Genomic DNA, 72089 nt, shown 5'->3' with positions numbered 1-72089 from the left:
TAAACCCGTAGGCACTTGATGTTCCGCCTTTACTTGCTGACATATTAAACACTTCGAAACAAAATCAGAAATGTCTCGTTTCATACCATGCCACCAAAACTGACGTCTCAGATCGTTGTACATTTTCGTACTCCCCGGGTGAATAGACATTCGGCTACAATGAGCTTCGTTCAGAATCATCGAAATAAGTTCTAAATTTCTTGGAACACACAAACAATTTCTGAACCTCAAGCAATCGTCATCATCAACTTGAAACTCTGATTCCACATTCGGAAACATTTAGCCCGTTTGGCAACCAATTCATCATCGACTTTCTGAGCCTCACGAATTTGAGGAATCAATAATGGTTTGGCTTTTAATTCAGCTACTAACACATTGTCGGGTAGAACAGACAAGTGTACATTCGTCGCTCGTAAAGCAAACAGTGATTTACGACTTAAGGCATCCGCAACCACATTAGCTTTTCCCGGGTGATAGTCAATGACAAGCTCATAATCCTTTACAACTCGAGCCAACGTCTTTGTCGAGATTTAAGTCTCTTTGAGTCATCTAATATTTGAGATTTTGTGATCCGAAAATACATGGCACTTTCACCAAATAAGTAATGTCGCCATATTTTTAAAGCGAATACGATGGCAGCTAGTTCGAGATCATGGGTCGGATAATTTTCTCATGTGGCTTTAATTGTCTCGACGCATAGGCCACAACTCGACCTTCTTGCATCAATACGCAACCTAACCAAGTAGGACGCATCACTATAAATGACAAACTCTTTGCCTGATTCGGGCTGCACTAGAATTGGAGCTTCGGTCAAATAAGTTTTCAGTTGATCAAAACTTTTCTGACATTTTTCTGTCCATTCGAACTTAACATCTTTTTGAAGTAGCTTCGTCATCGGTGTGGCTATCATCGAGAACCTTTTACAAACCGTCGGTAGTAACCGGCAAGTCCCAAAAAGCTCCGAACCTCAGTAATATTTCTTGGAGGCTTCCAGTTAAGTATGGCTGAATTTTGTTCGGGTCAACTCGAATACCCGATGCGGATACCACGTGGCCCAAGAGCTAACCTCTCTAACCAGAACTCACACTTACTGAACTTAGCGTATAACTGCTTATCCCGTAAAATTTGCAACACTAATCTCAGGTGCTCAGCATGTTCGGTCTCATCTCTTGAATAGACCAAGATGTCATCAATAAACACAACTACGAACCGGTCCAAATACTGTCTGAAGATCCGATTTATCAAATCCATAAATACCGCAGGGGCATTAGTGAGCCCAAACGGCATCACTAAGAACACGTAGTGGCCGTATCTCGTTCTGAAAGCAGTTTTGGGTATATCCGAATCTCGAATTCGCAACTGATAATAACCCGATCTCAATCTATCTTTGAAAACACTGAGGCTCCCTTTAACTGATCAAACAAATCATCAATACGCGGTATCGGATATTTATTCTTTATTGTCACTTTATTCAGCTGACGATAGTCGATGCACAACCTCATGGTTCCGTCCTTCTTCTTCACAAACAATACTGGTGCACCCCAAGGTGAGAAACTTGGTCGAGCGAAACCTCTATCAGTCAACTCTTGCAACTGAGCTTTCAACTCCTTTAACTCGATTGGTTCCATACGATACGGAGCTATCGAAATCGGCGTAGTCCCCGGTACAGCTCAATACCAAACTCTACCTCCCGCACAGGTGGTAAACCTGGTAATTCTTCGGGAAAAACATCCAGGTATTCACAAACCACCGGCACAGATTCGGGTTTCTTTTCTAACTCTTTGTCATCAAGTACATACGCAAGGTATGCTTCGCACCCCTTTCTTACATATTTCTGAGCCGACATTGATGATATTACAGCTGGCAACCCCTTTAAGTCCGTAGACTCAACTCGGATTATCTCGTTACTTGCGCACCTCAAATCAATAGTCTTGCTTTTGCAATTCACAACCGCATCATACACGGTCAACCAATCCAAACCAAGAATAACATCAAATTCATCAAACGGAAAAAGCATCAAGTCCGCCGGAAAACAGGAACCTCGAATTACTAGGGGGCATTTATTACACACTTTGTCGACAAGCACGTAACGACCCAAGGGATTTGATACCCGAATTACGAACTCAGTGGACTCAATAGGTAAAGTCTTACTGGATGCTAAGGTTTCGCATATATAAGAATGAGTAGAACCAGGGTCAATCAAAGCAATCACTTTAGTATCAAAGAGAGTAAAAGTACCCGTAATAACATCTGGCGAGGAAGCATCTTCGCGTGCGCGTATAGCATAAGTCCTAGCAGGAGCACGAGCCTCAGATCTGGTCGTAGCATCTCTAGATCCTCTCTGACCACCACTAGCATGCCCGTATTTCTGGATGGTCTACCTCGAGCAGTGGTAGCACCCGGTTTCCCGCTCTGATTTATATTCTGTTCAGACAACCTCGGGCAATCTTTAATGAAGTGGTCAACTGATCCGCACTTGTAACAGGAGCGATCATGGAATCTACAACTCCCCGAATGCCATTTACCACAATACTGGCACTCCGCTCTGTCCCGACGATCATTTTCAACACTAGCGACCGAAGTGACTCGTGCACTCACAGGGGTCGATCGCGATCTCGTCTAGAAAAGCCTGAAGTGTCTCTAGACCGGCCTAAGCCATCTCTAAATTTCTTCGATGACTGTGGGAAGGGCTTCCCCGAAGACCTCTTACGAAACTCCCTTGCTCCCACCTCAGCTTTTCTTTTCTCCATACTGAGCTCCTCGGCTTTACAAGCTCGCTCGACAAGTACCACAAATTCTCGGATTTCTAACATGCCAACATACAGCTTTATGTCATCATTCAGTCCATCTTCGAAACATTTACACATCACAGCTTCTGAAGAAATGCATTCTCGCGCATACCGGCTAAGCCTCACAAATTTTCGTTCATAGTCGGTAACCGACATGGAACCTTGTTTGAGTCAAGAAATTCCTTCTGTTTTGGTCAATGAATCTCTGACTGATATACTTCTTTCGAAACTCGGTTTGGAAGAATTCCCAAGTTACTTGCTCTCTAGGCACAACAGAAGTCAATGTATTCCACCAATAGTAGGCAGAATCACGTAGCAAGGAGATAGTACACTTTAAGCACTCATCGGGTATGCAAGATAGCTGGTCGAGTACCCGGATAGTGTTGTCCAACCAAAATTTAGCTTGCTCGGCATCATCGCTATCCGTAGCGTTAAATTTAGTAGCCCCGTGTTTTCGGATTCTGTCAACTGGGGGCTTATTTGACCTTATTGGTCCGTTACCGGAGGTATTGTAGGTGCGGGGGTGGTACTTGTCGGGAATGGAGGTTGTGGAACAGCCGTATTAGTTCGAATGTATTGGTTGAACCAATCATTCATCACGCTATAGAAAGCTTGTCTAGCCTCATCATTCGGATTACTAGCAATAGGATGAGAGTCCGCTGGAGCTGTCCCTTGTGCGGGAACAGGCGCTACACTCTCAAGATCATCAGCTACCGCTCGGTCGGGATCGGGATCCATTACTATAAATAAACACATTTGCAAATGTCAAAAATCACCACACTATCAAATAATCACATAAAATGGCATGTATAGCTAGACCCAACGCATTACAGTAGTCCTAGAATCGACTAAACCGTAGCTCTGATACCAATAAAATTGTAACGCCCCGTACCCGAGTCCATCGCCGGAGTCGGACACGAGGGGTTTGCAGACTTAAATCACTTCTTTGCACAATTCATTTTAAAATTTCCAGGCAAGCTGGCTAACTGCGTCACTGTCACCTTAAAAATCATATCTTGAGTTTCACAACTCAAAAATCAGTTTCGTGATTTTTCCCTGAAACTAGACTCATATATGCATCTACGAATTTTTTCTAGAATTTTTGGTCGGGCCAATAAGTACAGTTTATTAGTCAAAATCTCCCATGTTACATGGATCGACTACACTGACCTTTGCGCATTACGACTTGAATATCTCCCTGTACAGGGCTTCAATACTGCTGCCGTTTGTTTCTATAGAAACTAGACTCAAAAAGGAATCTATTCATATATGGTATGACTTCTAATTATCTCTGGTTAATTTATAATGAATTTCCAAAGTCGGAACAGGGAATCCAGAAACCGTTCTGGCCCTGTCTCACGAGAACCTGAATATCTCTTAACATACTGTTCATATGATCGTTTCATTACTTTCCTATGAAAATAGACTCATCAAGGTTCGTTTACATAATTTATTCACTATTTAATTCCATTCCTACTATTTTAGATATTTTTCAAATCTACATCACTGCTGCTGTCAGCATCTGCCTTTAAGGTAGACTTTACCTATTTCATAGTTTCCATGATTCAACTAGCCCTTTTAGCATAAATAGCACAAATTATGATAGTGATTAACCATTCCCATGGCCAATCCTTGTTAAGCATATCCACACCTCTCAATAACCGTATCCATACCAAATGATTATAACATTATGCTCAAACATATATAAGCCATTTTCGCATGGCTATCCAAAATTATACAAATCTAAAGGGTCCATGACCCACAACAAAAAGGGTAGTCCTATACATGCCATTTCAAAGTTCAACCAAAAGTGTACCAAAAGGGGCTTTGATAGTGTGCGCGACTTCGACTTCAAAATTCCCGAGTCCGATAGCTGACGAACCAAAATCTATAAAACAGAGAATCAAAGAAACGGAGTAAGCATTAGTGCTTAGTAAGTTTGAGCAAAGAATTTAAGCACAACTGAAATATAGCATTCATATAACTAAACGGATAATTTCATATGCACAAATTCTCAATATCATAATTACTTCACATTACCAACCCTTATATTCACACACAAAAGATCAACTTAGCCAAGGCCGGAAACTCATAAATTTACTGAGCGAATATTATTCGAAGGGAATCAACTATCCCAATGCACACACGAAACATACCTCATTGTTGGGATTTTACAAGCGTATTAACTGAAATTTTTACAGCAAGATCGCTCATTCCCGAATCACGTACCTTCGAAATTTAACCGGATATAGCAACTCGTTCAAATGCCTTCGGGACATAGCCCGGTTACAGTAACTCGCACAAATGCCTTCGGGACTTAACCCAGATTTAGTAACTCGCACCAATGCCTTCGGGCTTAGCCTGGAATTAGTAACTCGCACAAATGCCTTCGGATCTTAGTCCGGATATAGTCACTTAGCACAAAGCCTTCGGGACTTAGCCCGGACATCATTCGAATAACCATGCACATTTATCAATAAATCATGACACATCCGTATTTCATTTTCATTACCAAAGCTCAAACACAAGACACTTATCACACTTGCAATTTCGGCTCAATAGCCACATACAAAGAGCATGATTTTGATTCGCTTAAAATATGATCTAATCAAATCATAATCTAAGTTCCATTACTCGAAAACTTACCTCGGATGTTGTCGAACGATTTCGATGGCTATTCGACCACTTTTTCCTTCCCTTTATCGGATTTAGTTCCCCTTTGCTCTTGAGCTTAATTTAACAAATAAATTGATTTAATCATTTGAGCATCGAAAAGAGGAACTCAAGGTACTTAGCCCGTATATAATTCATTAGACATCAAAGTCACATATGTACGGAATCATGAATCAAACTCAACACATTAGTTAGTATTCTCCTTAGCCGAATTTTCTAAGTCAAGATAAATCCTTCAATATGCTTACCTATGGCCGAACAAACACATCAACCTATGTACTCATTCATGTGGCCGAATATGCATGTTTATGTTGAGGCCAATTATTTACTTAATACCACACACAAATGGCATACATTTTACTAACTAATGCATTACATATTATAACTCAATACGCATCCATCATTTACTCCATAACCGAAACACCATCATATGAAAATATATACCTTGAGATATTATATATGTCATGCCAATACATCATGTGCAAACATATATATATGTGTAAGAGCCGAATCACAAGGTTGATTATAACCAAACATAAACATAAATCCAAAACACAAATCTTACCTAGCATGCAATAAGAATAAATCATACTTATGGATATACCATGGCCGAATACATCACAACACCTTACCATTTCAATTTTGATCATGGTTAAACAAAGAACTTAATGTCTCACTCAAAAATGCTAAAAAGAAAATCCAAGAGTTAATCAATCCACCATCACATGTACCATTAACAAGCTTCACATTTAGCATGCAATGACATTAACACAAAATCCACCTTGGCCGAATATCATCCCCATGACATAGCAAGGATTTGAACCATGGCTAATTAGAACTCAAGCTAGCAACTAAAAACATGCATGAATCTCATGGCACAACATCAACATACCGTAATCTAGATACAAGTATGGCCGAACCTCCTCCTAATCCTCTTCCTAACCAAACATGAAGTAAGAACTCCTTCCTTCTTCCTTAGAATTTTCGGCCAAGGATGAACCAAAGGATGAACACTTTTTTTTTGTTTTCTTTTCTTCCACTCACGGCAATAGGGGGGAGACAATCACACACATTCTTTCTTTTTTTCCATTTCTTTATTGCCCATACTCCTTATTTTATTTTTCCTAACATACATCACTAACATAACATGTTTGTGACATGTTTCCACTCATAGCATGGCCGGCCACTAAGCTTAAATTTGGGTAAATTGACATGCAAACCCATCATTTTCACAACATGCATTAATAGGCCATTTCACATTTGCCTAGCACATTTCTAAATTTTCTCACATAAGTCCTATTTGATAAAATTCACTTACAATTGACAAAATTCAAACATGAAATTTTCACACATGCATATATACATATAATAAGCATCAAATATGACAGCTAATTATTTTTATGACTCGGTTTTGTGGCCCCGAAACCACTTCCCGACTAGGGTCACTTTAGGGCTGTCACAGGCATGGGGTCCACCCATGTGAGTCGTGCTTCGATTCTGCCAAATTGACACGGTTGTGTGGTCTGCTCGTGTGAGGAGGTCTAGGCCGTGTTGATTTTGTACGTTGGCCCATTTCTCTGTTTTTGGCTCGTTTCTCATTCCTTTCGCTCTCCTATGCTCGCTTTAAGTATCAAACATGAAATTAAGGCATTAGGAGCATCAAATTCACCAATTTTAAGGAAAAATCATCCATAAAATGTGTTAACATGGGGTAAAAATATGTATAAATTACAGTTTATCAAATACCCCCACACTTAAAGATTTGCTTGTCCTCAAGTAAAATTCTCAACTCATAATTAAAAATAAATTCTTCTCAACTTATAATCTCTATCGAAAATATCTCAAACTAATTCATGAGTAGTCGTACATTGAGAATTCAACTGAAAGAACATTAGAGCTTCAAACATTCCAAGTTGAGTATTTAATCATGCAAAACTTAGGCATCTCCCCTTATCTAAGTGGTTACCTCGATTCGAAATCTCACGGAGTTTAACATCCTCACTAAAGATTCACTCAAATCACTCAAAGTGTTTAAGGACAATGAAAGTAGCACTCATCAGTCAATATGAAAAGTTATTACCATAGGCTTGCATGAAAATCAAATCTCCACCACTATAAATTGAGATGATACATCAATCAAAAGGCCTTTAGAGGGTTGTAACGTGGCTTTGGTTAGGGGGTGTGGTCACAAGCTGAAATAAACGGTTAGAATCGAGATTGAATTGAAAAATCACTTAACTAGAAAAAGATTTAATCATCATTTGCGTACAATAGAGCTTCTTCTCAGAATATGAAATTTAAATACTTAAGCTCAAAAATAAAAGAATACTACTAATGTGTATACACTTTTTTTATTTAAGAACAAGTCAAATGACATAGACTAACTATTAAGAACAAGACATAACTAAGCAATTTATTCAACTCAAATCTCAACAAAAATAGGGATCAAAATAATTGAGGGGATTTCAGCAATAATGGGTTAAGGGTTAATATTAAGGGTAATACAAGAAATGGCTTGTTAGCTCAATGGGGTTTACTAAGGGTTAATCATGGAGGTAGGCTTTTCATGGCATGAGTGGGTTAATCTTAAGTGACTTTCTCATTTTGACATATCAAATCGAATAGTGTGGTCTTGACATGCATAATCAAGCAAGTTCTAGAATAACAGTTCAATAATGACGCACTCATAATGAAAGTGAGCATAAAAGAATTAATAGATGCTCTTGAAGGCTCAAGATCTCACAAAAATTATGGTTTTTTGATGTTTAAACTTGTGAATTCCAATTCAAGATAATCCTAGACTTGGGGAAACAACCTAAAATTTTGAATTCTTAAAAATCAACTTATCATGCTTAATTTACTAGTATCTTTAAAGTTTAAATAAGTGCATGAATGCCTATGTTTTAATTTAAGATATATCAATAAAAATTATAAATCAATCAAAATTTATCCTAAACATGATATGAGAGCTTTTCAAGAGAACAAGTCAATCATTCAGGGATTTTTCTAATATAAAAATGAATACCCCCACACTTAAGATGTACATTGCCCTCAATGTATAAAGATAGATATATAGAAAAGAATATAAAAATAAGATAGGGAGAGAAATGAAACTTCTTGAGTGATGAATGAATTTCCTTGAACTGGAGTTTTGGAGAATAATCGGCGTGAGGGTGGAGGAGGATACTCCGGCGGTGGTAGAGGTTCATTAGTCAATAAGTCCTACACCGAGAGAATATTATATCTGAAGTTGGTTATGGTCGTGGTCGAGCAGGACATGGCAACCATGGAGAACCTTTCCCAGTGGAGTTTCGAGTCTCTGAGTAATAGTGAGCTTTGGAGCTCTTTATAACTGTGATAGAATCAGGAACTCTTTTAGGAAATATATAAGGAAGAATGATTACTCGGTAGCAAATAGTCGAAATTCAAAATTGTTAAATAAAAATTATAAAACCTAATAAAAATAAGCTTAAAGAAAAATAAAAAGTAGACCTAAAGTAGAATAAAAGTAAAAACATAAAATAATAAACAAAAGTTTTTAAACATCTTCATCGCTAGATGGTTCGCGAGGTGGGGGTGGCGTTGAGATGTGGAAGTGCTGACAAACCTAGTGTAGTGTAACATCAATGTGATCGAAGCGCTAAAAACATTGCTGCTTGAATCGAGTTAGGCGCTCAGAGATGTCAGCGTATGAAGCCGCCGCATGAACTAGACGAGAGGGTGGTGGTGGCTGAGACAGTATGCCCTCGTGATTTGGAGGGACATCATCAGTAATGTCCTCGGGGGCCTCCTCCTCAGTAGATTGAGCGAGACAATATTGAGGAGGGTAGGTTCCTCGGCGATTCTTGATCATCCTCATACTTAGCATGCTTGAGATGCCCTATGGGGACACCGGGCCCATGAGGGTGTAGGAGGATGATTGGGCCACTGTGTTGAAGAGCCTGAAGTACCGAGCCAACAGTGTTACACAAGGGCCAACGGAGATGGCCCCCTTCCTATGCCGCTCCGTCTGATGCTGAATGGCGAGGGCAATGAAATAAGCAAGGTCTATGACGTGCCCGTGTGACATACACCATAGAAAGTAGGCGTCGTGAGTGTTGACGACGCCATGCTCTCTCTCCTTCTAGTTAACGTGTGAGCCAAAATGGCGTGTAAGTGCCTTAGAGAGGGAGGGAGAGCCGATGCCTTGGAGTAGCTAGGATTGTAGGAGGCAGCGCCGGGGCCGAGGGCGTCCCAGAACAGTGAAGGAGAACGATGGATGTGGCAGTTGAGAGCATGTAAGTCATTCTCCTCCTTAAACTCCTTCGTATATAAGCCCAGTGCAGTACCGAAGTTTAGGACGCTTAGTTGGTGGACTAATCTGCCTAGGTGAAATTGGACTGTGCCTGGATCATCGTAGTTTGTCATTATGGTCTGAATATGAAACATTGAGCATAGTTCCATTGTGAGCTCGAGATATGTCAGCTCTATGATCCCAAAGAAAAGCTCCCAAGGGTCGGTGGTTAGGAGAGCCCAAATCACATCAGCCAACTGAACTTGTTCTACTGCAACCCAGTCGATGCAGCGGCCAGCAATTAAAGGTCGGGCCCGGAGTATTTGGAAAAGTTCTTCTTCGGGCCCAATGGGGAACTGCAGGAAAGGGTAACGAATTTTTGCAGTAGGACCCGAGGATAATGATGCTCCCTTCCTTTTCTTTGAAGTAGGGACGATGGCCTTTTTACCACGTGAAGACAACATTGTATACCTGCAATATAAAAAAGAATAATAATAGGTAAACGAATTTGAAAAGGAAAAAGCCATGAATTTGAACTAACAATTTCAGCCAAAACTACTAATACTAACCAAACTCAACCAGAATAATCAATTTCATAGCATAATTTCGTGACATTAGCATGGTAATAGCATGAGAATGAGTATAGTAATGGCATGGGTATGACAATAGAATGAGGCTTTCCTAACAACTCGATTCAACATGAAATGTTATGAGAAATAACCTAAGAATGCAAATTAAATGATAGAATAATGCACAAAATGAAAATATTATGAGAAAAATGAAGATTATTTTGAAAATAAGCATTAGAAATAAGTAAAATAGAAGTGAAAAGAGTAAACAAACGCTAAGGGAGAGAGATTGGGTGTCAAAAATGGAGTGGGAAGTAGCGCATGGGCATGGTAAAGAGGCTGTGTGGACTTGCAGCGGCTAGGGTTAGGGATTTTTAGTGAAGAAGACAACGAATAGTGCAGGGTATTTATAGATTTTGGGACACACGGCCAGGGTAAACGCCCGTGTTCCCAAATTTTTTCCCATGTGATTCGCTAATTTTAAATTAGGGCATGTTTGACAATTGGTCCACATTCGTGTTCCTTGGGCGTGTGGGTGCACACGGCCGTGTGACACGGCCGTGTCTGTCTTTGTTCGCTTCTCCCACACTGGTGTATGTAGTCCCACGCCCGTGCTAATCTAATAGGTTCGACCACTGTTGCTGGGTACGAGTGTGTCGCACGCCCGTGTTAATTTGACAGGTTACGCCATGGTTTCAAGGCAAAGGCGTGGTGAACACCCATGTTGTTTTGGCAGGTTCGCCCACGGCCATGTTGCACGACCGTGGTGATTTATCATAGCCCGTACTTAGAAAAATATTTACCTTGTTTCCGCACGGTCCTAAGCACGCCCGTGTGCTTGGCCGTGACTATGTGGTAAACCTGTATTCAAAAGCTTTGTTAGTGACTTAGGTGTTAAACACTAAAGAAGTTAATACAGTTAGTGCTCGGGTTGCCTCCCGAGAGACGTTTATTTATAGTCTAAGCTCGACTTACCTCTCCATTGAATGGTCATGGTGGTTCAACGAGTTTATACTCCTCATTCTTGCTGTGAATCTCATCAAAATAAGGTTTTAGGCGGGTATTGTTTACCTTAAAAGTGCCGAACTTAGGATGATTTACCTCGACTGTACCAAATGTGAAAATGCTAAGTACCGTAAGAGGGGTTTCTTCATTCGGTTTGGTAGTGAGAATGTGAGGATTTGCGGTATCTAATAAAACTTTATCTCCAACCTTAAGTTGATTTGGAAAGGTAGTGAGCTCATCCTGGTGTAGTTTTGGTTTATCATGTGTTCTCAGTTTATGTGTCCGCCATTCATCTAACTCCTCGATTTGTAGCCTTCGTTCTTCATGAATAGGTCCTCTACTATTGCTTGAAAGTGGCTCATGTAGTTCCTTCAAACTCATTTCTTGCAAAGTAGGTTGCACCATATTGTTAGTTTTAGTAGAGTGGTTTAGACGATCACCTTCAATTTTCGACGTGTTGCCAGAATTGCGAGCTTGAAGGGTGATTGTTTCGTCTCCCACACGAAGTGTGAGCTCACCTGTGCCAACATTAATAATTGTTTTAGCAGTTGCTAAAAAGGGCCTTCCTAAAATCAAAAGAGTGTTACTATCCTCCTCTATGTCTAGAACAATGAAGTCAACGGGAAATATAAACATCGATTTTAACTAGCACATCTTTAATAATACCCCTAGGAAATCTTATAGTTTTATTTGCTAATTGAATGCTCATCCTAGTCTGTTCAGGTTTCCCAAGACCTAATTGTTTGAACATTTTGTAGGGCATGATGTTAATACTAGCCCCTAAATCAGCTAATGCATTATTAACATCTAAACTACCAATTAAGCAAGGAATTGTAAAAGTCCCTAGATCTTTTAATTTGTTGGGTAGCTTATTCTGCAGAATAGCTGAGCAAACTGCGTTTAGCTCCACATACGACACCTCGTCCAACTTTCGCTTATTTGCTAAAAGCTCCTTTAAAAATTTCATTGCGTTTGGCATCTGCGGTAGAGCTTCAATAACTGATAAGTTAATATGTAATTTTTTTAAGAGTTTAAGCAATTTACCAAATTCCTCATCTGAACGGTCTTTCCTTGTCGCATTAGGGTATGGCACACGAGGTTTGTATTCTGTACTTATCGATTTTTGCTCATTATGGTCTACCTCACCTTTGCCTTTGCTTATCTCAATTTCTTGCCTTGGTTCTGGTTCAAGTGTGACTAACCCTTCCTTATCTTGACTAGTAATCGCGTTGAGTTGCTCCCTTGGGTTAGATTCTATGTTGCTTGGCAAGCTACCTTGCAGTCATTTAGAAATCAACTTGGCAAGCTGTCCAATCTGAGTTTCGAGCCTTTGGATCGAAGCTTGTTGATTCTTAAGTACTGTCTCGATATTTTGAAAATGGGTTTCTGACACCGAGATGAATTTGGTTAGCATCTCCTTAAGGTTCGGCTTCTTTTCTTATTAGTAAGGTGGTTGTTGAAAACCCGAAGGATGTTGTGGCCTCTGATTTCCTTGACCGCCCCATGAGAAATTGGGATGGTTCCTCCAACCTGCATTATAAGTGTTACTATATGGGTTATTTTGGGATCTAGAGTTATTGTTACCCATATGTTGGACTTGTTCCTCCTCGATGCTAGGGTTGAAGGGTTGATATTCTGTGCACGCTCCTCCTCCATTCAAATCGCACCTCATCACTGGATGTACCTGAGTGGAACCACACAAACTGTCAATCTTTTTATTTAAAAGTTCTACTTGGTTAGATAGCATAGTAACCGCGTCGAGGTTGAAAACACCAGCTGCTTTCGTCGGCTTTGTTCTCATAACTTGCCACTGATAGTTATTCAGTGACATCTCCTCAATAAATTTGTAAGCTGCCTCAGGTATTTTATTATTGATAGTTCCTCCAGTGGCTGCATCAATCATCTGTCGAGTCGAAGGATTTAGGCCATTATGGAACGTTTGAACCTGTAGCCAGAGTGGTAACCCATGGTGAGGGCATCTTCATAAAAGGTCCTTATATCTCTCCCATGCATCGTAGAGTGTTTTTAAATCCATCTGCACAAAAGAAGAGATATCATTACGTAATTTGGTTGTTTTAGCCGATGGAAAATATTTTAATAAAAATTTTTCAGTCATTTGTTCCCAAGTAGTGATTGACCCTCGTGGTAACGAGTTCAACCACTGTTTAGCTTTGTTTCTTAATGAAAAGGGAAACAACCGAATACGGATGACATCATTATAAACGCCATTAATTTTGAAGATCTCGCAAAATTCTAGGAAATTTGCCAAGTGAGCATTGGGATCCTCGTCCTGCAAACCATCAAACTGAACAAACTGTTGTATCATTTGAATTGTGTTAGGTTTTACTTCAAAATTATTTGCAGCAATAGCAGGTCCAACTATACTTGACTCAGTTCCTGTTAAATTAGGTTTAGCATAATCATACATAGTGCGCGGAGCAGGATTTTGATTAACAGCAATTGCAGGAGGTAGTGAATTTTCTTGGTTTTCAGCCATCTCCTCGGTTAGGGTTTGAATATCGTCCTCTTGCTCGTTCTCTGTGTATCTTAAACTTCGCCTTATTTCTCTTTGGTTTTTGTGAACTGTGCGATCAATCTCACTATCAAAAAGCAATGGTCTTGACGGGTTTCTTCTAGTCATAAATTATAAGAACCTACCATAAAAAAGGGAAAAAGAAGAATTAGTAATAAAAATTAGAAATAAATTTAAATTGCAGTAAAAGTAAATGGCTAAAGTAATAAAAATTGAGTGTTCCTAATATCTTACTTCCCCGGCAACGGCGCCAAAAACTTGATCGTGATTTTGTGTGTGATAAGTTTTATACATTTATAATGAATCGTTCTTGAAACTAACTATTATCACGATGAAGGCAAGTGTACCGATCGAACAATAGTATAGTTTTAGCAAAACCGGATTGTCAAACCCAAAGGAACTAAAAGTACTAGTAATGACTGTCTTTTTATTATCTAGCCTAAGAATAATGGTGTTTTAACTAACTAATTAGCTAAACTAAGAAATCACAAAAAAAAATAGAATTGGGGAATTACTTTTGGAAAAACGATTGAATTAAGACAATACCTAAGGAAAAATCCACCTAGACTTCACTTGTTATTTGACTCTGAATCGGACGATTTATTCATTTCACTTGATCCATAGAAATCTCTAAGTTATATTATTATCCCTCTCGAGACTAACAATGTCTAACCTTAAGTTGAATAACTGAAATCTCTTTCTAATTAACTCTCTAGGGTTGCATTAACTCGATCTATGGATCCCCTTATTAGGTTTCACCCTAATCTGGCAAAATCTTGTCACCCTATCTTAAGGCGCGCAACCAACTCCGCTTAATTATGACAATTGTACTCTTAGACAGGGTCTATTCCTCCTCTGAATAAGAGCTTATCTTGAATCAATATCCTGGAATATCAAAACAAGAATTAAGAACACATAATTAAGAGCAAGTCAAATATTTATCATACAATTCAGAAAATAATAACAAGATTCGTCTTAGGTTTCATTCCCCTTAGGTATTTAAGGGATTTAGTTCATAACTAAAAAGGAAAACATCTCAGAAGAATAATGAATACAAAACATAAAGAAAAACCTAAAACTCCTGAAGGGAAATGGAGGGGAGATCTTCAATCTTGATGATGAATCAGCTTCTGAGATGGATCAATCGGCTTTCCTTGAGCAGTTCCCTGCCTTCTTCTCTATGTGTCTTTTTTCCTCCTCCTCTAGGGTGTATTTATAGGCTTTGGAATGCCTAAGAACCCTCAAAATTGGCCTTTTTTGATTGGACTAAACTTGGGCTTGGCAGGGACATGCTCGTGTGACACGTCCGTGTGCGATTGCTTCAGACCATGATCAAGGCTGTTAAATAGGCACGGGCGTGTGGTCCACCCATATGAGTCGTGCTTCGATTCTTCCAAATTGACACTACCGTGCGGTCTACCTGTGTGAGGAGGTCCAGGCCGTGTTGATTTCGTACGTTGGCCCATTTTATCTATTTTTGGCCCGTTTCTCATTCCTTTCGCTCTCCTATGCTCGCCTAAGTATCAAACATGAAATTAAGGCATTAGGAGCATCGAATTCACCAAATTTAAGGAAAAATCATCCATAAATTGTGTTAAGCATGGGGTAAAAATATGTATAAATTACAGTTTTCAGTAGACCACAAAAAACCTGCTTGCAAAATCTTAGCTGCAGTACCTGAACCACCAAAGTGTCCCCCGCTTAGAGATGAAAGGCAATGATACAATATCTCAGCAATCTCACTTTCAGCTACACACTTCCAGATTATATTATCTACACACTGTTTAAACAAAAACGGATCCTCCCAAAAATAATACCGACTATCATGAAGGAATTTTTTCCTTTGTTGGTATGTCATTTCTCAAGGAATTATTCCACATGCAAGATAATTGGCAAAATCAGCAAAGTAAGGTGTTTCATGAATTCGACTTACCTCAAATAAGTGTTCATCTGGGAAATTCTCGTTGATAGGCACACATGATTGAGTTACCTCATCTTGCTCCATCCTCGACAGATGATCAGCTATTTGATTTTTGACACCTTTTCTGTCTTAGATCACAAGTTCAAATTCTTGGAGCAACAATATCCAACGAATTAGCCTCGATTTCACATCTTTCTTCGTAAGCAAGTATTTAATGGTCGCATGGTCAGTAAATACTGTAACTTTGGTACTTATAAGATATGAGCGGAATTTGTCAAAAGCAAAAACTATGGCAAAGAGTTCCTTTTCAGTTACCGTATAATTAAGTTGGGCTCCCGTCAAGGTTCTACTTGCATTGTAAATAGGGTGAAACACTTTGTTTCTTCTTTGACCCATTACAGCTCCAACAACATAATCACTTGCATCGCACATTAACTCAAAAGGTGAGCTCCAATCAGGTGTAACAATTATTGGGGCTGAGATTAACCTTTTTCCAGATCTTCAAAAGCTTCCAAACATGCTTTGCTAAAATCAAACTCTGCATCTTTCTCTAACAACAAACACAATGGTATAGAAATTTTCAAGAAATCTTTGATAAACCTTCGGTAAAAACTGGCATGGCCCAAGAAACTTCTGACTCCATTCACATTAATTGGGGCCGGTAATCTTTCAATGATGTCCACCTTTGCTTTATTGACTTCAAACCCTCTCTTTGAGATTTTATGCCCTAAGACAATCCCTTCTTTAACCATAAAATGACATTTTTTCCAGTTAAAGACAAGATTCGTCTCTTCGCATCTATTCAGTTCCTTAGCCAAACTACTCAAACAAATATCATAAGTGTTACCAAAAATAGAAAAATCATCAATGAAAACCTCAACAAAATTTTCAACCATATTAGTGATTATTGCCATCATGCATCGTTGAAATGTTGCAAGTGCACTACATAAACCAAAAGGCATTTGCCTAAAAGTAAATGTACCATATGGACAAGTAAAGGTTATTTTATGTTGGTCCTCCGAAGCTACAACTATTTGGTTATATCCCGAATAGCCATCTAAAAAACAATAGAATTCATTAATTGCCAGTCGACCTAACATCTGATCCATAAAAGGTAACAGAAAATGGTCCTTTGAGTGGCTTTATTCAACTTTCTGTAATCAATACAAATTCTCCAACCAGTAACATTTCTCATTGGAATCAACTCATTACGCTCATTTTCAAAAATCGTGATTCCACCGTTCTTCGGCACACACTGCACCGGACTTACCCACAAACTATCTGAAATAGGATAGATGATTCTTGCATCTAACCATTTGATCACTTCCTTTCTCACAACTTCTTTCATAATAGGATTGAGCCTCCTTTATCCATTAATTTGAGCTCTTTCACCTTCTTCTAAAATAATTTTATGCATGCAAAAAAGAGGACTTATACCTCGAATATTAGCTATGGTCCAACCAATTGCTTTCTTAAATTTCTTTAGAATAGCAATTAGTTGATCCTTTTGATCTTTCGTCGATCCTGCTAAAATAATCACAGGCAAAGTGGGACAGTCACCTAAATAAACGTATTTCAAATAGGAATGAAGTACCTTTAGTTTGAGTTTATATGGTTTTTCAATTGACAACTTGGGTTTCACAAATTCTCTGACTTCTAACTGCAATAGTTCAAACTGTGTGGATTGATTAAAATTTCTCAGATTGGCTTCCATCAAAGCCATGTTTTCTTCACCTTCTTCTTCCTCCAAAGGGTCAAGATTCAATGCTTTCTCCAATGGATCTTCTTTAAAATTGCTTTCTATAGAAACCAAGATTTCTATCTCTTCCATAACTGAACACTCTTCTACCGGATCAGGAAATTTTATCATTTTAAAAATGTTAAAGGTTACCTGGTCTTCTTGAACTCGCATGGTGAGTTCACCTTTTTGCACATCAACTAACATTCTTCCCGTGGCTAAGAAAGGTCTTCCAAGGATGATCAGCACTTCTTTATCTTCTTTAAAATCTAAGACAATGAAATCAGCAGGAAAAATAAATTATCGACTCTTACCAAAACATCCTCGATCTTTCCTTTGAGATATGCTAAAGATCGATCCGCTAGCTGAAGCATCACAGTTGTATGTCTTACTTCACCTATCCCTAGCAACTTGAAAATAGACTCAGGCATCAAGTTGATACTCGCTCCTAAGTCACACAACGCTTTACCACAGTAGGATTCACCAATGTTACAGGGTATAGTAAAGCTTCCTAGGTCTTTCAATTTCGATGGCAGTTTGTTCTGTAGGAAGGCACTGCATTCCTTCGTCAAGGCAACAGTCTCATACTCACTCAGCCGTTTCTTCTTGAATAGTATATCCTTCATAAAATTTACATAATTCGGTATTTATTCTAAAGCCTCTACCAATGAAATATTGATGTGTTACTACTTCAGAATGTCCAAAATGTTCTTGAATTGCACCTCATTTTTCTGCTTGTGTTGCTACAATCTTTGCGGATATGGAGGTGATGGAACTTTTGATTAAATCAGATAACTCTTCTGAGTAGGTAAATCTGCATCCAAAGAAGATGTTAAAGTCTCTAAATCCACTAAGTTAGGATTTACCTTGTCAGTTTTTGTAGATTCTGACTCTTTTGGTGTAGGAATTTCAACCGTTGGTTGATTCTTCTCAACGGGCTTATCTTCGACATCAATCAATCGGGGTTCTAGAATTTTACCACTTCGCAATGCCACTACCTTGATATGTTCTTTACCCAAATTTTTTGGATTCTCAGTGTTGTTTGGCAAGGTTCCTTGCGATCTATTATGAAGGTCTATAACTAACTGACCCATTTGGTTTTCCAAATTTTTCAATGTTGCTACTTGGCTTTGGATCAAAGCGTCATTCTTTCCAATGTACGCTTTCAATAAGTTCTCCAAACTATTTGATGTCTTAGCTCGATGTGGTTTTGGAGCTTATTGATTAAACCCTTGAGATTGATTGGGTCTATACTATAATAAGTTGTTATTCGGTCCATTTCCTTGCTTACTCCAAGAAAAGTTAGAATGATTACGCCATGACGAATTGTAGAAGTTGGACTGGAGTCCTTATCCACTCCTATTTTGATGTTGGTTCCCCACATAGTACACTGACTCAGGATTTGATGGACAATTCTCAAAAGAATGACCTTCCCCATAGTACACACAGGAAACTATTTCAAATGGACTTAGTGGCTGAGCTGCAAAATGATTAGCACTATTAGTGGTAAACTATTTTAACATAGAGAAAATAGACGATACCTAAGCTGATAATGAAGTGAAGGTGTCAACTTCTTGAACTTTGGCTACACGCCTTCCTGAAGCTATTCGATTTGTTGGCTATTGATAGTTATTACTCACAATCCTTTCGATAATCTCATAAGCCTTATTATGAGACTTAGACAAAATTGCACCATTCGCAGAAGCATCTACCATCAATCTTTTATGTGCATTGAAACTGTTATAGAATGTCTCCAACTGAATACAATGAGGAATCCCATGATGAGGACATTTATGAAGTAACTCCTTGAATCGCTCACAAGCCTTATACAAAGACTTATCATCCAATTGTTGGAAAGTTGTGATCTCGTTCCTCAACTTAGCTTTTTTCTAGGCGGGAAATACTTAACCAAAAATCTCTCTACTAATTTTATCCATGTAGATATCGAACTTGGTAGTAATTAATTGAGCCATGCTCGTGCTCGATCTCGTAATGAGTACAGAAACAAATTCAACCTCAATGTGTCTTCAGTGTCACTGGCTATCTTGAATGAATCACTCACCTCCATAAACTGTCAAAGGTGGAGATGTGGATCTTCCGTGGGCATACCACTGAATTGGCCCACCGTTTGGAGCATTTGAAACATCACTGGTTTCAATTCAAATTGGGTTGCCTCAATATCTAGCCTTCTAATTCCTAGATTTAACTCATTGAAAAGTGGCACACCATATTATATGATGCATCAATCCCTATCATCGGCAATGAGGATGGAATTTCGTACATGCTCGGCTTATTACCTTGGTGATTTCCAAGGTCCATCTCAACTTTTCCTTAAGCTATTCGTTCACGTCTTCTTTGATTGAATTCACTCAATTTCAAGGTTTACAGGGAGTAAATCAATAATCCGATCTATGCTCATAAACACTTGAAAAGAAAATCATAAAATTAAAAAGAATAAGTTAGTAATGTTAGAAATAAACCAAATTGGAAGTAAATAATTTCACAAAAAAATGACTATGGCAATAGTTAACAATCCCCGGCAACAACGCCAAAAACTTGTAATGCGTAGGTTTGTGCAAGTGTACACAGTCGTTAGCAAGTAATAACTAAGTATCGAGTTATTGTCTCCACAGGGATTGTATTTGTGCTAAGTCACTTTATTTGTAAAATTATATTAACAATTTGGTAAATAAAAACACAACATAGTTGAGAAGTGATGATTAAACTAAATGCAATGATCCCTAATGCAAATTATCCTAAGTATGCAAACTATATGAATGAAATAGATTTTAGCAAAATTAAACACAATTTGCAACAATTATAACATAAATAAACTAGGACAATTACTTTAATTAAACTCAACTTATTATCAACATGCTTAATAACATTCGGAAAAACATTCCATGGCAACTCTGTAACACCCCTTACTCGAGACTGTCACCGGAGTCGAGCATGAGGTGTTACAAGACTTATCTTACCTTCCCTTTGGTACACTCTTTAAATTTTCCGTTGAACGATTTGGAATACTAAGGATACACGGGTACCTTTCTTTTTTAAACTTACCATTGCCATGTGTTGACATGGTCCTACGTGGTATCCTTGCCTTATGAACTCACCAAGGCATGGTCTTACATGGGATCTTTGGCTTATAGTAGTTTATCAATGCCATGTCTTGACATGGTCTTACATGATTTCCTTGCCTTGTAAAACTTACCAATGCCATGGCTTGGCATGGTCTTACTTGGTATCCTTAAACCCTAATGTCATGACATTTGTATCCTACACATTCCTAAGGTTCAACCGGAACTTTTAAGTATCATTTCTTCGTTAATTCTTACTTGAATCATCAAGGAATAAATTTACAAAATAAATATATAGATGCTGAAAAATAAAATCATTAATTATAAATAATAAAACATTGTATTTATTTACTGCAAACTTACTTCGATACAAAATACAATCAAATATTTTGATTTAGTTCTCAACCTTTTTCTTTCCTTGGTCTAACCCCAAATTTTGTTCTTCTTGATCTATAATAGTAAATCTATAATAGTAAATTTAACTTATTTAATATTCACATTTATCAAAACAGTCCTTAACTCTAACTTTAGGCAATATTATGATTTTGCCCCTAAACTTTTTTATATTTACACTTTTTCCCCAAGGCTAGGAAATGAAACTTTATCCCTAATTCTTATGTTTTATGACATGCTGATCATTTATTTACCTACGTCAGCATAAATTCCCACTCTAACATGTACTTATGACCATTAGGTATTTTTACCGATTATGTCGTTTTACTCATTTTTGCTTAAAATCGCTTAGCTCAAGTCGTTTAACATAATTTCAAGCTTCATATTCTACCATAAAACATCAAAATAAACACATTTCACCTATGGGTATTTTTCCAAATATGAACCCTAGGTTAAATTATTGCTAGAATAAGCTAAATCAAGTTATCGGGACTTTAAAAACATAAAGAACATTAAAAATGAGGCTTGGAATCACTTACTATGAAGCTTGGAAGCTTGAAAAAACCCTAGCTATGAAGAACCCTTAAAATTTCAGCTTAATGAAGAAGATGGGCACATTTTGCCATCTTTTTCCCTTTTTTAATCTTTTAATTACCAAATAACTAAAATACCCTTCATCAAAACTTTAGTTATTTTTATCTAAGTATGTCCAATTTTGTCCATGAAAACCTCATGGTCTAATTACCATTTAAGGACCTCTACTTCAATTATGCTCTTCAATTTAATCCTTTAGCATCTAAAACTCATATTTATCAACTTTTATAATTAAGACCTAATAGGCAAATTAAGCATGCGATCTATAAAATTTTCCATAACACATGCATCTAATCACTCGGTAAGTTATAAAAATTAATCAGAATAAACTTTTCTATCTCGGATCATGGTTTCGCAACCACTGTTTCATTTAGGCTCTATTTTGGGATGTTACATTTCTCCCCCCTTTAGGGATTTTCGTCGTCCTCGAAATTCTTACTTGTGAAAAGATTTGGATATTGTTTTTGCATAACCTCTTCAGGCTCCCATGTAGCCTCGTCTATCCCATGCCTATTCCATAATACTTTCACAAGTGCAATACTTTTTTTCCTTAGTTGCTTGACCTCTGAAGCTAAAATCTTTACCGGTTCTTCACTAAAGTCATATTGTAACATCTCAAAATAGGGCCTAAACAGAATAGTGGTTGCGAAACCACAAATATGAGGTAGAAAAATTTATTTTATTATTATTTTAAGGTCTATGGAATGATTTCATGATTGTGTGAAAATTTTGTTTATAAATTTTATTGATAGAGGGTCCAATTTGATATTTAGGACTAAATTGCAAAAGTTGTAAAATTTGTGTTCTAGTTCACAAAGGTACTAAGTACTTGTGAGTAATGGGTTTTTAAAGTAGAGGTCCTTGAATAGTAATTAGACCATTATACTAGTTTGGACAAAAATACCTAAAGGAAGATAAAACACCATAGTTTTTAATTAAGGACATTTTGGTCATTTAGTTATTAAAATGAATTAAAAACAAAATTAAAAGCCAATTTTTGTCCATCTTCAACCCCTTGGCCGAATTTCACATGAGGAAGATATAGATAGGGTTTTTCAAGCTTCCAACCTCGATTGTAAGTCCGTTTTAGCCCCGTTTTAATGTTCTTTACGTTTTTAGAGTCCCGGTAACTTGATTAAGCTTATTCTAGCAATACTTTAACCTAGGGTTTATATTTGGAAAAATACCCCTAGGTGAAATGTGTTTATTTTGATGTTTTATGGTAGAATATGAAGCTTGAAATTGTGTTAAACAACTTTTTCTAAGCGATTTTACGTGAAAACGAGTAAAACGACATAATCGGTAAAAATACCTAATGTCCATAAGTACATGTTAGAGTGAGAATTTGATGTTGCCATAGAAGGGAAAAATGATCAGCATGTCATAAAACATAATAGAATAGGATGAAGTTTAATTTTCGAGCCTTTGGGAAAAAGTGTAAACATGTAAAAGTTTAGGGGCAAAAATGTAATTTTTTGAAAGTTTGAGTCAAGGAATGTTTTAATAAATGTGAGTATTAAATAAGCTAAATTTTTTTATTATAGATCAAGAAGAACGAAATACAGAGTTAAACCGGGGAAAGAAAAAGATAGTGGACTAAATCGATATAGTTGATCGTATTTTGTTTCGAGGTAAGTTTGCGGTAAATAAATGCAATATTCTATTATTTTATGTTAATGTTGTTAATTTCCAGCATGTTTATATTTATTTTATGAAATTATTCAAAGAAGACTCAAGCATGAATTGACGGAGAAGTAATTTCAGAAAGTCCTAGTTGAACCTTAGGAATGTGTAGGATACAAATGTCATGACATTAGGGTTTAAGGATACCATGTAAGACCATGCCAAGGCATGGAAATTGGTAAGGTTTCTAAGGAAAGGAAATCATGTAAGACCATGTCAAGACATGGCATTGATAAGTTACTATAAGGCAAAGGTCCCATGTAAGACCATGCCAAGGCATGGCATTGGTGAGTTCATAAGGCAAGGATACCATGTAAGACCATGTCAAGACATGGCAATGGTAAGTTTCAAAAGGATACCACGTAAGACCATTACAAGTCATGGCAATGGTAAGGTACCAATGTATCCTTAGTATTCCAAGTGGTTCAACAGGAAAATTTAAAGAGAATGTCAAGGTAAGGTAAGGTAAGACGAGTTATGCTAAAATGGTAAGACAAGTTCATGCTAGAAGAGCAAAGGTAAGTACATAATGTTCATGTATGTTTAATAAGGAAAAAGGCAAGTAAAATGTATTAATAAATTTGATTAAGTAAGCAAGTATTTAAGTAAGTGAGTAAGTGAAGAAGTTTAAAATATGTCTATGACAATTAATGAAGTTGCATTAAGTAGTATCATGCCGAGTAGTAAGATAATTCCTATGAATGTTGTTATTTATTTGCATGCAAACTTACTAAGCTTAATGCTTACCCCCTTCATTTTCCTTCTTTTTATAGTTTTGTGAAGCCAACTCAGGGATCGTAAAGCACGTCGGAGGTCCAGGCACACTATCACAAGGATTATTTTGGTATAGCTAGACGTTTCATTTTGAGTATGGCATGTATAGCATCGTAGCCATTTTGTGTGTATGATCTTATGACATGGCTGATGAATGGTATGTAAATGCTTGATAATGATTAGCTGTTGGAATGGCTAATCAAGGACATTTTTGGTGTTATGTATGCCTAAATGCTAGTTATTCCATGGAAATCATGAAAAATGTGAAATTAGCTTTAAAACAGTATCAGACAACAGTAATGAAGTGAATTTGGAAAATCACTAAAAATAGTAGAAATGGATTTAGATAGTGAATAAGATATATAATTAAATCTTATTGAGTCTATATTCATATGAAAGAAACAGAGTAAATAAAATAGTTGTATTTTACAAGATATTTAAATTTTGGTGAGACAGGGTCAGAGTGATTTCTAAATCCCCTGTTCTGACTTTATAAATTCACTAAAAATTGTACAAAAATAATTATGAGTTATACTTTATATGTATAGATTACTTATTGAGTCTAATTTTAAATAAAATAAATAGCATGGCTATTTTAATTATTTACAAAGATAAAATTAATTCATAGTGAACGGAGGTCAGAGCAGCCAAACACTGAAATAGAGGAAACTTTAACTAATAAAATGTACTAATTGGCTACAAAAAAATTCTGAAAAAACTTTGGTAAGAAGATATATGAGTCTAGTTTTAGATAAAATTTACAGATTTGGATTTCTAGTTTTGTAACTCAATTTATGATTTATTTAGTGACTATGACGCAGATGGACAGTTTATTTATGAAAGATGAAATAAATTGTTTTGATTTGTTTAAGTGATCGGAAAATTTTTATTGATTCTGGTTTGTTCTCGAACCATTTCAATTTCATGTTTTAGGGTCTCAAGGACCCTTTTTAAGGACATATTGAATTAATGGAACTAAATTAATTTTAAAAGAAAATTTTTATGCCCGAATTAGTAAGCTAAGTCAGGTAACGCCTCGTGCTCGACTCCGGCAACGGTCTCGGGTAAGGGGTGTTACACATATCTTGCTGAATCTCAACCTCTGTCTGTGAAATCACATGTGAAGGATCAAAAAGGTAACGACGTAACATGGAAACATGGAACACATCATGAATCTTTTCTAACTCTGGCGGCAAAGCTAACCGATATGCTAATGGTCCAACTCTTTCAGTCACCTCAAACGGTCCAATAAAACGTGGACTTAGTTTGCCTTTCTTGCCAAATCTAAAGACTTTCCTCCATGGGATACTTTCAAGAACACTTTGTCACCAACTTGATACTCAATCTCTTTTCTTTTCAAGTCTGCATAAGACTTCTGTCTATCTGAAGCTGCTTTCAAGCAATCTCTGATAACTTTCACTTTCTCTTCAATTTCTTTAACTAAATCAACCCCGTAAATCTGATTTTCTTTAAGCTCTGTCCAACACAAAGGTGTGTGACATTTACGTCCATACAAAGCTTCATAAGGTGCCATTTTTAAACTCGACTGGTAACTATTATTATAAGCAAACTCTACCAACTGCAAATATTTCTCCCAACTACCTTGAAATTCTAAGACACAACATCTGAGCATGTCCTCAAGTATCTGAATAACTCTCTCTAACTAACCATCGATCTGAGGATGGAAAGTTGTACTAAAACTCAAATTTGTGCCCAAAGCTTCCTATAACTTCTTCCAAAACCACAAAGTGAATCTCGGGTCTCTATCTGAAATAATCAAAACGGTACTCCATGTAGTCTGACTATCTCTAAAATATACAACTCGGCCAACTTGTCAAGTGAATAATCCTTACGAACTGGAATAAAAGGAGACTTCTTTAGCTTGTCAATCACAACCCATACTGCATCTTTCTTTCTTGGTGTCAACGGAAATCCTATCACAAAATCCATGGCAACTAGGTCCCATTTCCACTCAGGAACTAACACAAGCTGCAATAAACCTGAAGGTACCTGATGTTCGGCTTTTACCTACTGACAGATCAAGCATCTAGAAACAAACTGTGAGATATCTCTCTTCATTCCTACCCACCAATACATTTTCTTCAAATCATTATACATCTTTGTACTACCTGGATGAATAGACAAGGAACTGTTATGTGCTTCCTCTAAAATATTTCTAATAAGCTCATCATTCTTTGGTACACATATCTGATTTCTGAACATTAAACGACCGTCAGAACTAATCTGAAAATCTGACTCTATGCCTGACTCACACTGAGCTCTTTTGGCTTGCAACTCACTGTCATCTTTCTGAACTTCACAAATTTCTTTAAGAAAAATTGGCTTAGCTCTTAATTCGGCTAAGATAGAACCATCAACCGATAAGGTTAAACTAGGGTTCAAAGCTCTTAATGCAAATAAAGATTTTCTACTCAAAGCATCAACAACTACGTTTGCCTTACCGGGGTGATAATCGATCACTAGTTCATAATCTTTAATTAACTCTAGCCATCTTCTTTACCTCAAGTTCAAATCTTTCTGAGTCATCAAGTATTTCAAATTTTATGATTAGTAAATATTCGGCACTTCCCACCATACAAGTGATGTCTCCAAATTTTCAACGCAAATACAATGGCAGCTAGTTCTAAATCATGTATCGGATAATTTTTCTCATGTGGCTTTAGCTGTCTAGAGGCATAAGCAATTACCTTTCATTCCTGCATAAGTACACAGCCTAATCCATTCAAGGACGCATCACTGTAAATCACAAACTCTTTACTCGGTTCTGGTTGTACTAAGACAAGAGCTTCAGTCAACAATGCCTTTAACTTGTCAAAACTCTACTGACACCTTTCTGTCCATTCAAACTTGACATCTTTCTGTAGCAATCTTTTCAATGGAATAGCTATCATGGAAAATCCCTATACAAATCGTCTACAATAACCGGTGAGACCAAGAAAACTTCTGACCTTTGATACATTCCTGGGAGGCTTCTAATCAACAATGGCTGAAATCTTGCCCGGATCAACTCTAATACCTTCACCTAGGACTATAGTCTAAGAAAACTAACTTCCTATAACCAGAACTCACTTTTGCTAAACTTGGCATAAAGCTGACTATCTGTCAAAGTCTATAAAATTGTTCTCAAATGCTCTGAATGCTCAGTCTTATCATAAGAATAAATCAAGATATCATCAATGAACACAACTACAAATTTATCCAAGTAAGGTTTGAAAATTCGATTCATTAAGTCCATGAAAATGGCAGGAGCATTTGTCAAGCCAAATGACATCACAAGGAACTCATAATGGCCATACCTAGTCTGGAAAGTAGTCATTGGAACATCTGACTCTTTAACTTACAACTGATAATATCCAAATCTCAAAACTATCTTGGAGAACACAGTAGCTCCCTTCAATTGTAAACAAATCGTCAATTCTAGGCAGTTGATACTTGTTCTTAATAGTCATCTTTTTAAGCTGTCGATAATCTATGCACAATCTCATCAAACCATCTTTCTTTTTCACAAAGAGCACTGGTGCACCCCATGGAAAACAACTAGGTCTTGCAAAGCCTTTCTCTGTTAGTTCCTACAACTGAACTTTCAATTCTCTCAATTCCATTGGAGCAATTCTATAAGGAGCAATAGAAATGGGTGTTGTACCCAGAACCAATTCAATACCAAACTCAACTTCTCTGATAGGAGGCAAACCTGGTAATTCTTCTGGAAACACATTAGGAAACTCACATACCACAGGCACTGATTCAATTTTCAACTTCGGATCTTTAGTATTCAACACAAAAGCAAGATAAGCTTCATATCCTTTTCTCAAGCATTTCTGAGCAGACATAACAGAAATCATGGCAATTGAACTATCTGACTCATCCAAATTAACACGAAGAATTTCACCATTTTCGCATTTCAACTCAATGAATTTCTTTCCAGAATTCATTATCACGTCATGTGTAGTCAACCAATCCATACCAAGAATCACATCAAACTCATCAAATGGTAATAGCATGAGATCAGCCGAAAAATAGTAACCTTTAATCATCAAAGGGCAATTTTTACATACTTTGTCTACTAATACATACTGACCCAATGGATCCTATACTTTAATCACAAATCCCGTAGACTCTATGGACATGTTCATACTAGCCATCAATTTCATGCAAAACATAGGAATGGGTTGAACCCAAATCAATCAAAGCAATAACATTAACATCATGAAGAGAAAATGTACTCGTAATTACATCGGGGGAGGATGCCTCTTCATGAGCACGGATAGCATAGGTCCTTGCAGGTGCTCTAACATCTTGTCTCACTGCTGAATCTTTAGATGCACCTCTACCTGCCCCTATTCCTAAACTTCTCTAAGGTCTGCCTCTAACGGGGGCATTGCCTGATCTTACACTGGGTATACTTCTCTTTTAACCATCTCAGGACACTCCCGAATGAAATGATCCGATGCACCATATCGGAAACAACCAATCTTAAATGCTCGACATTGACCTAGATGACGTCGACCACATTAAAGACACTCGGGTTTATCAGGCTGAATACTGCCAACACTCGCAATTGAAGTGGTCTGAGCTTTCTAACCCATAAATCTTCTACCTCTGTCTTGGCTAGAATACCCTGTTGAAAAATTAGATCTCGTAGAGAACTCTCTAGACCTCTTGGATGTAGACTGAAATGACTTGCTCATTTGTCTTTTCTTCGTGTCTCACATCTTAATTTCAGTTTTACCCATTCCTTTCAACAACTCCTCTACCTTACAAGCTCTTTCAACTAAAATGATGAACTCTTTTATTTCTAAGACATCGACTGACAGTCGAATATCATCATTGATCCCATCTTCAAATCTCTTGAACATAATAGCTTTAGTAGACACACACTCTCGAGCATAATTACTGATTCTAACAAATTCACATTCATATTCAGTAACTGTCGTCTTATCCTGCTTTAGTTCAAGGAAATTCTTTTCTTTTCTAGTTGATGAGCCTCTGACTAATGTATTTCTTACGAAACTCCTCCTGAAAGAAATCCCAAGTAACCCTCTCTTTCGGTACTATTGACGCAAGTGTCTTCTACCAATGGTAGGCCGAGTCTCGTAAAAGTGATACAACACACTTCATGAACTCTTCAGGTGTGCAGGATAACTCATCAAAGACCCTGATAGTATTCTCAAGCCAAAATTCAGTTTTCTCTGCATTATCCTCTTTAGTAGCCCGAAACTCTTCGACCCCTTATTTCTTAATTTTATCAACTGGTGGCTTCCCTTTTCTAACTATATCTGTAATTAGGGAAGCTACATGGGTAGTCTGAGGATCATGAGGAGGTGGAGGTCTAACAGCCGGATTCGTACGAACGAACTTGGTAAACCATTCATTCATAGCTTGGAAAAAGGCTTCTTGAGCCCCTTCTCCTTGACTAATTGTAACGGGCCTTTCTCTACTATCTGGTGGCACCGTCCCTTCTGTGGAAGCGAGCGCGTTACTTTCTACACCATCTGTACCAACTCGTTCGAAATCCATAACTATAAAAGAAAAATATTTTAAAATCGTCAAGAGTCATCACACTATCAAAATATAAGTATGGCATGTATAGCTAGACTCTTACTTATACTGAATATTCTGAAAACTGACTAAACTATTGCTCTGATACCAATAAATGTAACAACCCTTACCCGAGACCAAATACTTGCAACAAACTCTAGACATAGTGCAGCATTTTTATAGAATGAAGATAAAACAATGTAGGGTATCGTGCGAAGGCATATAGACACAAGCCAGGTAACTTGAGATCTAGCTCTCGAAAGAAGTAGGTCACTTTATGTCTCTTCTTAGCAATAGATTAAGTACGATTTTGCTGAGGCATTACTGAAAGTAAGGGCAGATTCTTAATAATCCCAACCTTTCGAATCAACATCGTAGACCTTCTATCCTTTGTCATAGTTTCTTTTCCATAGCATTCTTAGTTATTTACTTATTCTCTCACAGATAATTCATGTAATTATTCTCGTAATTTCCATTGCATTGTCACTCTTACTTTTCCCTAACATTTTCTTATATTAGTCAGTATACATTTTGCACATATCCTTACTATTTTAAATTACCACAGCGTAATTCATAATAATAACTTGACCACTCTTATACCTAATCTGATCCCTATGGAGACGATCTCACTTATCACTTTATTACTTGATTCGACGTGTATACTTGCACAATTTACATATCATTTCACACGCGACAAGTTTTTGGAACTGTCCCTAGGAATCGACAATTTGGTGTAATTGGGTTTAGTTATTTTACTTAATTCCATTAGTTTTATCTAACTTAGTTTAATTTAATTTCTATATGTTTTCCATCTATGCATTAGAAGAGGCATTCCTGCTAAAAAAGAGTATCCTTTTCACCCAGAGATCGAGATAACTTTACGAAGAAGGCGAAAATAACTGTGAAAAATATCTAGGAATGGGAATAACCCTGGTCACAATAATAATTTGAATGGTCAAGATCTTAGTCCTCCTATTCGTAAGGGGATACATGATATGAATGATAATTTGAATGGTCAGAACGCTCATCCTCATATTCATAGGGTGATAGATGACCGAGATAGACCAATCCGAGAGCATGTTGTGCCAATTTTGGATGATTTGAATCCAAGGATAGTCAGACCACAAATACAAGCTCAGCAGTTTGAACTAAAATTGGTAATGTTTCCATATTCTTTAAGAGATCATCTGAAAACATGGTTGAATGTTTTGCCATCGAGAATAGTGGCATCATGGAATGACCTTTTCTAGAGGTTTTTGCTACGATATAATCCCCCAAATATGAATGCCAAGCTTAGAAATGGCATCATATCTTTTCGGTAATTGTGGATGAAACACTATATAAAGCTTGGGAATAATTTAAAGATTTAATTTAGAAATGTCTTATACATGGATTTCAACACTGGACTCAGATGGATATATTCTATAATGGGATGAATACACATACAAGGACGGTAGTTTATGCTTCCAACAATGGCACTTTGTTGGATAAATCTTATAATGAAGCATATGAGATTTTGGAAAAGATTGCCAACAATGATTATCAATATTCAACTACAAGAGTTGAGACAAGTAAGACAGTTGCTGGTACTATAGAGCTGGATGAAATCACTTCATTAACAACCTTGGTATCTTCTTTGGCTAATATGATTAAAAAAATGAAAAAACCCACTACAGTTCAAGAGATGAAAGTAGTCGAGCTAACGTGTGTTTATTGTGGTGAGAATTATGTGTTTGATGAATGCCCATAAAATCCAGCATTTGTGTACTACATAGGTAATTTTAACCGAAATAATAATCTCTATTCCAACACCTGCAATCTAGGGTGGAAGCAGCATCCGAACTTTAGTTGGAATAATCAAGGTGTGGGAAAATTTAACAATGTTGCAAAATAAAATACCAATAATGCACTACTTGGTTATAATCATTCTATGCCGAGGTAAAATGCTCTACAAGGTCAAGCATCGGCATCATATCATCTATTGAAGCTTTGTTGAAGGAATATATAGCTAAAAATGATGTTGTAATTTAGAGACAGACTACACCCCTCCGAGCTCTTGTGAATCAAGTAGGGCAAATAGCGAATGCTTTGAATTCTAGTCCATAAGGAGCATTTGCAAGTGATGCTGAGAATTTGAGATCATAAAGGAAAGAACAATGCAAGGCCATCACTCTTAGAAGCAAAATTCAGCTTGATGACGTTGCTCAAGATGCAACAGCAGGAGAGGATAACTCGAATAATGACCAGGTAAAGATCCCAGCGTCATCTAAAAAACATTCTGAACCTAAAATGGGTAATTAGCAAAATGTTGTGGCAGAATCAAATCATGTTGTCAATAAGAATGCCACAGCAAAATTATATCAGCAACTTGAAGGATAACCACCTATACCTTTCCCTCAGCGATTTTATAACTCTAAGCAGGATATCAGTTCAAAAGATTTTTAAATGTGTTGAAGCAACTCCACATGAACATACCCCTAGTTGAAGCTTTGGAGCAAATTCTCAACTACGCGAAATTTATGAAAGATATATTTTCAAAAGATTTTCGGATGTATTGAAGGGTGCACAGCAATGTTGACGAATAAATTACCTCTGAATTTGAAGGACCCAAAGTTATTCAGGATATAATCAGATTGTCATAGCCCCTAATAACCAAGAGAAGACAATTTTCACATGTCCATATGGTACTTTTGCATTTAGATGGATGCCTTTTGATTTATGTAATGCCCAGACAAATTTTCAATGATGTATGATGGTTATATTCTCCAACATGGTGGAAAATTTTCTTGAAGTCTTCATGGATGACTTTTCTATTTTCGGGAATGATTTTAACGATTGTTTGAAAAATCTAGAGTTCGTTATATGCCGCTGTGAAGACACGAATCTTTTTTTAAATTTGGAAAAATGTCTCATGGTTCATGAAGGAATTGTCCTGGGGCATAGGATATCACAGAGAGGAATTGAAGTAGACAGAGGAAAAAATGAAATGATAGAAAAATTTCCACCTCCCACTAGTGTCAAGGGTATTAGAAGTTTTTTAGGTCATGCAGGTTTTTATAGAAGATTCAGTAAGGATTTTTTGAGGATATCTAAACACTTGTGCAGTTTGTTGGAGCAAAACAGACCTTTCAATTTTTGATGAACAATGTTTGAGAGCCTTTGAAGAGTTAAAGAAAAAACTTATAGTAGCACCAATTGTAGTAGCTCTGAAATGGACACTGCCTTTTGAACTCATGTGTGATGCCAACGATTATGTTGTGGGAGCCATGTTGGGGTAAAGGAAGGAAAAAATATTGCATGCAATATATTATGCTAGCACAACTTTATCGGAAGCGCAGCTTAACTACACCATCACAGTAAAGGATTTATTGGTTGTGGTGTTCGCGTTTGATAAATTTCATTCTTATCTAGTTGGTATAAAGGTCATCGTCTACACAAATCACCTACTATTAAGTATCTAATAAGCAAAAAAGATGATAAGCCAAGGTTGATTAGGTGGATACTTTGCTGCAGGAGTTTGATTTGGAAATTAGAGATTGGAAGGGACTGAGAATCAAGCGACTGATCACTTGTTGAGGTTAGAATCTGGAAGTGAAAATGGTCATGACACATTTATTAGAGAATAATTTCCAAACAAATAGTTGTTAGTTTCCACGTCATTACCTTGGTATGCCAACATAGTGAACTATTTAGTGAGTTATGCATTACCACCCGATCTCAACAGTTGAAGAAGATGAAAATTTATTCATGATGCCAAGCAATATGATTGGGATGAACCTTTTGTGTTTAAACATTATGTTGATCAAATAATTAGGAAATGTGTCCCTGATGATGAAATCCATAGCATTCTGCAGCATTGTCATTCAACTCCATATGAAGGACATATTAGAGGGATAAGAACTGTTGCCAAAGTACTTCAGTCAGGATTCTATTAGCCAAGTCTATTCAAGGATGCTTATGAATTATATCAGTCATGTGACTATTGTCAAAGAACAGGAAATCTATCTAGGAGACACAAAATGCTATTGCAAAGTATACTAGAGATTGAGTTGTTTGATGTATGGGGAATAGACTTTATGGGTCCATTTCCTCCTTCAGTGGGAAAAGTGTACAAACTGTTAGCAATGGACTATGTCCGTAAAGGGGTCGAGACTATTGCCCTCCCTACTAATGATGCAAGGTCAGTGATAAAGTTTTTACATAATAACATTTTTACAAGATTTGGTACACCTAAAGCCATTATGAATGATGAGGGGTCTTATTTTGACTACAAGTTGGTAGCTAATGCTTTGCATCAATATAGGGTGAAACATAAGATTGGCATAGCATATCACCCCCCCAAACAAATGGACAAGCTAAAATTTCTAACAAAAAAATTAAAAAAATTAGAAAAAGTGGGGAATCCTACTCGTAAGGATTGGACTACCATACTAGATGAAGCTTTGTGGGCATATTGTATCGAGTACAAAACACCGTTGAGGATGTCACCTTCTAAGCTTGTCTATGGCAAGCCATGTCACCTTCCTATAGAACTTGAGCATAAAGCATTTTAGTCTCTTAAGAAGCTAAACATGGATTCGATCACTGCTGGACATAAAAGCTTGTTAGAATTGAATGAAATGAAAGAGTTTCAAGCACAAGCATATGAGAATGCTAAGTTGTACAAGGAAAAGACCAAGCATTGGCATGATAAAAGAATCATGTAATGGAAATTTGAACTAGGATAACAGGTATTGTTATTCAACTCTAGGCTCAAATTGTTCCCTAGTAAATTAAAATCCGCTAGTCAGGTCCTTTTGAAGTAGCTCAAGTGTATCCTCATAGCTGTTAATATCAAAGACTTGAAAATGGGGATCACATTTAAGGTTAACAGGCAACGCTTAAAGCACTATTGGGGTGCCCATGTGGATCGAGATAAGCTCTCCATTGACCACTGAAGTGTTTGAGATAACAATTTCTTTTATCTCTCTTTTCCTTTCTTGTTTTATTTTAATTTTTTTTAGTACTCATTTAATATTGTTTCGTTTTTTGTTTACTTATTCTTGAATAGTTTTCTATGATTTCCAGAGATGGATTAAAGAATATGAGCTGTGCAGTTGCAAAATTAAGAGGAGTTTGTTGTACCATTGTGACAAACTGGGTAAATGGATAACGTGAGGATGACCATGTAGATAAGTCCAAGAGGAGAGATTTGTTTTTTTAGCTGGGCCAATTTTTTCTTACTTGGTGAGCCCATGGAAGAGAAGTTCAACTTTCTATTTAAGGATTAGGGCACTTCATATTTTTCCCTCAAAACCTTCTTAATTTCTTTCTTTCCTCCTCCACATCACGCAGCTTCCCTAGCACATCTCATTTTTGCTAAATTGTCATCACTATCTCCGTTATTTTCCTCTTCTCAACTGTTCACGTCTCTTAAGTTTCTCCTAAAGTTTTCTTTTTATTACTCTTTTCTCTTCAATCTCTCTTTTTTTTTCTTCCACTTCATTCTCCAAAATTTCTTCCAGTTTTCTCCAATGGCTTGCGTCAAACTACCTCCAAAACTGTTAAACCATCAAGGGTTGGTGCTACTTAGCCAAAAACATTCTTTAATAGTGCTGCAGCTACGAATACAATAACAACATCGCAAAGTGCCTTTTCTATTTTGATCAAGGGTTCTTGTTTAAAGATGAACCATACATGGGATACAATGAATCTGTGTCCTCCATACTAGAAAAGTGTGGGTGGAACATTTTCTATTTGCACCTGTTCGAGAAATTTATGCCTATGTCAATTCTCCAGATTCCCTTTTTATCTATGTAAAAGTCACTTTCATTCCTTTTTATGAAGACCATATTAATACACAGTTTGGTCTTGCAGGTGTCCAAGATGAACACACACCATTTGCTAAAAGTATCCCTGTCGAGGGTTCATCCCAAGTATTGGATGATTTATGAATTGAAGGAACACAATGGACTGTTTCTAGTCAAGAGTGTTATATTATTGAGAGGGCTTCGTTGAAGCCTATTGGGAAAGTAAGGAGCCGACTTATGTCGTCTACACATAATACAACTATATCAAAAGAAAGAATGCTTTTGCTGCACTCTATTATAAAAGGGAGAAGAATTAATGTCGGGAGGATCATTTTTCAGGAAGTACATCGGTGTGCTGAGAAGAATGCTAGTAGCTTAAACTTCCCCTCACTTATTATTGCTCTATGTCGAACCGCTAAATCCCTCTCAATGTAGATGAGGATATCACCCCTAACAAGGGTGGATTGACCAGGACAATATTTTCCAAGATCCAAGGCATTAATATTGCCAGGGCAACTTAGCACAGTCATGCCACCACTTCTTGTAACACCCCTGACCCGTATCCAACTCTAGACAGGGTTTGAGGCGTTACCAGACTTAAACATTCACAAACATACAAAATCGGGTTACCAAATTTCGCCCAAAATTAAAACTTTTAAAACACATGCATATCGTCCCTTATATAGGCCTTTGAGGCCTAAAACATACATCGGGGCGGTTCGGGACAAAACCAAAAATATTCGATAAACTTTGGGCAACTTAATAAATTTTCTTACTTTGGAGAGTCACACACCCGTGTGGGTGGGGCCATGTGGTCACACACGCTCGTCTAGCTTGGGACACGCCCATGTCCTTAGCCCATGTAACTCTCTATTTATGATGTCAGCAAAATAATTTATACCACACGGCCAGGCCACACGCCCGTGTATTAGGCCGTGTCCTCCTCACGATTGAGACACATGGTCGTGTCTCTGCCCGTGTAGCTAACACTTAGGCTATTTTCCAAGCTTTATATTGACCTTATTTTTCCCCCATACTTTTGCACATCATAGGCATAAATTATAACATCAATTTAATGTTTAATCAACCTTTGGTGAAATTCAATTAAATAATTTGCATGTTATCATACATGTGTTTGTTACCCAACACTTAATCTCTACACATTCAACAATTGCCCATGTTCAATCATTATCATCTTACTACCATGCCACACATTCATTCCATGGCCACGACCATCTTGAATGGTCCTGGGGCATTCATCATGTACATGTGCCATATACTTCTCATACATAGTGAACAAGCATAATCACATAACCACATCATAAGACATTAACACATACCCTGGACAACTAGGCTTACAAGCCAAAATCATTATAAGCCACATCTCATGGCTTATATAATTCAACATCTTGGCCAAAACATAAAAACACATGTCAATAATTAAGTCCTTATACATGTCACTCACTTGAAGAAATTAAGTTCCATCAATACTCCAAAGATGGTAGCTTGATAGTGTGAGGTTGCCTCCGATGATCTCCAACCCTGAGCCGACCTGAGGACACTAGAAGAAATGGAAGGGGGAGTAAGATTTACGCTTAGTAAGTCCATATGAAGATAATAAGCATTATAACAACATGTTTCCTTAGGTAAAACAACTATAATTATATTTTTATTCATATTTTGGTCAAGCTGTCTACTGAAGATCTTAATTAACAGATCAATACTGAAGATCTCCCCTCAATTTCCCTTTAGGAGTTTTGGGTTTTTCATTATGTTTTGTATTCATTATTCTTCTGAGATATTTACATTTTTAGTTATGAACTAAAACCCCTAAATACCTGAGGGGAATGAAACCTAAGACAGATCTTGTTATTATTATCTGAATTGTATGATAAATTTTTGACTTGTTCTTAATTATGTGTTCTTAATTCTTGTCTTGATATTCCAGGATATTGATTCAAGTTAAGCTCTTATTCAGAGGAGGAATAGACCCTGTCTAAGAGTACATTTGTCATAATTAAATAGAATTGATTGCGCGCCTAGAGATAGGGTGATAAGATTTTGCCGAATTAGGGTGAAACCTAATAAGGGGGTCCATAGATCGAGTTAATGCAACCCTAGGGAGTTAATTAGAAAGAGATTTCAATTATTCAACCTAGGGTTAGACGTTGTTAGTCTTGATAGGGATAATAATATAACTTAGGGATTTTTACGGATCAAGTCAAATGAATAAATCATCTGATTCAGAGTCAAATAACAAGTGAATTCTAGGTGGATTTTTCCTTAGGTATTGTCTTAATTCAATCGTTTTTCCAAAAGGAATTCCCCAATTCTATGTTCTGTGATTTCTTAGTTTAGTTAGTTAGTTAGATAAACAAAACCCTTTTAATTTTTTGCGCTAGATAATAAAAAGAAAGTTAATACTATTACTTTTTGTTCCTTTAGGTTCTATAATCCGGTCTTGCTAAAGCTATACTACTGTTCGATAGGTACACTTTCCTTTATCGTGATAATAGTTAGTTTTAAGAACGATTCATTATAAATATTTAAAACCTGTCACGAATATCATGTATCAAGTTTTTGGCATCGTTGCCAAGGAACTAAGATATTAGGAACACTTGATTTTTATTACTTTAGCCATTTACTTTTACTTCAATTTAAATTTTATTCTAATTTTTATTACTAATTCTTCTTTTCCCTTTTTCTGGCAGGTTCTTATAGTTTATGACTAGAAGAAACCCGTCAGGACCATTTCTTTTTAACAGTGAGATCGATCGTACAGTTCACAGAAACCAAAGAGAAATAAGGCGAGCTTAAGATACACAGAGAACGAGCAAGAGGACGATATTCAAACCACAATTGAGGAGATGACTGAAAACCAAGAAAATCTGCTACCTCCTGTAACTACTGTTAATCAAAATCCTGCTCCGCGCACTATGTATGATTATGCTAAACCTAATTTAACAGGAACTGAGTCAAGTATAGTTAGACCTGCTATTGCTGCAAATAATTTTGAACTGAAACCTAACACAATTCAAATGATACAACAGTTTGTTCAGTTTGATGGTTTGCAGGACGAGGATCCCAACGCTCACTTGGCAAATTTTTTGGATTTTGTGATACCAACAAAATTAATGGTGTTTCTGATTATGCCATTCACCTTCGGTTGTTTCCCTTTTCGTTAAGGAATAAGGCTAAACAATGGTTGAACTCGTTACCACGAGGGTCAATCACTACTTGGGAACAAATGACCGAAAAAATTTTATTAAAATATTTTCCACCAGCTAAAACAGTCAAATTACGTAATGATATCTCTTCTTTTGTGCAGGTGGATTTAGAAACACTCTACGATGCATGGGAGAGATACAAGGACCTTTTGAGAAGGTGCCCTTACCATGGGTTGCCGTTTTGGCTACAAGTTCAAACGTTCCATAATGGCCTAAATCCTTCGACTCAGTAGATAATTGATGTAGCCACTAGAGGAACTATCAATAATAAGACACCTGAGGCGGCTTACGAATTTATTGAGGAGATGTCACTGAATAACTATCAGTGGCAAGTTATGAGAACAGAGCTGACAAAAGTAGCCGGTGTTTTCAACCTCAATGCGGGTACTATGCTATCTAACCAAGTAGAACTTTTAAATAAAAAGATTGATGGTTTGTCTGGTTCTACTCAGGTACATCCAGTGATGTGGTGTGATTCGAATGTAGGAGGAGCATGCACAGAATATCAACCCTTCAACCATAGCATCAAGGAGGAACAAGTCCAATATATGGGTAACAATAACTCTAGATTCCAAAATAACCCATATAGTAATACTTACAATGCAGGTTGGAGGAACCACCCAATTTTTTCATGGGGAAGCCAAGAAAATCAGAGACCACCTCCAAGCTACCAACAACCACCCTACCAACAGGAAAAGAAGCCGAACTTTGAAGAGATGCTCTCAAAGTTTATATCGGTGTCAGAAACTCGTTTTCAAAATACCGAGTCAGCACTTAAGAATCAACAAGCATCAATCCAAGGGCTCGAAACTCAGATTGGATAGCTTGCCAAGTTGATTTCTGAATGACCACAAGGTAGCTTGCCAAGCAACACAGAATCTAACCCAAGGGAGCAACTCAACGCGATTACTAGTCAAGATGAGGAAGGGTTAATCGTACCTGAACCAAAACCAAGGCAAGAAACTAAGATAAGAAAAGGTAAAGTGAGGTAGACCAAAATGAGCAGAAACCGATAAGTACAGAATACAAACCTCGTGTGCCATACCCTAATGCGACAAGGAAAGACCACTCAGATGAACAATTTCGTAAATTCCTTAAACTCTTAAAAAATTACATATTAACTTACCGTTTATTGAAGCTCTATCGCAGATGCCAAACGCAATGAAATTTTTAAAGGAGCTTTTAGCAAATAAGCGGAAGTTGGACGAGGCTTCGCATGTGAAGCTAAACGCAGTTTGCTCAGCTATTCTACAGAATAAACTACCCAACAAACTAAAAGATCCAGGGAGTTTTACGATTCCTTGCTTAATTGGTAGTTTAGATGTTAATAAAGCATTAGCTGATTTAGGGGCTAGTATTAACGTCATGCCTTACAAAATGTTTAAAAAACTAGGTCTTGGGAAACCTAAATAGACTAGGATGAGCATTCAATTAGCAGATAAAACTATAAGATTTTCTGGGGGTATTATTGAAGATGTGCTAGTTAAAATCGATAAATTTATATTTCCCGTTGACTTCGTTGTTCTAGACAAAGAGGAGGATAGCAACTGCTAGAACGATTATTGATGTTGGCACAGGTGAGCTCACATTTCGTGTGGGAGACGAAACAATCACCCTTTAAGCTCGCAATTCCGGCAACACATCGAAAATTGAAGGTGATTGTCTAAACCATTCTACTAAAACTGACAATATGGTGCAACCTACTTTGCAGGAAATGAGTTTACAGGAAGTACATGAGCCATTTTCAAGCCATAGTAGAGGACCTATTCATGAAGAACGAAAGCTACAAATCAAGGAGCTAGATGAATGGCGGACACATAAACCGAGAACACACGATAAACCAAAACTACACCAGAACCAGCTCAATACCTTTCCAAATCAACTGAAGGTTGGAGATAAAGTTTTATTAGATGCTGCAGATCCTCACATTGTCACTACCAAATCGAATGAAGAAATCCCTCTTACAGTATTTAGCATTTTCCCATTCGGTATAGTCGAGGTAAGTCATCCCAAGTTCGGCACTTTTAAGGTAAATAATACTTGCCTAAAACCTTCTTTTGATGAGATTCATAGCAAGAATGAGGATTATAAACTCCCCGAACCGCCATGACCATTCAATGGAGAAGTAAGTCGAGCTTAGACTATAAATAAGCATTTCTCGGGAGGCAACCCGAGCACTAATTATATTAACTTCTTTAAATTTTAGTTTTTTAAAATCTAACATACTAACTAAATCATTGAACACGGGCTTTTCAGAACCACATGGCCAGGCACACGAGCGTGCCGTAGGCCGTGCACATACCACGGGATACAACACGACCGTGCGATACGGCCGTGTGAAAACAGGGAAAAAAATTTCCCCAACACGGGATGCGATAAGTAGCCACGGCCGTGCGACATGGCCATGGGCGAAACTGGAAAAATAACACGGGCGTGCAACACGCCCGTGTTTTGAAACTGTGGGTAAACCTATCAATTTAACACGGGCGTGCGCCTGTATACACGGGCGTAGGATAAGCGAACGGAGATCGACACGGCCGTGCAGCATGGCCGTGTACACTAATGCGCCTAATTTTGAAAATTACAAAATGCACGGGCTGAGCTTAGAGCACACGGACATGCCCCCCGGCCGTGTGCCCCAATTTCTCTATAAACCCCTATTATTTATTTTATTTTATTTTTATCTCTATATTTTGAAATTATTTTTTTATTTCCTTTTAATACTATTTTATCCTGAGTTTTTACAATTTTTATCTTCGGCTAATTCATATTGAGTACTTACTCTTCCTTATATATTTCCTAAAAGAGTTCCTAATTCTATCACAGTTATAAAGAGCTCCAAAGCTCATCCTCGCATAGGAACTAAAAACTCCACCGGGAAAGGTTCTCCACGACTGCCATGTCCTGCTCGACCACGACCATAGCTACTACCAGATATAATATTCTTTTGGCGTAGGACTTATGGACTAATGAACCTCTACCACCACCAGAGTATCCTCCTCCACCCTCACGCCGATTATTCTCTAAAACTCCAGTTCAAGGAAATTCATTCATCACTCAAGAAGTTTCACTTCTCTCCCTATCTTATTTTTATATTCTTTTCTATATATCTATATTTGTACATTGAGGGAAATGTACATCTTAAGTGTGGGGGGGTATTCATTTCACTATCAGAAAATTCCTTGAATAATTGCCTTGTTCTCTTGAAAAGCTCTCATATCATGTTTAGGATAAATTTTGATTGATTTATGACTTTTATTGGTATATCTTGAATTAAAACATAGGCATTTATGCATTGCTTGTTCAAACTTTAAGACATTAGGGAATCAAGCATGATAAGTTGATTTTTGAAGAATTAAAAACTTGTAGGTTGTTTCCCTAAGTTTAGGTATTATCTTGAGGTTTAAACATCAAAAAGCCATAACTTTTATGAGATCTTGAGCCTTTAGAGCATCTATTATTTCTCTCATGCTCACTTTCATTATGAGTGCGTCAGTATTGAATTGTTATTCTAGAACTTGCTTGATTATGCATGTCAAGACCACACCATTTGATTTGATATGTCAAAATGAGAAAGGCACTTAGGTTTAACCCACTCACTCCATAAAAGCCTACCTTCACAATTAACCCTTAGTGAACCCCCTTGAGCCTAACAACCCATTCATTGATTTACCCTCAATATTAACCCATAACTCATTATTGTTGAAATCTCCAAAATTAATTTAATCCCTATTTTCGTCGAGATTTGAGTTAGAATAATTGCTTAGCTATGTTTCATTCTATTTTTTAATTTGACTTGTTCTGAAAAAAATACATATATACATATTAGTAGTAGTGATCTTCTGAGCTAAAGAAGTTAAATTCCATATTTTGAGAAAAAGCTCTGTTGTACGCAATTGATGATTAGTCATTTTTCTAGTTAGCAAAATTTTCAATTCAATCTCGTTTCTAACCCTTTCTTTCAGTTTGTGACTACACCCTCTAACCAAAGTCACGTTACAACCCTCTAAAGACCTTTTGATTGATGTTTCATCTCAATTTAGAGTGGTGGAGATTTAATTTTCATATAAGCCTATGGTAATAACTCTTCATTATTGACTATTAAGTACTTCATTTATTGTTCTTAAACACCTCGAGTGAGTTGAGTGAATCTTTAGTGAGGATGTGAAACTCTGTGATATTTTGAATCAAAGGTAATTACTTAAATGAGGGGAGACACCTATGTTTTCATGATAAAATACCCAACTTGGAATGTTTGAAACTTTGATGTTCTTTTAGTTGAATTTTCAATGTATGATTACCTATGGATTATTTTGAGATATTATCGATAGAAATTATAAGTTGAGAAGAATTTATTTTGATTATGAGTTGAGGATTTTGCTTGAGGACAAGCAAATGCTTAAGTGTGGGGGTATTTGATAAACCGTAATTTATACATATTTCTATCCCATGCTTAGCACATTTTATGGATGATTTTTCCTTAAAATTGGTGAATTCAATGCTCCTAATGCCTTAATTTCATGTTTTATACCTAGGTGAGCATAAGAGAGTGAAAGGAACAAGAAACGGGCCAAAAACGGAGAAAATGGGCCAATGTAAGAAATCAACACGGCCTGGACTTCCTCACACGAGCAAGCCACACAGCCATGTCAATTTGGTAGAATCGAAGCATAACTCACACGGGTGGACCACACGTCCGTGCCTATTTAACAAGCTTGACCACGGCCTAAAGTAATCGCACATGGGCGTGTCACATGGGCGTATCCCTGTTGAGCCCAAAATAATTCCAATTCGGAAAAGGCCAATTTTGAGAGTTCTTAGGTATTCTAAAGCCTATAAATACACTCTAGAGAAGGAGGAAAAGAGGACACACAGAGGAGGAAGCAGGGAACTGCTCAAGGAAAGCTGATTGATCCATCTTAGAAGCCGGATTCATCATCAAGACTAAAGATCTCCCCTTAATTTCCCTTCAGGAGTTTTGGGTTTTTCTTTATGTTTTGTATTCATTATTCTTTTGAGATGTTTACCTTTTTAGTTATGAACTAAAACCCCTAAATACCTAAGGGGAATGAAACCTAAGACAGATCTTGTTATTATTATCTGAATTGTATGATAAATATTTGACTTGTTCTTAATTATGTGTTCTTAATTCTTGTCTTGATATTCCAGGATATTGATTCAAGTTAAGCTCTTATTCAGAGGAGGAATAGACCCTGTCTAAGAGTACATTTGTCATAATTAAGTAGAGTTGATAGCACGCCTAGAGATAGGGTGACAAGATTTTGCCGGATTAGGGTGAAACCTAATAAGGGGGTCCATAGATCGAGTTAATGCAACACTAGGGAGTTAATTAGAAAGAGATTTCAATTATTCAACCTAGGGTTAGACGTTGTTAGTCTCGAGAGGGATAATAATATAACTTAGGGATTTCTACGGATCAAATCAAATGAATAAATCGTCCGATTCAGAGTCAAATAACAAGTGAAGTCTAGGTGGATTTTTCCTTAGGTATTGTCTTAATTCAATCGTTTTTCCAAATCTAATTCCCCAATTCTATTTTCTGTGATTTCTTAGTTTAGTTAATTAGTTAAATAAACATAACCCTTTTAATTTTTTAGGCTAGATAATAAAAAGAAAGTTAATACTAGTACTTTTAGTTCCTTTGGGTTCGATAATCTGGCCTTGCTAAAGCTATACTACTGTTCGATAGGTACACTTGCCTTCATCTTGATAATAGTTAGTTTCAAGAACGATTCATTATAAATATTTAAAACCTGTCACGAATATCACGTATCATTGTACAAATTTCTCTTTTAGTTGTTCTTCTATGTATCTGGTTATGCATTGAAGATAATGCATCCCTTAGGTTTGGGGGTGTGTTATGCATTTAGGCTGCATTTTATATTTAGTATGTATGATTATTTTAGTATAATCATTGCAATATAGTTAAATCTGTTTTGTCACGACAATGTAACTATTACGTATTGTTTGCTTATGAGGAGCACAACCTGTACTTATGATGTTCGATGATGAGCTTAGATTCTTCAATACACCTAGAACATGTAACACTAGATTAGATGAATTTAGCTTAGGTTTTGTTGCTTGAAAATTAATTTCTAAGAATGTGATGTCCTATACTCAATTTTTTCGGGTTGTAATGAGTATCTTCTAATGAACTTAGGGACTATTGAAGCCAAATTTAGTCATATTGCCTTGGCACTATTAAATAAACGATAGTAGGCACTCTAATTTTTAGAATTTCCATGTAAGTCACACCACTTTTTTTGCTCCATTGTGTTATTAACTACAAATGTGAGTTTAAGTAAGAATGTGTAATAGAAAGTAAATAAATTAGGGGCACTCTGCTATAGTAACTGGCTGAGTAGCTAAAGAGGTAGTTATTTGTTCCATTCATCTTCTAATTCAAAAGCCTTAGCTTCAAGAGTGATTTCTATTTAAATTGTGACATAATTTAGTAGTAGGTAATTCGGTGTATTATAACAGCCCGATTTTGGGTCTAATCGGAACAGTGGTTTCGGGACCACAAATTTGATATAGAAAATTTTATTTTTATTATATTTTTATGGTTTACAATTTTATGAAATGATTTTGTAAAAATTTCATTCGAAAATTTTGATTTTTGGGCATTCAATTTGGTCAAAAGACTAAATTATAAAAGCGCAAAAGTTGAGTTCTACATGCTAGAGGTGTCCAATTGTTATGAAATTTTAAATTGGAGGTCCTTAAATGGTAATTAGACCATTGGTTAAGTTTTTGGACAAAAATGGACATGGTTAAGTATGTTTTTAAAGTTTTTCATTAAGGGCATTTTGGTAATTTGGTAATAAAATGAATTAAAAGCCAAATTTTGTCCATCTTCTACCCCATGATAGAATTTCACAAGGGGAAACCTTAGCTAGGGTTTTTCAAGCTTCCAAGCTCGATTGTAAGTCTGTTCTAGCCCCGTTTTTAATGATTTTTATGTTTTTAAAATCCTCGTAAGAAGATCTATCTATTTCTACCATTAATTTAAGACATGATCAAAGTCTACAATTTTACCAATGATAGATATTTGTGTATTTTGATGTTTAATGGTATAAAATGTATGTTTGGTGTATGATAAACGACTTTTTCTAAGTGATTTTCGGTGAAAATACCTAAAAGGGCTTATTTGTAACTGTTATAAAATAAGTAGTAAAAGTGTGATTTAATAAAAAATGTAGGCTGGTATGAGTACAGTAAAGATTCGGCTAGCTTGGGTAATGAAGAAATTTGATGAAAATCATTTTACGAGCCTAGGGACTAAAATGTAAAAATGTGAAACTTTAAGGGTAAAAATGTAATTTTTTCCATAATGTGATTTTGGGCTGATTTGAATAGTTCAATGATTAAATAAGTTGAATATGATAATATATATTAAGAAAAATGAGGTTCGGACCTAGAATGGGGAAAAAATGAGTATTTGACGGTTAGGTCCTTTCGGCCATTTTTATGTCGAGGTAAGTTTGTGTGTATATAATGTAATGTTGTATTATGTATTTAATGTTTAATATCGCATAAATTGTATGATTTTCTATGAAAATATTCAACGAAATTTCGACGATGAGAAAATCTCGGTTGAATCTTAGGAATAGTTTAAGATACAAGTGACATGTCACTAGGAAACCATGAGTTATGTGATTTATGTGAATCTGGGTGCTGGTCATGTAAGTCTTATCGGTGGCTGGGTACTTCGACATGTGTTATGGATACGTGACAACTTGTATGAGTAGCCCGTGTAGCTACGTCTTGACTGACAGCTTGTGTGAGTAGGCCCGTGATTAGCTCATGTGAGAGCCCTATATGTTGTGAGATATGAGGTAGCATTGGCTACTTATGTGGCACTTATGTGGAAAACTTTCCGTGTATTCGATAATATTCCAAGTGTTCAACGGGTGATCCAAAAAGTATGTCAAAGTTGACAAAGTATGCAACTATGTTATGAGTTGGTACAGGTATGTACATAAAGTTTATAAGCATTGACTTCATGAAATTATGAGTTCATGATTTCCATGAGAATGATTTTGCGAAACCTTGTGATTATTGGCCTATGCTTGTGATGTATGAAATTTATGATAAATTCGATTGAAGACCATGTGATTGGCTTTCGGGTCAAATTGAGTTATGATATAGCGTGTTTTATTCACTTAAGTTGCGATCTATCGGATATGAGAAAGAGTAAAGATTGGCATAATTGCCTATTGAAATGATTATGGGAAGATATAAGCTTTAAACAATTGAAAGATGTTAAAATATATGCTTGAAATATGAATACTCATATTTAGTGTGCATGATTACTATGAGGTTTGAATTAACTTGTTAAGTGCTATGATATGTTACGAAAGAGAGACTACGGTTGTTAGGCTAATGTGAAGATATGTTAAATTATGTTTATAAGTTAATAGAGTAAACATCGTGATTGAATAAAATTATAACTATGAGATTTATAGTAATTGATATTATTTTGTGTTTAAATTGTTGAACTTGATAAATGTCTAATAAGAGTTGCTTATTATTTTCATACAGACTTACTAAGCTATACAGCTTACCCCCTTCCTTTCCCATGTTTTATAGTGCAGTGAAGCTAGCTCGAGTTAGAGATCACCGGAGATCCTATCAAACTATCAAGCTATCAATTTTGGGTATTGTTGAATTCAAGTATTTTAAGGTATGGAATGTATAGGGACAAAGTCAATTTGTTTTATGTGTCCTTATTGATTTTAGCCAATATAATGGCTGGTAATCATCAAAGGCTTGTTTTGCTATTTGGCCATGTAAGTTGGTTTATATTGGTAACATGGTACTAAGCCTAAGTATATTCATATATATATGTCAATGCGTTTGGTGATATGATCATGGCGTGCTTGGTGAATGTGAAATACTTGGAAATGTGATTTATGGCATGATAAATGTTGTGTGTATGATAGATGCTGATATGGTACTAGTATGTGAATGGTTCATGGTTCATTTTGTATATAGCCTTGGAATTTGGCTAATGTTGGTTATGAGTATATTTGTATTAATGTCATTTGTGAATAGCACAATTTGATATGGAAAGGTTGATGTTTTAAGCATGTTTAAAAATGGTATGAGAATGACATGCTATTGTCTTGGCTGTGACTATTTGGTTGCTCTTCATGCTTGACTTTGTGCCATGTGATGTTGAGTAAATATGTGCAAGTGTGGGTGGCAAAATGGCTTGGTAAATAGCCCTGTTTTAGTCCACACGGGTAGACACACGGGCGTGTGATCCGGCCGTGTGTCCCCTGCACCTAAATTGTTGCAAAACAGAATGCTTAATATCAAGCACACGAGCAGAGACACGAGCATGTGTCTCAACCGTGTGAAAGACACAGCCTCGAGACACGGGCGTGCGTCATGGCGTGTGACTTCAATTTGTTCTTGGGTGACAAATAGAGAGTTACATGGGTTGGGGACACGGGCGTGTATGACCACAGGGCCTGCCCACACGGGCATGTCCCAAGCCATACGAGCGTGTGACCCCTATTTTAGCAAAAAAAATTTAAATGTTGTAAAAATTTCTAAAGTTCTCGGTTTAGTCCCGAACCGCTTCCAAAGCATGTTTTTGAGCCTCATAGGCTCGTGTTATAGACTTTATGAGTATTTGCAAAAAGTTTTAAATTTAGATGAAAATTTGTGGCTCGAAAATGTGTGTTTGCTTATGTTTTAATTCTGGTAATGCCTCGTACCCTGTTCTGGCGTCAGATACAGGTAAGGGGTTTACATGTATGCTCTATTTTGATTATCAAGTCAAAGAATTTTGTGACATGCTAAATCCAGTAATATATTCGATTTAAAAAAATAAAAAAACACAAATATAAATGGTTTGTACATTTCAATTATGTTTAGAGTAAGAATAACTTGAGTTTAGGTAACAAATGAATTGGGTAAATTAGGAGATATTTGCTATGGCCAGAACATACATGGAATTTAGAAAATTTTGTTTTTAGGGAGCAATTTTCTACACTACCTTTGTTAAACCAAAGCTTTGAAACTCGAATAAGTTTTTAAAGAGAGATTATGGTTGACAATTGATGTATATATTGGTCTTCGAATAGATTAACAGTACAAGATGGGTACATGCACTAGCAATATTGCTGCATACACGCACTTATGCATATTTTGCTTGAGTACAAGCAATAACTTAGGTTTGGGGGTATGATAACTCTTGAGAAGAGTTATATTTCATGCCCTTAGAACTAGCTAATTTCTTGTACTTGGGTACATTTAGTGGCATTTTAGGACATGTTATTTTTATCATAGCATTAAGAGCTTGCATTGTGTTTACATGCTAGATACCTTTAATTGCGTATGGAAGGGTTGTGTTTGGTGGTTTGGCAGGAGCAGGATGTGGAGAAAGAAATAAAGGAGTGAGGGTTTGCTAGGGCAAAAGGTTGGACAGTTTGCCTCCTTGTATACTGTGGCAATTTCAAAAAGATAACAGAGTCAACACTCATTGCATACCAGTTTCAGCCCAACTCTACTTGTACTAGAAAAATCTACCTAAAAAAGAAGAGAAGATATCGTGGGCTGTTGGAGTTACCCTAGGAAGAAAAGCTTATAAAAAGCTAAAAGAGGAAACCCTAAAGGTGTACAGATCCAGAGGCAACAATAGAAGATAACAGTTGAGTAGAGACAGGAAAAGGAGACCGAAGGCAGTCTCTCTCAGCCACCACAGGACACTGTGTTGCTAGATTGATGATTGATTTGGCGACAGCCATCTTCCTAAGTTCTTCCATTATTTCTTAATATGTTCTCCCATGAATTGAATTGATTGAAACGATGTTGGGTGTTATTTTGAACTTGAATTTTAATTGCCAATCCATGAGCTAAATCTCATAGGGTTGGGATTACATGATGAAAATTTTTACTTTCTTTAATGGTTGAAGCATATATTTGATTTAATCTACAGTTTCATTCAATTGTTTTTATTTCCCAATTGTATGCATACATTCTCTATCATAGATAAGTATGCAGTGTGCCCATAAACCAAATCTAATTCTAAAAATGTTGGATTAGTTAGACTGAAATTGAATGATACAAGCAGGTATTCGACCGAATACTTGTAGTATATTCTAAACATAGAGTAGCGTTTGTATAGAATGAAGACAAAATAGTGCAGGGTACTGTGCTAAAGCCTATAGACACAGGCCAGGTAACTTGAGATCTAGCTTTCAAAAGAAGCAGGTCACTTTAGGTCTCTTCTAAGCAGTAGATTAAGCACGATTTTGCTGAGGTATTACTGAAAGTAAGTGTAGATTCTTAGTAATCCCAACATTCCAAATCAACATCGTAGACCTTCTATCCTTTTCCATTGTATCTTTTCCATAGCATTCTTAGTTATTTACTTATTCGCTTACAGATTATTCACGTAATTATTCTTGTAATTATTCTTATAATTGCCATTCCATTGTCACTCTTGCTTTGCCTTAGCATTTTCCAGTATTAGTCAGTATACATTTCGCACACATCCTTACTATTTTAAATTACCACAGCATACTTAAGTTGGATTTTCCATAACATTAATCATAATTCATTATAATAACTTGACACTCTTATGCCTAATCTGATCCCTGTGGAGATGATCTCACTTGTCACTTTATTACTTTATTCGATGTGTATACTTGCACAATTCACATATCATTTCACACGGAACATCATTATAATGGATGAGTTTCATATAATAGGAGGTGCAAAAAGTCATTATCTTTAAGGAGATGGTGAAAGTAGATTTAAGTAAGATGAGGTTGGGTATTTTATTCTTCTCCCCCTCCTCAATATAAAAAGAAAGTATTTATAGGAAAAGGGGGTCAACTATGGGCCCTACTTGATGGACTTAGGTGTCGTGGTAAGGTTGTGGATGTAGCCTGAAGTGCAATTGAACTTGACTTGAAAAGACTAGTCAAGAGAGTTTCGAATGTGGTGGATTGATGGGTGTCTTTAAGAGGTTTTCCTCATATATTTCCTTCAGATAGTGTGAGATTCAAATATGTGACGCTTGGGCAAAGATGCGATGTTAGGGTTTCAAAGATGAGCTTAGGCTCCAAAGGCAAAGCGGTATGGGAGTTATGGTGTCAGGCTAAGTTGTAAAGTTAAACCTTTATATTAGTAGGTCTTTCAAATAAAATATGAAGGTGTAACGCAATTAATAAAAACATAATTTTAGTCTTAACAAAATATTGAACAGTAACCTTATTACAATTTAAAGATAAAAACTGATATAGTTAAGTTTTTAAAAATTATCATTAATTATTAAAAAAATAGCCAAGTCGGGGCTTAATTCTAGTCCATTCAAAATTGCTCTATCTAACCATAGGATGGTCATAATCAAAGGTAGCCATTCACAATTTGGGCTTACTTCGAGCCACAATTAGACTCATTTTGTTTGTAGACTAATCTATTAAGTTAGATGTAGCCTTTCCCTAGTGACACACTATTTGAGATTGAGTCTAAATGTCGAATTCATCTTAGTTAAGAATTAGTGATTAAATGATAAAATTGATATCATAAAAAAGTGTATGAATACTATATAAATAAAAGAATATACATGTTAATCTTATAATTAATTTATTAATTTTGTATAAATCTATAATAATTTTAAATATAAAAAATAATATATACATAACATGAATAACCCAAAAATAATTAATGGAGTCGGGCATTAGGGTCTTGCTTGATGTAATGATTCATTAACTACAAAATCCAAGAGCTCATCAGTTGGGAGGAGATTATATGCTTTACTTTTTGCATTATAAAAAGTAATTTGATTTAGCTATGGGATAAAAATATAAGCTACTGTAAATGTATGACACATCATATTGGTGCAGATACAACTGGACATGAATATGATACCATCTGATAAAACTTAAAGGACAATGGAAATTAAAGATTTAGGACAGTTTTTAAACTTGGGTTCAATGGAGGATCGTCCATCTTTGTATTTGAAAAGTGTACACACAAAAACAACTGCGTCATTGATAAAAATTAGAATAGTACAAATTATATTACCTTACACATATTATTGCTGAGATCATCAAAAATAAAAACATTGCTGAGAAAAAAATTTACCTTTACACATAACACACACAGCAAAATAAGACAGGTTAAAATTTTTGTATAAGATAAAATAAATTTGGAATTTTTTTGTTTCTTACATATCTTATTCAAAACAAACATAGAACAACACGTAATGTTAAATGAGAAATGATTATTTTCTTATTGTTCAATAGTTGCAGAAAAATATGAAGATGAAAAATTTAGTGGCAAGATTAATGGGCAATGAGGCAGAAGGCAACGGTTGAGTGGTTGGCAATGTGCAAGCTGAATTGCCCTCCTTTTTCAGTCACATCGATTTGGTGGGTTCCCGAGGGAGGTTTTAGTTCAAAATTGGTGACCAACTTGGCTATGACAAGCCCCAGTATTGGGAGTGCGAGGATGATTCCAGGGCAGCTGCGCCTTCCCACACCGAATGGCAAGAATCTGAAATCAACTTTCCCACCAGCCACGGCGGCGTCTGTGCCATGTTCTTCTTCCAGGAACCGCTCTGGCCTGAATTCCTCAGGGTTTTTCCACCACTTGGGATTGTTGGCCAACCACAAGGCATTGACTACCACCTTGGACTCCCTAGGTATGGTGAACCCTCCAAGCTTTGCTTCTTCAAGGTTCATGTGAGGGACCAACAATGGGATTGGGGTGTGCAACCTTAATGTCTCTTTCACTGTGGCCTGCAAGTAGGGCAGTTTATGGAGGTTGGATTCTTTCACAGCCTCTCCGTTGAGGACTCGGGAGATTTCTTGGCGGATCCTGTGCTGAACGTGGGGATGGTTCACCAGCTCAGCTATGGCCCACTCCATGGACCACAGTGTGGTTTCGATTGCTGCAACGTTGATGTTTTCAACAATGTAGAGCACATTTTCTTCGCTAATCTCTCCCTTCATTTGAGCATCTATAATGTGATCAATGGCACAGCTTATCTTGTGCTTGTCCATCTCAGCAGCCATTATTTCCCTTCTTTTCTCAACATAATAGTTGTTGAAGAAGGCCAGCCTCCTGGTCTGCAAGTCCCTGCACTTGTTCAAGTACCCTCTCAATAAGGGTCGTAGCAATGGAATGAAGTCACCATAATTGTATTCAAAACTCTGAGCCAAGCGGCTTCTCTCCGAGTTGAACCTGGTTGCCTCAATGAACAAGGGGTCTTCCTGAGACTCAAACTTGGAATCAAACATCATCCTATACATGATATTATAAAGCATCAGCTGCAAACGTTTTCTGATAACAATCCCTTTGCTTTTCACATTCTCATCTTTCTTCAGATAATTAACCTCCAGATCCATTTCTTCTTCCCACATGTTACTGTAATTGTGCACAACTTTGTTGGTGAAAAATGGCAGTGTCATGATCCTGCGCATTTTGCGCCAATGATCACCGTAAACCGTAAACACCATGTCCTGTCCGTTGCCCGTGAAGATGTCGAAAACCACGTTGCGTGGCCTGGAACCGAACTCCACACCTTGTGTGTGCAACACCTGGGTGGCTAGCTCAGCGTCTGAGACCACTACAAGGTTTTTAGAGCCGAGTTTTAGAAGGAAAACTGGACCGTAGGTTTGTTCCATAGAAGCTAGAAGGCGGTGATTAAGGTCATTCCCTACTTTGATTCCAATTTCCAAATATTGGAAACGGGAAAGGGCCTGGAGGAAGAGCAGTGGAAGACTTGAAAAAGAAGTAATAGATAATAGCAACTGGCACAAGGTGAGTGAGAATTTTATGTAGAGCTGAGGGTACAATATTTTGGTGAGTGCAAGAATAAGTAGGGAGAGAGTTGTGACCAGAATTGGTTTGTTACAAGAATGATGCTGAGGCAGAGCCATGTTTAAAGATGGGAAGAAAGTGAGATGAACTCATGAGAAGGGCTTGGCAATGGGATACAAACTATATGCATATATATTCATACATGCATAAAATGTTAGTGGATGAAGTTTGGTAGGAGGTTTGGTGGGTGCCCAATGGTTTTGTAGAGAATCCATGGGCTCTATTTTTCAGAATCAAGGTAGAAAGGCAGGGAAGGGGTAGGGGATATTTTCAAAGTCAAGATTGTTTTTAGTTGGTTGGTGGAGGGAGGGCGTTCAACGTCATGTTCCTATATTATAAATTTATGAATCAACTAAAATAAGATTCTCCTTTAATCAAGCTGCGGATTTCATGTCTAAATGGAGGTGTTACTCGGGTTTTAATGTACAAGTGGTAACCAATTCTCCTGCTGGTAATTCTGCGCTTCTACTGTCTGATGCTGAAGGGGTCATGTTTGATAGGATTTAGTGCCTGAAACCGTCTTAGATTTTAACGTTCGGCCTCCTCTTTACTCCAAAAATAATAATAATAATAAGATTCTTTCTGTCAAATTCTGCTATCTACACTTCACATAATTTATAAATTTAACATTTAATTTTATACTTTTTGAATTATGAATTCTAGATCTTATATTTTTCAATTTTTTGTCCTGATCAAACAATACATTTAAATTTACTTGGTTAAATTCTGCTATTAAGTATCATACATAAAATTATAAATTTAATCCATATTCTTTAGATTATTCTTAGTCGTTATATTTTTTAAATTTTTAAATTTTAATCTTAATGCAAACAGCAATCAATAAATCTATTAACTAAAATTTTTTGTAAGTAATATATAAAAATAACAAACTAACACATGTGACAATATGTTTAATTTATCAAATTTTGAAAATAATAAAATTTAATAAATTTAACAACTTTCTTTCAATGAAAACTAAAATTCTAAAACTCAAAATACAATAAAAAATACCAAATTAAAGTTCGGATATTAAATCCACAACTTATATAAATGACAGGATTTGACCTAACCTATTATTACTCCCATAGTCTCTTCTTTTCTGCTACAACCATTCTCTCCATGAAACAAAGATTCAACAAAGTCTTTACGGCATAAGTTCATAACGAAAATCTGATCAGACACGTTTGAAGCTAGTTAGTTTTAATTCCACAAATTCAGATATAATTAAATATAATCGGTTTTTAGGACAAATGACACGGTGTTCCTAACTCAAACAACACTGAACATGACACTTGAACCAGGTTGGGGTTAATAGACTGTAAAATCGTGTACCAAAAAGTGACTGTAAAAACACTACTCCATGACCTATTTCCTTTTATTAAGAACCTTTTTCATTTCTTCAACCTTCTTCAGAAGGTTAGATATCATCTTATCCTGCAACACAATTTTAGCATCTTTCTCCTGCAGTTCTTGCTTCAATCGTTCTATCTCTTTTAAGTGATCATCAAGTTCACTGTTATCTTCCATAACATTCTCCGCGGTTTTCACATCTGTCTTCAGCTTTTTGGATTGAATCGATTTCTCCTCGCCCTCGAATGCTCTTTTATTCGACAAAACTTCAGTGTGAATCTTCCTGTGCCATTTTACGGATGTATAAACTAGCAGTTGATCCATCGCCAAACTGAAAGCTAACAAGTTTCTGAGGTAGTCCATGTGAATCCTGAGACAAAAAAAAGGACCTACAGTTAGCACCTTATGAAAGACATAAAACAAGTTAATCTTATTAAGGCATTGAGAATCAAACATCTCCATTGCAATTAAAAACATCATAATTTTTAGTCATGGAATGAGAAATGATTATCGAAAAAGCATGAAGAAAATGCTATCATGTGAATGAAAAATGAGGAGTGTAGTAAAAGATACTTGCCTTTTCTTCATCGCCTTCCATATTTTCATATGCTTGGTTTGCTTCTTGAGGACTATTAAAGACAGCAATTGCAGAGTAATGGCGACCTTGAAGCTTTTTAGTTGGCTGCCGACAAACAAATTTCCATATTTGAAACTCAGCAACGATAAGTGAAGATGAAGTAGAAAGAGTTTCCAGGAAGAGAGCTTTTCGAAGACAATTCATTGACCAATTCTCTGAACTTTAAAACATCTGTAATACATGTATTTTGTAGAAAGACGATTCGCATTTTAAGGATAATATATTTACCTTAGAACAGAATACCTAAGAGATTTAATGATATAGAATATAGTTCACCTTTCAAGTGCCTCAGAAATGCAGTTTATCAGAGTATTCGAGAATAAACTTAATTTACCAGTAAATGTTCAATTCAATTATTGGGATTAATAATTATTTCATATAGAATATCTCAAAAGAAACCACTAGTCTCAACTTTTAAACATAAGACATGCAGCAATCCAAGGTAAAGAAAAGCTAAGCCAGGGATTTCTAAAGGGAAAACCAGATACAGGAAAGGTATAATCAACCTTTACTTCAATCACAACAGCTCCAGGAATGACGTTGGAAATTTCTTCTCTATGAACATAGACTGGTATTCTGTGGAGTAGTAGCTTCTCCCTTTCATGTTGAGATACCTGATTTTCAAGAAAAACTAAATATACATAGTTGATAACAGTAAACAATTGAAATTAAAGATAACCAGTAATAACATGTCCATACATCTGGAACCAGGGTAATTTCACCACGCTCTAGCTTAGCAAGAACTAGTTTCATTGCAGCACATGCATCATCTAGACAATTATGAGCAGCACCAGGCTTTCGAACTTCATATCCCAGTACGGACTGTAAAACAATGCACAGAACAGTTAAAATTTAAAACAAGCATCTAAAACTACCAATAGACTATTGCCTTCTATAGCACCATGCAAGGTAGTCACAAAGAGCAAAGCAGTTCTAGTGCTGGTTACCCAGACGCTTGGTGAGTGTTGCTACTGGTACACTCAATTCATTCTAAGTTTGTACATATATTTGGAGGATTATACCTCCATACTCATCCAAATAAGTGTCGAATTAGGTGTCAGATAGAGGTACTTTATGGAAAATAAAGAGTGAGGGTAACATAGTTTGTGGTCAAGTAATCAGCAATGTGAAAGGATAAAAGTCATTCATAGAACACTCTAAACAGCATACATGCATAAGGAAAACGATGTAGTACTCAATCTGATGGGTGAAATACATGCAGAAACAAGATGGGTAGTACTTCAGGTTCTTTTCATAAAACATAACAATACATAAATAAATAAATAAAAGACACTATCTAATACTTACCTTGCACAAGTTATTCAAAGATGGTTTTCTATAGATAGGTGCATCCAAATATTTGAAGATATAGGATGTGTCAATCACTCTTGCATGGTATATCTTTAACACTGTATCCAAAATATAATAACAATTCAATGTTAAGAAAGCAAATGATAGCTCAAACCACCATATGGAAAAAGTAACCAAGTCTTATAGGCAGTTGATTCTACCATAAAATGAAATTATAACTTTTAGCCATTATGCAACGTACCTTGCAAATCATTGTGCAAACCATGTCCCACTAAAATAGTTCCATTAGATAACAGCTTCTTCAGGGATTTCTGTGAGAAATTTTCCATTGCTCAGATAAACAACATTGAAGGAGATCCAAGAAACAATAAGATTAGAGCCATTGCATACCTGTATGTCAGCTACTGAACAAGTAACACCATCCAAGTCCCCTGCAGCTACTCCAGTAATCTCAGTCCGATAATCAGCCACTGCTTTGTTCGGTTTTATAAGTTCATTGATTTTGACCTGAAAAAAAAGAGTTCCTTTTTACCTAGCACAAGATAGATAACGATAATTAACAATTAATTGCCCTTGAACTCAACTAACGTGAGGGTAAAATTACCAAATTAGAAACATTTAGGAGAACCCACAGCAAGTTTTGCATTCATATGAGGTGGTATTTTGGAAACTAGTTAATATTAAGATGCTGTAGAGTCATAGGTCCTTTTTCTTAACTCTATTACAAAAATTCACTTGATACCTGTAAATCACGATCTACAGCACAAACTCTCACTAATGCTTCAGTTCCATCATCACAGAGAACCATTTCACAATCAACAGCAATCATCGCATTGGACTTCAGCGCCCGGGATTTTTTAGGGGGCTTGATAACAATCCATCCCTGCATATATAACTAATAAGGATTCAGGAGGATGGATAGAAGCATAAATGAGATGAAAGTAAAAATCTAAAAGAGATAGGATCGACGAACCTCATCAACTACAGGGAATGCATAATCAACCAGATATTGTGGGTGTTCCAGAGTTAAACGAACAAGACTCTACACTGCCACCAGAACCAGTTAACAAGACCAATCACAAAATGGTACTACGGAGCTACTTGCGATATGTATTGCCTCAGAAAAATGCTAGTATACCTGCTCAGGGGTTTCATTGTCCCGAGATTGTTTGCTAAATTGTTCAACTCTGTTCCTATTTAAATGAATTTGCAAAACTCTAGAGAAAAGCTGCAAACAAGCGATAGAAACAAACAAACATAACAGTCACATCCTCGAACCCAGATTATTAAACAAGATACTGTTATTGAAAACAAAGAGCGATCATGAATATACTTCCAAATCATCATCTTTAGTAAATGTCTTAAGAAACGATACTAAGACATCATTGGACCGCTTCGAAGGATCACTCAAAGAAGCACCAAACTTTTTGTCATAAGTTTTCAAAAACTCCTTCCATCCTCCTTGTGTTCCTTCCAGTCCTCGCTTTTGAACTAACTTCACGATTTCAACAAGAACCTGTACATTTTCAGCATAAAGCATTAGACTTTAAAGGAATGAAAACTGAATTTAGTGAACATGTAACATTCTATTTTAAAAAATAAGTACTTTGGAAATTAACATATAAATATATCAAAGTGCCTTACCTTTTTCTCGGAAGTTTCAAGCTTCCTGTCCATTAGGAATTCAAGGGGAGAGATTGAAGGAGGCGCAAGCTATCAGCTATTGGGGTTAGGGTTTCTGGATTCTTCAGTCAAACCGAGATGGACGAAATTGAACAATAAAGAAGGAACAAGTTAGACGGTTAAATATCAAATATGGTCCCTAAATTCAATCTCTTTGCGCAATCTACTACAACCTAGCAATAATCCTGCGACCACCACCGCCAAAATCTGGAACGACAGTCAAAAGCTGTTTCTTTAGGGTTAGAAACTGCTAAACGATTAGTTTAACTTTATTTGTTTTCTTTTAACCTTTTTAATTGAGACTAATTTTTTTATTTTTTTTGGGTAAATTTCATAATAGTCACCCAGCAATTTTTTTTCTCTTTTGTCGCTCAACTTTAGAAAATTATAAAATGGTCATTTAATTATTAGTAAATTTTTTTAATCACCCAACTATGAAATGTTATAAAATGGTCTCACACAACTATTCAATTTTGTCTTTTTTGGACACCCAACTATCTTGAATATTTGGGTGTTTTCATTTTTACATTAACTAGCCGATGATAGAATTGAATAGTTAGGTAATCATTACGTAACATTTCACTTTTTTTAATTAAATGAAAAAAAAATTACAAATAATTGGGTGACCATCTTAATATGGGCTGAACTTACCATTTAGCTCAAATTTTTTTGGCTTAAATACTTATTTGACCCTTGAATTTAACAACTTCTTCCGAATCTAATATTTATACTTTTTTCAACTTGATACTTAAATATTTTTACATTCATTATTTCAATGTCTTTTTGTAATATAGTTAAGTTTGGGATATGTGGTACTATGAATTTGAGACATATAGCACTAATAATGTTTACAAATTGTCAAAAGATTCGATTCATTAGAATTCAATCCAAGACTAGAAACTATTAGTAAAAATAGAATTTTCGGGATAGAAAGATGCAAAACTCTATATTTCTATTCTACTTTTTCTCTATTTAAATTATATATACATATGCAATAGAGAAATATAAAATTCGTTTTATTTGTTTCTCCAAATTTGAATTTCATTTCATGGAAGGAAAATTTCGTTTTTTATCTTGTTGCTAGAGGTTTACTCATTAGTAATATCGGATAATAATTATAACACCCCTTACCCGTATTCGACGCCAGAACAGGGTACAAGGCGTTACTGAACATAAACTCACACAATCATACAAAACCGAGCCATAAAATTTTTCCCAAATTTAAAACTTTTCAAGCCATAAAATTTTTCCCAAATTTAAAACTTTTCATTCACATGCATATCGTCCCTTATATGGCCGTCGAGGCCCAAAATATATATTGGGTGTGGTTCGGGACTAAACTGAGAACTCTCGGAACTTATACAATACTAAATTTTTTTCCTATTTTGGAGGGTCACACGCCCGTGTGGGTAGGCCGTGTGGTCTCATACGCCTGTGTGGCTTGGGACACGCCCATGTCCTCAGCCCGTGTAACTCTCTGTTTATGACTTCATCAACTAAATTGAGGTCGCACTAAATTGAGGTCGCACGGTCAAGTTGTAACAGCCCGATTTAAACCCTAATCGGAACAATGGTTTCAGGACCACGAATCCGACCGAAAAAAATATTTTAAAATTATTTTCTGTGTTTATTTTTTGTGAATTTATGTCTGTGAATTTTTCGTGATTTAATTTTGTCATTTGAGTGCCCGATTAAATAAAAGGACTTAATAGCGTAAAATGAAAATTAGGTGGTTATTTCTAAAAGAGGCTGAATTGCACTTGGCTTTTTAAATGGAAGCCTTTATGTTGCAATTAGCCCAATATTAAGTGAAGTGGACGTTAATGGGTATGTTATATATGATTTTATAATTTTTATAACCTTATAATTTTATAACTAAGGTTATAATAGTAAAATAAGTAATAATAAGTATATAATAAAACATATAATAAGAAACAATGTTCATATTATTATTTCCATGACCGAAACATTAAAACAAAAGAAAAGAGAAAAGAAACCAGGGTTCAGCTCTTTCAAGCTTGATTCAAGGTACGTTCTAGCTTGGTTTTTGATAATTTTTACGTTTTTGAAATCGTTGCTTCGAGTACTACAAAACTCAAGCTTTAATTTTTTATTTTGATGAATATTTTGAGTTATGCCATTGTTGATAGCTTGTGATTTTTTTTGTTTGATGATGAACTATGAAAGGTATGTTTTAGATTAAAATATTTTGTATTGGAGTTTTTGATGATTTTAAGTAATTAGGACTAAATTGAAAAAATAATAATTTGAGGGACTAAAATGTGAAACAAATGAAATATTTGGGTTGTATGAACACTAGGAATATTCGGCCAAACATGGGTACCTAGAAATTTTGGATATTTTGTGTTTTGTACAATAGGGACTAAATTGTAAAAAGTGTAAATATCAGGGGTAAAATGGTAATTTACCCATTTATGTGTTTTTGGACTAAATTGAATGAAAATATGTTTGAATGATCTTAATTTGAATATGTTTAGATCAAGAACCAAAGAAATCAGAATTGGATCGAGGGAAAACGAAAGTTGTCGACTAGCTGCCCTGTTCCGTTTTGTATAGTTCGAGGTAAGTTTATAAGTAAATAGACGTGTTTAATTGTAGTTTAATATTAAATATTTATGTTGGAACGAAATGTATGAAATTATATACACTATGGCCGAATATGAATAAGCTTAGTTACTACATTTTGAGTTCGTTTCGACTGAGTTACGATGTCCTAAAGCCCCGTATGAACCTTAGGAATAGTTAGGATACATATGTCATGACATAGGATCTCGATATATTTGTGCGAGTAAGACCATGGCATCGATATGTGATTCCGATATATGTGTATGAGTAAGACCCTGTCTGAGACAGTGGCATCGATATGTGATTACATGTAAGACCACGTCTGGGACGTTGGCATTGTATGATACATGTGTGATTATTCAAGTGTCCTACCCAATTCCAAATGGTTCATCGGGCATCGATAAGTGGGGAACAAATATGTAAAATTAGCTAAGTGATCAGGTATGTATTACTTTAGTATTTATTTGTAACAAGGTAAGTGAGTGTTATGATATTAGTTACAAGCATATGTGACATGAATGAAAAGTATATCTATAAATATGTCATGTGTATTCGGCCTTATGGGCAAGAAGCATGATCCTTGTTGGTGTGATTTTATTTTCGCATATATATATAATGATCTTGCATATTCGGTTACTTAGTTAATGTGTGTATATAAATTTTATCTTGATTTAAAAGCTTATTTATACAAAGGTATGTATATTAGGTTTTATATTGATAATTTGGTTTCGAAAATTGAACAATGATTTGACGACTTAATCTTGTGAACATTCGGCCAAGGTAATGGATATATGTGTTCAGGTATATTATTATTGAAGTTGAAAGTTAAGAATAAGCTTGATAGTGATATTGTAATTTGGTTGGTTAAAATAAGTTGATTATGTTATCGGTTTGTTTGTTTGCTTATGACTTACTAAGCTTAAATAGCTTATCGTGTGTATATTTGTCTTTGTTTTATAGATTTTAGATTCGAGTTACAAGCTCGGGGATCGTCAGCAAAGTCTATCACACTATCTACAGCTTTGGTATTTTAATATTCAAACTCGAATTATGGCATGTATAGGCTAAAGTGTGCTTTTGCAAACTGGATTTTCGGTTATGTGTAATCTAAGCCATGCGAAAATGGCTAAGTTATTATATTAGAATTTGGTTATGTTAGTTAAGGTTTATATTAATTTTGGCTAAGTTGCGCGCCATGAAGGTATAATATATGTGGTAAGCACTATATGTTTGGGAATGGCTTGCTAATTATGTTTGAACTTGGTATGGTAAGATCATAGTCAAAATATTTAATGAGCATGTTCGTTGGTAATTGATGATGAAAGTTTTCGGATAAGTACATGATTTCAAATAGAAGATTCGGCTATGAAGGAATAATAGTACAATATGCATTTGGTATGTTAATTAGTTGAGATGGAAAAATATGCAATGCATGTGTTTTATGAATATTTGGTCGATTGTTTAGTAAGTTTTCAATGCTAAGTGTGATCGTTATTTTTTTAGGGTAAACTGCTTATCATGTACATGTGCATTAATATTATGTTCGGCCAAGGTATAATGTACCAAATGCACATATGTAACTACTTATTAAGTTATGTAATATGATTGTATGTTTAAATGTAGTTATTAAGAATTTGCTGTTAAAGTTAGACCATGAGTGATATCAAGTGATCAATAATTTAAGATGTCCGAACATTTACTATTACTTTGTTATTGAATACGACATTAACTAGTATATTTAATCGGTGTATTTCTTGGTGGTGTGTACATAAAATGGTTAAAAGTCACTAAGTCCAATTGCGTGTAATTTAATGACTAAAGTAGGTATGTACAGTTTTCTTTTAATAAATAATACTCTAAATGAATTATATGGAAATGTGTGAATAATATTGTGTGATTGATTCAATTTGTGGTAAAGTGTAAAGCATGCAAAATTCAAATTGATTATTACCTAAGCCATATATGCAATGATTTAATATGTGTTTTTTTTTTGGCTTATTGGGTTATAAGAATGTATATGTAATTTTGGTGGCTATATGTATAATTACATAGGTGGTAATGGAAGTATATTTAACCATGTTGGTATTTGATAAAGCTGTGTAAGTAAATGCATTATATACTGTTAATAATAAGTTGAAATTTGTTGTGATCTATATCTGCTAGGTATAAATCAATGTATGTACTGAAAGGTGAATTAATTATATTTTATTTATAAATGAGTTTGACTTGAGTTATTATATATATATGAATGCTTTGAAATTGTGTTTTGACAGGTAATGCCTCGTAACCCTAATCTGGTGACGGATATGGGCTAGAGGTGTTACACAAGTCACACGCTCGTGTGCTTAGGCCATAGCCTCCACACGGCTGAGACACACGGTCATGTCTCTACCCGTGTGTTTACTACGGAGTATTTTGTTTTACCAAATTAGGGTACAGGGGACACATGCCCGGATCACACGCCCATAGGGGCAGACCGTGTGTCAAACACGGTCTAGACACACGCTCGTGTGCCTACCCATGTAGAAAACTTTGAGGCTATTTTCCAAGCCAGTTGCCTCCCTTATCTGTACATACACATACATGACTGCAAAGGTATTTAGCATGGCATAAGTGAGCACTTAAACATACACAAACAAGACATGACCGTGATCATTTCATCTTTTTTTATACATGCATAAGACTTCATACTTTGTCAAGCCCAACTTACCAATTCTCATTTAAGCCATGTTTATCATCATACTAAACAAATCTCAATTAAATTATCAAGCATTCATAACCACAACACATCTCATCACATTTACACAACCAGCAACCACATTACCATTGCATGGGCACATATATACTTAAATAGATAGGCTTACAACCCAATAATCAATATGAGCCACATCTCACAGCCTTATACCAAATAAATAAAATATCAATATAAGCCAATTTACATGGCTTCACATTACATCAAACCCTTAACCATTACAAGCCAATACATTTGGCTAAATCGTAATGGCACATTCACAATTGACTAAGCCCCTATACATGCCATAAACTTAAAAGGTTTGTATTCATTTTTACCCACGATGATAGTTTGATAGTGTGATGGCATCTCTGGCGATCTCCAACCCGAGTTAGCTAAATTAACCTATAAGACATGGGAAAGGAAGAGGGGTAAGCTATATAATATAGTTTAGTAAGTTCATATGCAAATAATAAACAACTATTAACATTCATTTACTTTATCCATCCATAAGAGTACTATAATTTCAATTGGCATTAGATTTTAAGATTTCTATTTATTCATTTATAGTGCTTACTCCTTTAACTTATAAACACCATTTACATGCCTTGGCAGTAGCCTAGCCACTATAGTCTTCCCATTATAACATATCATATTAACTAACAAGTAATTTTCATCCTCTTAATCACATGCACATTATTTGTGAGTAATCATAATTTCAACATATAATTCAACCACCTTTCACTTGTCTAAGTTCGTATCTTACTATATTCTCATAATGTATTTATTCGACAATTATACCTGTCTTTCTTTTCCTCATATCCAATGAAACACAATTTAAATAAATGAACCATAAAATATTACAAATCAATTAGGCTCCTAAGCCTATCACATGATTATTATCAAATCTTATCTCGCATCCATTCATCATAAATATAGATCATTTGTCACAAGGTTATCAATGTTTCACAAGCATAACTTGTTCATGTACATTCTTACCAAGAATTCATTGTATACCAAACTCACTTCACCTGAGTTCTGTGTACATAGCTGTACCACTCGAAATATGGCCACATACTTTTCATTCTTAACATACCCATTGAAAATACAATTCAAGCACATAAGCATATTAGATCACATCTCAATTCGGCCCAACAGTCTAACACGTAATCATCATTTATATTTATCATATATCTAACATCACCAGTACGTGCACTATCAATCACAATGGGTAATAAACAATTATCTCCACAATAACCATGAATTTACAATTGTAGGCTTACGTACATGCTTGTTTACCGTAGTAATTTCATTCTCATACTTATCTTTGATTTACTCGTTGAACACATTAGAATACTAAGTATGCTTAGGGATCTCATACCCTTAGTACCGTATCAATGCTGTAACACCCCTCGCCTGTATCCAGTGCTAGGACAGGGTTCGAGGTGTTACCTGACTTAAACTCAACCAACTATATAAAATCGGGCTGTAAAATTTTGATCAATTTAAAACTTTTCATTTCAAATACATTTTGTCCCTTAAACGTGCTCACGAGGCCGAAAACATGCATTAGAGGCTGTTCGGGACTAAACTGAAAACTTAAGAAAATTTTGAAAATTTTCATGCTTTAAGGCTCCACACGCCCGTGTAGTCACACACGCCTGTGTGGCTTGGGACATGCTCGTGCCCTTAGCCCGTGTGCAACACTGACTTTAAAACACGGCCATATCACATGCCTGTGTGACCTACCCGTGTACTAAACTGACTTAAAATTTTAAGTGTAGGGGACGCACGGTTGGACAACACGCCCATGGGGCAGACCGTGTGTCACACACGGTCTAGACACGCCCATGTGTCTACCCGTGTGGACAATTCCTAGGCTATTTTCCAAGCCATTTGTCACCCTCACAACATATGCACATATACTTATCCAATAACATACAACATGGCATGAATGAGCTCTTAAACATCTACAAACAAGTTATGCTCACGTCAATTTCTTAAGCAATAAATATCATAGAATTTACTCACATCATTACCACATACTTATCATAACTGTCATTACATCACAAACCTCATGTCCATTACTAAGCATGCATAATCATATCCACAAACCATTCATGAGGCATTATTAACTATTTACCAATCACTTAATCTTGCATCAGTTACTAACTCATCAATGAATCTCAATTCAATCTTTAGGCATACATGCTGTAAGCCACATCACAAGAGATAATAGCATACATGCATAAGAATAATCATATAGGCCCATAACGTCATTAGCCGACATAGGGCAATTTACATGACTACATACTACCTTAATAACAAGCCAATGCCTTTGGATGAATCATAATATCACGTACTCAACATTAAAACCAAATAGATGCTATAGACTCGAAACACTAGGATTTACTTACGCCGATAGCGTTAACTTGACAGTGTGATAATATCTCTGACGGCCTCCAACCTGAGCTAACCTGGCAACCTTAGGGAACATGGAAAAGAAAGGAGGGTAAGCTTTACTAGGGGGGTAAGCTTTACGCTTAGTAAGTTCATATGAAAATAATAAGCAACTCATTAACATGTTTTATGAATGTCTACAACATATTCTCAAGTTCACGACAAGCTGTCTTCCTGAGCAAAAGTCACTAAGTTATTTATATCTGGAGCTACGAAACTCCAAATTAAGTTCCGTTAATTTTTCTTGAAACTAGACTTATGTACCTTTCTACCATAAAATTTTCAGAATTTTTGGTTTAGCAAATTAGTACAGTTTATTCCTCAAAGTTACCCCTGATTCACTATCTGACAGTTCAGACCCTTCTGTACTAAAGTTCAATTATCTCATAGCACAGGACTCTAATAATGTTCTCATCTATTTCTCTTGAAACTAGGCTCATTAAGGATTCTAATAATATAAATAATAACTCATAACCATTTTTGTACAATTTATAATGATTTTCTCAAATCAGAATAGGGGATCTCGAAGTCATTCTGACTCTTTCCCATGCAACTTCAAATATCTTATTATAGGAAATTCTTTTGCTTACACGGTTTCTTTTATAAGAAACTAGACTCAATAAGATTTATTCCAATATTTTATTCAGCTTCTAACTCATTTTCCACTATTTTTAGTGTATTTTCAGAGTTACACTACTACAGTAACTCAAATCTGTCAAGGCTAAGTTACTTATTCATGATCATTGTTCACAAAATTAATACAACATCATTTCATCCATCATGGTAAGAACACATATTTATGCATCATAGATCATTCACATACCAAGGCATTCTCATAGGCTTAGTGTACATACTTACGCAACTCGTAACATAACTCAAGTGCATACTCACCAATGACTTACCTCATTGGGACCATCATCAACTCTTTCCTCGGATTAGCCGTTGAACACTCAGAACACTAATTGGATACTCGGAAAAACCTTTGCACATAAGTGCCTCAATTGTAGCTAAAGCTACCTCATATATCATGACATTTAAGTGCTCACTCTCGAGCTAGTCATCTAGACTCATAATTCCTAGTGACATGTCACTCGTATCCTATTCTATTCCTAAGGTTCAAACGAGATTTTTCCTTACCTATTAAGGCTTTGTCTTATCATATTTCTATTAATCACATACACTTAATATTTGTAAAATTCATGTAATGATAACATTTAAATACATGTATAGCATGGTATTGTTTACAAACGAACTTACCTCGATACGATAAAGGTGAAAAAGACGTAATCATCCCTTAATCGATTTCTTTCCCTTCTAGGCCCAAATCTCGATTTTCATCATCTATAACATCACACTCTACTTATTAAAACAATGTACTAATCAAATTAGTCCATTGACACACTTGGGCAATTTTTAGAATTTTGCCCCTATATTTTGCCAAAATTACCAAATTACCCCTAGGCTCAAAAAATGATTTTTATTCAATTTATTTACTCTTTAAGACTAGATGAACCATCTTCATAACTATAGCAACTCACAATATCAACTATTTTATACACTTACACTTATTATACTATTTTGCAAAATATCCCCTTTTTAGGAGTTTTCATGCAGTCTTCCTTCACAAAAAGTGTTTATAACACTACCAAGACTCATTTTCTTCCATAAAAACTCAGCAAACAATACATATTCTTTCATGACAAAACCCTAGACTCTTAATCATTTTGCAAAATAGTCCCCTCTTATGAAAGCTCATGCTTTAGGGGTTACAAAAATGTAAAAATCTTCAAGAAAAAGCATTAAAATCACTTACTATAAAAGGGAGTTTCTTTGCTAAAAGTTTCCAGCTTCTAAACCCTCTTTTTGCTGCCATTTTTGGTGGAGATAAGATGGAGAAAAGATGATATCTTTCTTTTCTTTATTTTATTCTATTTTTAGTCAAATTAGTCATCTAAAAGCCACAAATTTTGGCTTTTTTGACCAATTTATCTCCCTTGGCCGACCATCACACTTTCAATGGCCTAATTTCACTTTAAAGACTCCCAATTTAAGATACAAAGCAATTTAACACCTTTAGGCATCAAAATACAACTTTTAGCTTTTACGCGATTTAGTCCTTTTTCGAAATTGGACTAGAAATCGCTAAAATTAACTTACCAAAATTTACATGCACTTATAAAATTATATTATAACATATAAAATAACATTAAAATTATTTTCTCCAGCCTCAGAATAGTGGTTCCAAAACCACTGTTCTGACTAGGCCCAAAATCGGGCTGTTGCAAATGCCATATCCCAGATATGGTCTTACATGAAATATCATATCGAAGCCATGTCCCTGACATGGTCTTATAAGAAATCACACACCGATGCCATATCCCAGATATGGTCTTATATGGAATCTCAGTAACTCTAATATCATGACATTTGTATTCTACCCTTGAGGTTAAATCGAGATTTCTCATTTCTCGAAACCTCGTCAAAATCGTCATTAGTCCATTTCATAAAAAAAATGTATACAATTCATGCAATATCGAAATATTAAATACATAACATAAGGTTGCATTATTTATGCATGAACTTACATCAACACCAAAATGGTAAAAGAGACCTGACCGTCAATTTCACATTTTTCCCTCGTTCTAGGTCCGAACCTCGTTTTCTTTGATCTATAATATCACATTTAGTCTATTTATTAGTCACATTAGTCAATGTGATCCAAAAATCATACTATGGAAAAATTACATTTTTGCCTCTAAACTTTCTCATATTTACACTTTTGCCCCTAAGCTCGTAAAATGATTTTTATTCAATTTCTTTGCACTTTAATCATAGTCGAATCATTTTCATAACTATAGCAGCCCACAATTTCAACTAAATCACACTTTCATGACAAATTTTATAACTTTTACAAATTAGTCCTTTTTAGCATTTTCAACGAAAACTACTTAGTAAAAGTCGTTTAACACACAACAAACATTCATATTCCTCCCTTAAACATCAACATAAACACATGTAGCACATGGGTAAATTTTTAAACATCAACCCTAGCTCAAATAAATGGTAGAAATAGATAGATCTTGTTACGGGGATTGTAAAAACGTAAAAATAGTTAAAAACGAGGCTAGAACGGACTTACAATCGATCTTGGAAGCTTGAAAAGCCCTAGCCATGGTTTCTCTATGCAAGTTTCGGCCAAGGGGTTGAAGATGGACAAAAATTGGCTTTTAATTTTGTTTTTAATTCATTTTAATAACTAAATAACCAAGGTGCCCTTAATGAAAAAGTTTGGAAACATGCCTAACCATGTCCATTTTTGTCCACAAACTTAACCAATGGTCTAATTATCATATAAGGACCTCCAATTTAAAATTTCATAACAATTGGACACCTCTAGCATGTAGAACTCAACTTTTACACTTTTTACGATTTAGTCCTTTTGACTAAATTGAGTGCCCAAACGTCAAAATTTTCAAACGAAATTTTCACGAAATAATTTCGTGAAATCGTAGACCAAAAAAATATAATAAAAATAAATTTTCTTACGTTAGATTTGTGGTCTCAAAAATAGTATTCTGACTAGACCCTAAATCAGGATGTTACAATAATAACTATCCACATAATTTATTTTTCGACAATTCCATTTTTTGTCATAATTGTTTTATTTGTTTTTCAATAATAATGGGCTTTGACTTTGATTCTAATAAACTAACTAACTATCTTTTCACTACAAATAAAATAATTTCACTTCAGACTCTACTAGATTGAATTTTGATTCAAAGGAAAAAAACCATGGAGCGGAATTAACTCTCTCAGAACACCTTTTAAAGGATTACGTGGTTTGATTGGATTGAATAAATCCTTATGGAATAAATATTCAGCCGCCTGTGAACCTTCCCGAAATTTTTTGTTCAATGGTTGCTCAATTACTCTTTTACCTGCAAATGCAATATAGGCATTGGGTTCAGCAATAATGATATCCTCAGCATACCAAAACTTGCGGTCACTCCACCAGTAGTAGGAGATGTAAGAATTGATACATAAAATAACTTTTTATTTGATTGTTGATCATATAAAGCGGAAGATATTTTAGCCATTGCATCAAGCTCAAACTTCCTTCTTGCATGCATGCTCCTCCGGAAGCACACATTAGAATAAGAGGTAAAAAATTATTGGTAGCATATTCGATCAAACGACTGATTTTTTTGTCTACTACAGATCCCATACTCCCCCTCATAAACTAAAAAACCATAACCCCGATTGCTATAGGAATACCGTTTAGTTGACTCGTGCCTATTTGAATAGCCTCAGTTAATCCTTTCTTTCTTTGATAAAAATCAATATGATCTTTATAAAACTCTTCTTCAGACTGAAATTCAATAGGATCTAGAGAGATCATGTCTTCATCCATAGGACCCCAAATGCCTGGATCAATTGAAAGTTTGATTCTATTTGAACTACTCATTTTCAAAACATATCCACATTGTTCACAAATATTCATTTTTGACTTAAGAAATTTCTTATAATTTAATCCATAACAATTTTCACATTAAAGCCACAAATGCTTGTATAGATCGAGATCATTAGAACTTTCTTTTAGAGTTAAATCATTACCATTTTCATGAGTTATTATATCGAAATTCTTGCCTTACCTACTATTTCCACCTTCGCCGCAAATATAAATATAATTATCATTGAAATTGTCACTAGCACTTAAAATGGAACTATCAATACAAATTTGAGAACGAAGATAAGAGTCAATACAACTATTAATGTGATTATTTCGACCATAGTTAGTATCATTATCATACAAGTTAAAATGATAGTGCGGCTCATCATTTTTCGATCCATTATTCATATAACTAGAATTATGATAACTATAAAAAAATAACCTCGTACCAATTCGATCTATTTACAATTTACTACTACATCATGTAAAGTTAGCTAGTCCATACCCAGAATTATGTCAAATTCATCAAATGGCAACAATATTAAATCAGTCGAGAAACAATAACCCCGTACCATTAACGGACAACTTTTACAAATTTTATCCACCATCACATACTGACCCAGAGGGTTCAAAACTATAACCACAAATTTAGTGGACTCAACAGGTAAATTTTTAATAGACACTAAATTTGTGCATATATATGAATGTGTTGAGCCAAGATCAATCAAAGCAGTAATATCAATATTAAGAAGAGAAAATGTACCAATAATAACATTAGGTGCAGAAGCATCCTCACATGCATGTATAGCATATGTTCTGGCTGGTGCTCGTGCTTCAAATTTAGCAGTTAAAATCTTTTCTTGTACCTCGGTTATCACTCATAATACCGAGGTTACGAGGTGGTCTACCTCTCGAGGCAGGGTTGCTCTATCTTGAAGTCTAAACTGTATCTTTTTCAATCCTTTCTGGACAACCTTTAAGATAGTGATCGAGAGAACCACATCTATAAGAGGCTCCGCTTCTCATACGGTACTCTCCGAAATGAAATGTATTACAATGCTTGCATTTAGGTTTGGAATTCTCGACACTTCTAGCACTTGCTATTGATAGGGTCGAAGATCTCGGGTTAGAGCATTGAGAGCCTCGGTCTTTATCAGAATACCCCACAGATGAGACAGAATGATAATGATATTTCTTTGATTTCTTTGAAGTTGATGATTTTGACTTGCCCATAAATCTTTTACTTGAAGTTCGGGCTTCCATCTCTGCCTGCCTCTTTTCTTTATTCAGTTTTTCAACTTTATGTGCTCGGTCAGCTATTACAACAAATTCTTTTAGTTCCAAAATCCCAACTAATAGCTTGATATGCTCATTCAATCCTTCTTCAAAACTTTTACACATAGCAACTTCGGT

General features: G+C 35.9%; 1 protein-coding gene, 3 non-coding genes and 1 pseudogene across 4 annotated transcripts; 2 read left to right on the top strand and 3 right to left on the bottom strand.

Annotated features, from left to right (window-relative positions):
- Nucleotides 1-13270: 13270 nt before the first annotated feature.
- On the top strand, nt 13271-13377 carry LOC121210683 (small nucleolar RNA R71). Its single transcript, XR_005905797.1, has one exon. It is a non-coding gene; the product is annotated as a small nucleolar RNA R71 (small nucleolar RNA).
- Nucleotides 13378-19274: 5897 nt separating this feature from the next.
- Nucleotides 19275-19381, top strand: LOC121210398 (small nucleolar RNA R71). Its single transcript, XR_005905511.1, has one exon. It is a non-coding gene; the product is annotated as a small nucleolar RNA R71 (small nucleolar RNA).
- Nucleotides 19382-38668: 19287 nt separating this feature from the next.
- On the bottom strand, nt 38669-38775 carry LOC121210699 (small nucleolar RNA R71). The gene has a single exon (XR_005905813.1). It is a non-coding gene; the product is annotated as a small nucleolar RNA R71 (small nucleolar RNA).
- A 12956-nt stretch (nt 38776-51731) lies between these two features.
- On the bottom strand, nt 51732-53613 carry LOC107891327 (cytochrome P450 CYP73A100-like; annotated as a pseudogene).
- An 836-nt stretch (nt 53614-54449) lies between these two features.
- On the bottom strand, nt 54450-58681 carry LOC107891333 (small RNA degrading nuclease 3). Its single transcript, XM_016816090.2, is given in 13 exon segments — nt 54450-55092; nt 55094-55188; nt 55396-55500; nt 55962-56069; nt 56155-56277; nt 56764-56864; nt 57008-57077; nt 57157-57273; nt 57509-57649; nt 57740-57808; nt 57905-57994; nt 58100-58282; nt 58411-58681. Coding segments are annotated over 13 exon segments (1494 nt in total). The 5' UTR covers nt 58444-58681; the 3' UTR covers nt 54450-54833.
- Between the last annotated feature and the right edge of the window lie 13408 nt (nt 58682-72089).

The sequence above is a fragment of the Gossypium hirsutum genome, chromosome A11, assembly GCF_007990345.1.
Source record: "Gossypium hirsutum isolate 1008001.06 chromosome A11, Gossypium_hirsutum_v2.1, whole genome shotgun sequence".
In the NCBI taxonomy this organism is placed as follows: domain Eukaryota; kingdom Viridiplantae; phylum Streptophyta; class Magnoliopsida; order Malvales; family Malvaceae; genus Gossypium; species Gossypium hirsutum.
Note: the sequence above shows the minus strand (reverse complement) of the source record. Positions and strands in the feature narration are given on the sequence as shown.